Source organism: Lytechinus pictus, chromosome 14, assembly GCF_037042905.1.
Source record: "Lytechinus pictus isolate F3 Inbred chromosome 14, Lp3.0, whole genome shotgun sequence".
Taxonomy (NCBI): domain Eukaryota; kingdom Metazoa; phylum Echinodermata; class Echinoidea; order Temnopleuroida; family Toxopneustidae; genus Lytechinus; species Lytechinus pictus.
The window spans coordinates 3,489,791-3,550,738 of NC_087258.1; the positions used below are offsets into that span (position 1 = coordinate 3,489,791).

The following is a 60,948-nucleotide window of genomic DNA, read 5'->3' on the forward strand; positions in this document are numbered from 1 at the left end:
CATTGATTACGGCATTCCATAAAACCATGACAATCAATCAATGACAGGCACTATCAAACCAAATTAAGGAGATTAAATTGTGTCCTTCTCTTCAAACATTGTCAAATATTTTGTCTATAATTTATGAGGCGTATAGGGCATTACTACTGACAGGTGGGGATATGGGCTGACCTAGAATTTATTCCTCCCTCGATTATTGGGAATAACTATCACTGTGGATCAAGGATCTTACAAAAGATAGCTGCGAAGTTAACGCGTAGGCTGACATAATATTTGACGAATAATAATTACGATCCACTTCAATCGCAGGATTGTTCATATTATAATGTTTTATTCAGTGACTGTGGACTAACAATGAGGCAGGGCCCTAGGAATGATTTTTTTATAAGGGGGTGCTGAAGTAATAAAGGAAAATAAAGAATGGTTTTGGTCCGAAGACATTTGACAAGTAAGCAAAAATAAGGGGAGGGGGGTTCGCTGCAAAATGAAGATAAAAATTGACACGCAAAAAGAAAAAAAATGGTTTCGAAAAAAATTCAACACAAAGTGTTGGTCATTTTCCATACATTTCTCAAATTTGACACACTCGCCAGAGTGCCAGGGGTGCTACCTATGGAAAATAATACACGCAGCACCCCCTGGGAAAATCACCCCCAGCATCCCCGCTTCCCAGGGCCATGCAATGAGGGGTCCGCACACTACACGCATGTACAGTATGTGTTTTTTAGTGGATCGCTCCGTTTTCTCAGATCTTTACAATGCAAATGATGATTTGCTTTTATATCATCATTTGTTTTATTCATTAAAAATATCATACACTGTACCTTCCTCAATTTATATTGTTTCTATAAATTTCATAATTTTGTAAATATCATTGTAATTATTTACGACCATTTTATTTTGTGATGTGGAAATGAATGAAGCAAATTTGAAGAAAAAAAAATCGTATAGTTGTGCCACATAGGAAGATCATGAATAATGCTTTCTCAACACCAGGCAGGAGTTCGTAAAGATTTTGACACAATTTCCTTTACAAAATATTTATCCATGTCGTGGAGGTGAACTTAACCCACGCAAGATGAAATGTGATTTCACATGAGCATGTCGCAAGCTAGTAGTAGTAGTAGTAGTAGTAGTAGTAGTAGTAGTAGTAGTAGTAGTAGTAGTAGTAGTAGTAGTAGTAGTAGTAGTGGTAGCAGTAGTAGTAGTAGTAGTAGTAGTAGTAGTAGTGGTGGTAGCAGTAGTAGTAGTAGTAGTAGTAGTAGTAGTAGTAGTAGCAGTAGAAGTAGTAGTAGTAGTGTAGTAGCAGCAGTATTAGTAGCAGTAGTAGTACTAGTAGTAGTAGTAGTAGTAGTGGTAGTGGTAGTGGTAGTGGTAGTAGTAGTGGTAGTGGTAGTGGTAGTAGTGGTAGTAGTGGTAGTAGTGGTAGTAGTGGTAGTAGTGGTAGTAGTAGTAGTAGTAGTAGTAGTAGTAGTAGTAGTAGTAGTAGTAGTAGTAGTAGTAGTAGTGGTAGTGGTAGTGGTAGTGGTAGTAGTAGTGGTAGTGGTAGTGGTAGTAGTGGTAGTAGTGGTAGTAGTGGTAGTAGTAGTAGTAGTGGTAGTAGTAGTAGTAGAAGTAGTAGTACTAAGTTACTAGGTTAACTGTTGGCTTACACTAAAATATTTATTTGCATGCCTATTACCAGTTTATCGAGCTACCCACTATTCACTATCTGGCCGATAGCTTGAAATTTCTGTGCAGGTTGGCGGGCATTTAATCCTTGAAACATAGAGCTCATTTAGTACCGCCCTGGTAGAGCATAATAAATTGCACTACGTGATTTAACTAGCTTATACGTTTATCAACGTATAAGTTAGATGCATGATGATGATTATTGATATCGTTATACATGTACATATCAATCGGTCATTCATTGAATAGGCCAATGCTTTTAAACATGTATATGATATGTTGATACAGGGTCCCTTGGTCAAACCGTTTTTTGTTTTGTTTTTTCACATCTGAAAGGGCTATCATTAAAACGACAAATAAATCAATAACAAATGATAATCGAAATTAGCAAACTGATTTACAAACTGATATCTTTTTAATCAAACAATCATGCATATAAATATAGACAAATTAGCAAGAATATATATACATAGAAAAGAAACACGATGCATTCATAGGTTATTTAAAGTAGTTATGTATAAATGTATCTCATCATTACCGTTTTTTATGGCTTCTTCTATGAAATAATCGCGAATTCCACCTACGCATCATTATCATCCCCATGACCCTCCACGCTATAGGCTTCTTCTCCTAGAAATGTTGGTTAGGTAGTACTATTTATAATGTTCATATTGCTAAAAATAGTAATAAATGGATACTTGACCAGGCAAAAATGATTTCAGTATCTTTTTTTAAACTTCTTAATGGGTTTCGGGGCTGCATCAGGAGTGGATTTTGACTTTATTTTACTTAAGAATTTCATTCAAAATATTATCAAACAATACAGGAAAACATATAAACAAAATATATTTTGTTATATGTATGAAGGTAGGCAATGTATTTAGTTACCTTTAAAATGGGCAATATTTTAGTTGGCTGCACGACAATTTGATTTTGAAAATTGACACTGATAAACCCCCCCAAAAAAAAAATCATTGTCGACAGAAATTATAATTAAAAAGCATATTTGTCTCTTCGGGGCACAATTTCTCTGAATCCGTAGAATACGGGACAAACTTAAGCATGTTAAGAGCTTGATTCAAAGGGGCAGTTTGTCCTGATATGTGTTTACATAAATATTTTAATAGTTAGTAGAACATACTGAAGAAGTTTTGCGGAACATACATAGAACAGAAACACGATGCATTCATAGGTTATTTAAAGTAGTTATGTATAAATGTATGTCATCATTACCGTTTTTTATGGCTTCTGTGAAATAATCGCGAATTCCACCTACGCATCATTATCATCCCCATGACCCTCCACGCTATAGGCTTCTTCTCCTAGAAATGTTGGTTAGGTTGTACTATTTATAATGTTCATATTGCTAAAAATAGTAATAAATGGATACTTGACCAGGCAAAAATGATTTCAGTATCTTTTTTTAAACTTCTTAATGGGTTTCGGGGCTGGCAAAAATGATTTCAGTATTTTTTTTTTTTTTTTAAATATACTATAATTTGTTCCTATTTTTCCCCTTTCTCTGGAACTTCTCGCGACCCACCTGAGTGAGCTTTACGGCCAGTGAGCCGCGGCCCACGGGCTGAGAAGCGCTGCTCTATACAATCATTGATTCGAAAGATGTACAAAGCAGCTGTGATAAATAGTGAACAGTTGAAAGTTGTATTTAAATTGAATCCTAAGTGATTATCTTTAACTCTCAACAAATTGAATTACAATGGTTGTTAGTTTGATGTCTTTCTTTTATTTCTTCTTCTTAGCTTTCAATTCAAATCCACAAGATTTAAATTTAAGTCAGACATTTGATTGGCATCTATTCACATCCGTTTTGGATTTATTTCAAATCCTTCAATGTATTTTGGTATTTTAAATAACTTTTGAATCATGTTGGAAGTTGTACACCGTCACATTTATGTCGGTGATGATGATCAATTTTGATATTTCTGACGGTGTTTTGGTAATTCAGATAGACCTTTTATGACTGGAAAGGAAGAATGACACAAGGCATGAAGCTTGGATTTGAAAAAAAATGAAATTCTTTATTTATATGTTGCGCTAGGAAAAGAAATGAGTACCGTACCTGACCTAATTGGAGCGAGAAGGATCTAACCTTCCCAATGAATTACAATTAAAAATCCAAAATAAAAAATGGGCGTGACAAAGGACAGGCTGAAGCCAATCTACCGTCCAGTGCAAGAAGTTATACAATATTTCATAGCTTCAGTCTAACAGACAGGATGAAATTACTTGAAACTTAAAAACATCTCCTTAAAAGATGAACACAGAATATTCTCCATATATACTGTTTAAATAATTTTTCATTATATATTTGCAATGCATCGACGTTTACGTATACTGTTTAAACATGTAAAGAAAGATCTTAACAGGGCAGATACTGCACGAGATTAACATAAATATTATGTTGCAAAAGGAAAATTAAATTTACATGTATATACATAATTTTTACATATATTTTCATTGTTGATATTGTTTTTATAGCAGAAGTTCAGTGTACAAGTTCCTAGACTTTTCTCAACCTATATTAATGCGCATTTTCTTAATACTGAGTTGTTGTCTGAAGGAAATGCATGTAATATCCATCTTTTGTATAAAAAAAATTGAATCAATAATCAATGTTTTTTTTAAAGAAAAGACATATCCACTGTATATATATATATATATATATATATATATATATATATATATATATATATATATATATTTGTATGTATATATATATCTGCTTCGGTTCCAATGACGACAAGTTACGTAATATAACATTTCCTGCTTGATTTTGGTTTAGCACTCGGAATCAATCATCGGAAATCAATTAGTTATATGATTATTTTCCTGATATCCCAAATGTATGAATGTATCTGTTAATGATTTTAGACTGATGATGAGGTGTGAACCACAGATGATAACGTTTCGTTCTTTTAGAAAAATAAAGTTATCGGATAAAAATGCAGTTATTGGATAGATGTAGCAATGCACATTTCCTAATATATGCAGTCTCGTAAATGTTCATACCTTAAGGATTTCAGCTAGCGATATACAAGTAAGTGAGTATTTTCCAATTGAGCCACAATACTATATAAACTATTCATCAAACGTAATTGGTATTGATAACGACTCTTATCTGAACATTGGTCCGTCCGTCACCACTCTCTATCACCTACACTATTTGATTTTGGCTGTGTTTAATATCCAATAATATTTGATAATACCATGTATGCTAACAAGATTGCAGGAACCAAAGTCCATCGTGTGCCATACAATGAAGATACACCATTCAAATCATTGCCACTGCCCATTAAATCGTCCTTGTTACCAAGGTTTCCTGTCTTGGTTTCAGTGGTAGAGATGTATTGTGATGTGGCGTCATCATCTCCAGTGCCATGGTCATCCCCAGCCTTTGAGCTGTTGATGTTATCATACGGTGATTGTGTTACATCAGATAGGCTGTAGGCCGAACTTGACGAACTATATGTTGTTTCCTCCGCAGTACCGGTAGAGATGCTGGAAGAGGACAAAGTAACTGGCGAATCAGAATATTCATCTGTTTCAGATCCCTCGAGGGTAGTTGTTGCCAACACTGTTGGAGCATTGTTGTTACATCCATATACACCTTCAATGCAGCATCGCCTCCCTATGACTTCTTCGTTCCTCAGATACAGTCGACATTCCAAGGAACCGTCAGCGCTCTCGTTCGCTGAATCAACCCTGATGATGCTTGTAAAGATTCCACTGTCATCGTCGATAGAAACACCGTTAGATGCATTCTGAAGAATTCCGTCACGGAGCCACTTCGTGCTGAATGAATTGCGGACACCTCTTTCTGTTTGGCAAGAGTAGCCCTCTGCAGTGGAGTTCGTTAAAATGTCAACATCGCTACACTTTGGGTATTCTGAACTCGGTGGATATCGGACCCGAATGTCGACACTGCGTGCTAATCCTGGAACAGAGCAGGAGCAGTTAAAGTTTCCACTATCATGCCGACTGATGTTCCTGATGGATAATCTGAAGAATCGCCTTCCCTTCTCAGTTTCATCGACTTGGAGCCCAAATCGGTGATCTTGATTCATCAGACTTTCGTTGAAGGTTAGTGGGATGCCATTCCGAAGCCATGAAATACTGGTCAACGATGCGTTGCGCACAACACAAACCAACTGGAGAGACTGGCCTTCCCATACATCCCTTATACTCTCCCCAGTGAAGTTATTGCTGCCCTTGATACTGATTGGGCTCTCCTGGGGAAGGCTTGATGCAGCTAAACGACCGAAGCCAAAAAGAAAAGTGAGCAGTATGATGAGTGCCTTAACATATCCCACCATGATTCCAAATGAGTGTAAAACAGTCAATATCAAAATTCAAAATCATTCAATGACAAATGATGTGGCATTGATGGTAGACAATCAGTTATATGACTCAGTCTTTCTTCCTGCAGCAAACTAAAATACGGAAACATACGTCTCTGGTAAAATAATCTTCAAAATTGGGATTCCCTTATAAATATCCTGAACGTTATTGATCTCCTTTATAAACTTGATGGTAGTATCACAATTGCAAAATGATAGCCAATAAAGCACTATTACCTGTTAAGATGGTAAAACCAAGCAACTTTCAACAATGTAAAGAATACTCACTATAACAGGATGTGAAGGTAAAGCGTGTAATAAAACGCCCTCTTCAAGTTGTTCCGATTAACGAGCGTAAATAAACGAATTTTCATTTGAATAGAGAAATGGGAGTTTTTCACAAATAGGTTCATAACAAATTCCCTTTTCGCTTGTATGTACAGGTTTATTATAAAATATATCATCTGTCATTCTTTGGAAAAATACTTTTAAAGTGTGAAACAAACTTAGAAATATATATATATATTGTGAAAGAAATGGATTTCACACATTATATATATACATGTATATATACATATATATACTTGGAAGACAGAAATAACGACGAGTGAGACGTAGCTCTCAGGTTTCCTTTTTTATTGCAAGCTTTTGGCCATCATCGGCCATCGTCAGGCCTACAAAAATAGAAATCAGATGGAATGAACATAGTATTTACATATATATAAATTAGGTATAATATTAGGTATAATATTGCATGTGTTTATAGTACTACAGAATTACGCTTAGGAGTTTTACATATGTGGTTAGAATATGATTAACATTTAAAATTATTTAGTTGTAGTTACCGTAATTTTATTGCTGAACTCTCATCGACCTGAGAGGGCGGTGTGTTGTCCGATGGGACGGTGAGAGTTCAGCAATAAAATTACGGTAACTACAACTAAATAATTTTAAATGTTAATCATATTCTAACCACATATGTAAGACGCATAAGCGTAATTCTGTAGTACTATAAACACATGCAATATTATACCTAATATTATACCTAATGTATATATGTAAATACTATGTTCGTTCCATCTGATTTCTTTTTTGGTAGGCCTGACGAAAGGCCGATGATGGCCGAAAGCTTGCAATAAAAAGGGAAACCTGATAGCTACGTCTCACTCGTCGTTATTTCTGTCTTCCAAGTCTATCTACACTAAATGATGAGTATATACCTGCACTACTCGTTGTGATGAGGGCCCATTACATTATATATATATATATATATATATATGTATATATATGTATATATATATATATATATATTGTAAAGAAATGGATAAAGAGAACAATGGTAGGCGTAGCTTAAATCAAGGTTCCCTACAGCTATCTACTCTTTGGAAAAATTGGTGATGCCGAAAAAATGTCTCTGCCGGAAATCGAACCCGGGCCCCCAGCTTTGAACGCCGGTGCCTTAACCACTAGACCACAGAGACGGGTTAGTGACTAGGGCGACCCCGGTCCGATTGACCGTCAGATAGACAGATTTTCGACACTTTACCAATTATAATATCCTTTGTCGGGTGAAGGTGGGTTTCGAACAATGACAAGCCGCCATGCTTCAGCTGGATCAAAGCTATTGCTTTGATACAGTACACGTATGGGAGAAAGTATATACATCACCAATTTTTCCAAAGGGTAGATAGCTCTGGGGAACCTTGATTTAAGCTACGCCTACCATTGTTCTCTTCATCCATTTCTTTACAATATTTAAATAAAAGAGTTGCCAAAGCTGTTGCACATGTATAACTTTACACATTTATATGTATATATATATATATATATATATATATATATATATATATATATATATAATGCGTATCAAAAAAAATAACGCTTAGAGATAATTCTGTAAAATTATATATTTGTAATATCCTGAAGCTCTTTCCGCATTTAAACATTGGTACAGATCTCTTAAGCAAATGACGGTATTACTGTCAAAAATCTTTTGAAAATTCGTGGAAAATGATTTGCGCAGAACTTGGAAATAGTTATGTGAATAAAAGTATACGTTAAAAATGAAGAACACAGGGACTTTCGGTAGGAAGACTGATTTGAAGATATATTTTACTTTTTTAGCTTGTTTCCTTGCCCAAAACACTTCAGAGAGGACCATTGCACCCCCCCCCCCCTCCCCACAAACCGAATCAGTCGTGATAATATTTTCTTTACACGTAGCTGTGATTCACATGAAATGATTTAAGCTTGATTTTAGGTTTGTTAATCATTGCCAAGCTTGATAAAAGTGAGGAGAAAAGGAAATTATAATTGGTACAATGTCGAAAATCTGTCTATCTGACGGTCAATCGGATCGGGGTCGCCCGAGCCACTAACCCGTCTCGGTAGTCTAGTGGTTAATGCACCGGTGTTCAAAGCTGGGGGCCCGGGTTCGATTCCCGGCAGGGGCATTTTTTCGGCATCACCAATTTTTCCAAAAGGCAGATAGCTCTGGGGAACCTTGATTTAAGCTACGCCTACCATTGTTCTCTTCATCCATTTCTTTCACAATATACAGTGCGTATCAAAAAAAAGTTTACACTTTAAAAAAGCCCTGGGAATTAAAAAATATACAACATGTGGGTAATTTTGTCACATATAATCTTGGGTTTGGGTCTCATCTATCCAATGAAAGTAAAAGTTTTGACAGAATGTTACACTCGAGTGAGCACTGTCCATTTTTGTAAAGCTCGCAGAAATCTGTTTGCGCAGAAATGCTCGTTTTCACGCTGTGTCAAGGGGAAAGGGCGAAATCAAACGTACCCTGCGAAACATTTCTCATACATTTCCCTTGCACTTTTAATAAAACGGATACATTCAAGCATTTTGTAACAACTTTGCCACCAAAATCGAAATTTCAACACTTAGTAAGCACAACCTTTACCCTTTTTGTGCCAGCTGGATCTGAGGACATAACTAAATCTGAACAAAGTATATATCAGACATCTTCAGCATTTTTCACTAAGTTTTTATCACTTAAAGTGGGTTTACATTTCATTTTTGATTTAATGCTTGTTTCTAAACACTTTTTCCAACCTTTACAATGATTAACAAAATGAAAATCAAGCCTAAGCCATTTCATGTAAATCACAGCTCACTGTAAAGCAAATATCGTCACGATGGCCTCGGTGTGTGGGGAAGTGGGGTGGGGCGCAATGCACTCTTCGAAGTGTTTTGGGCAAGGAATCAAGTTAAAAAAGGTAAAAGATATCTTCAAATAAATTTTACTAGCTAAATTCTATATGTTCTTCATTATTAAGGTCTACTTTTATTCGCATAACTATTTCAAAGTTCTGCGCAAATCATTTTTCACTAACTTTTCAAAAGTGAGTGGTGCTCACTCAAGCGGAAATATTTTTCGACAGTTTTATCGTCATTTGCTTAAATGGATCTGTACCAATGTTAAAATGTGGAAAAATCTTCAGGATATTACAAATGTATATTTTCGGGATTTTTTCTAATTGTAAACTTTTTTTTTGATACGCACTGCAGGCCTATATATAAATATATATATATATATATATATATATATATATATATATATATATATATATATATATATATATATATATATACATAGTGTGTATCAATAAAAAGTTTACACTTCACGCTTATAAGAAAAAGGAACGATCTACTATAAACATGCATACAATTTTATTGTCATGATTGTGTATTATAAAACGCAAACGCAATTCCACAATAAATTGGCATATTCTCTGAACTGAATGTAACATCTATTGTCTATTAGATATAGCGCGTGCCCCCCCCCCCCCCAAAAAAAAAAAATCCCTCTGACAGAGTGCCGAATAATTCCAAAATATGGTAGTATTCTCAATTAAGTGTACAGGAGTAGAAAGCTCATTACATAATCTAACTTTTATGAACATTTCATTGGTCTCGCTTCAGCGGTTTTTAATATACACTTTGTTACGTAACAGAGGTGTATTTTAGCCCATTCCAAGTAAGCAGCATTGATGCATTTCTGTATTGTCTATGGCATGTTAATTGTTAACCCCATTTTTACATCCAGGATCTGAGCACAGACACTCCCCTTATCCTATCCAGACTCTTGAAATCATAAACTTGGGCATGTTCAGAAGGACAAGAAACATAAAAAATGAAGTCTGTTTGATGATTAAGGGGAATCAGCGCACCAACTTGAAAGAAATTGTGAATAATGAATGAGTAGAATAAGCTGAACAATGAAGGGGAATCCACAAGTTCCACTTTGCGAAATGGAACGTTACCAGTGAAAAAAATAGATACATTGAATTAACTTGACCTCAGTAGCTTGATAAGTAAAAAAAATAATGAAAACAGGAATGCAACATTCTTTGACTTAAGCATGACTGTGCATCTCTCATTATCAAACATGAAATTAACTGTCAAACACTGTTGTTGCCCTTCTGAACATGCTCAAGGATGTGATTTGATGAGCCTGGTAAGATCATGGAGATTTCCCTCGTCAGATCAGAGAATTCCCTGGTCAGAAAGATCAGTGGGAGTTGATGATGCTCGAAAGTGCAGAACATACAGCAGTGCTGCATGCATGTAAACTTGGAATGGGCTGAAAAGCGCCAATGTTAATGTATATAATAGATTGTGTATTCAAACCACTGAAGCGAGATCAAAGATTTTTTTTTAATAAAAGTTAGAACATGAGATGAGCTTCCTATATCCACACATATAATTGAGAATGATTTTCAATTTTGGAAGTAGTTCAGCCTCGTATCAGAGGGACATTTTTTGGGGGGACGCGCTGTATAATCCACTATCCATTATTTCATATCGTGCTGCACTCAACCCAGGTAAGGTAAATGGGTAACAGCAGGAAGGGATACCTCAGAAAGCAGAACACAACGCGAACACTCATTCGGGCAGCTAACAACGATGTGTGCGCAAGAGAAAAAAAGTATTATCATTTATCATAACATTTCCTCGAAATGCAGATGATTATTATGTTCCAACGAGAAACGAAGAGCAAAAGAAAATATGTCCTTGCCATTCATGGAACAAAGACATTTCCATAAACATCTCAGTTGGCTCTCTATTTAAAAATCAGGTTGACACGTTTAGTCACTTCACTTTATTTTTCATCATTATCATTAAAAAGAATCAAAACAGAAACCTTATAATAAAGGGCAGTGAAATTAAACCAAACATGCTCGAGGAAACTTGGATCTCAGTTTGTTGATAATTGCTAAGGGGCCAAATCTATCATACGAATAAAAAGGAGAATTGTCCCTCTTCCGTACATTAAGGATTATAACAGCTTTAGAATTCTTGCTAACCATCATTGTTTTGACAAGTCAAGGTAAAACTGGATTAAGGATTTATAACAGGAAATAGCAGCTTTAGAATTCTTAATAACCATCCTTGTTTTGACAAGTAAAGGTAAAAGTGGAACATACTATATATTTCCGTACTAGCATTTGCCATATAGAAATGAAGCAAACACTCCCATGGGGAAGTAGACTCGTGAAAATTTACCTATATATATCAAAATGGATGTCTTTTAGTTTAGTATTTTAACCAAGTGGCTACAATATTATGTTGACAATGTGTTACACTGTACTTTCCTGGGGGTATGTGTAAGGTATCCGGAAGTACCAGGGGCCTGTTGCATAAAACTTTTTACCTGAGAAAACTCTGGTAAAAACTGAAAACTAAGGTTAGTCTGATTTCTGCCATTGACTTTAACACAGGGCAAAAACTCTGGTAAAAACAACCTGAGTTTTCTCAGGTGAAAAGTTTTATGCAACGGGCCCCAGAAGTAATATGACGAAACTATACAATAAGTTTGCGTTTCAATCAGGATTATATTGCAAAGGATTTCCACTTTCAGTTGATGCTCTGGTTCTTGAAGCTAAAACTGTAGTTCAATCAATTAATCAAGGATTTCCACTTTCAGTTGATGCTCTGGTTCTTGAAGCTTAAACTGTAGTTCAATCAATTAATCATTTACGAATATATCACTTTTAATATATTACTTCCTTTAGCCCCCCCCCCCCCCCCCCTCTCCAAAAAAGACTACTGAACCTGCTGAAACTTTTAATCGATTGTTCATGAATAACACCAATAGACATATCCATCGTTCAATCGGGTTTTCACTTTTTTTAAGTTAACTACCAGTTACATGTATCTATTTTTTATCCATGGCAGCACGTCCGTTTATAGAAGTTAATCGTTTGGTTTTTATCAGCGGAGGTATAGATCATAATATTACAGTCACACCAACGATAGCAAATCCAGACGGATAAAATATATTACGTTACTTTGAATGACACATCATCGATCATTTGGGAGTGGGTCGAGTTGATGTGACTGTGTCATCAAATGGTCACATTAGGGCGATTCCATTCCTGTCGTAAGGGACATTTTCAAAATGTCTTGTCTCTCAGCTGCTTTCTCGAACAATAAAATTATAGTTTATTGTCAACGATAAGTTTAAGCTGGTAGTGATGAGAAAAAAAGACTAATAACCCAAAAAATAGTTTGATTACGGATGAATTGAAGGTAAAAATGTTGTGTATCGTACGGGATTCAGAAATTTCCCGTCAAAGACGCAAACTGTTCACCCCAGATTTACCCATGGAAAACAGACCTTTGTCGGTTGTATTTTTTGTTTACATAACTACCCAATAGTACTTTAATATTAATTACCACGAAACAAATTAAAGTTCCTCGTTTGTTTGGACAACACGTTGAAAAGTGTAGTGAAAATAGCTGATTTCTCTAGCATGGAATTGCCCATTAGGGAAACCTTCCGAAGAATACCCAGGGGCCGCGGAACCCACTTTTTTCCAAAACCGTGTACAAAAACGTAAAAATTAGCATATGATTGTGATTTTTAGCATGGTCAGCCCCCCCCCCCCTTTTTGGCTCAGCCCCCCCACTTTGAAAACCGTTCCGCGGCCCACCGTCTTACAAAGACTTGTGATTGATTCTCAACTATATGGAAATCCATCAATGTCACAATTTCCCTCCAGGAAACCTGCACAATGTCCATGTTAACAAAAATAAAGCGCGACGAATTAACAAGACAACGATTAATGTAAGAGTATACATCATATCTAACATGCATTTCAGATGCTGGTGTTGCTGGCTTTCCATAGTTGTGGTTGATCGGACCAATCGCAATTCTTTGTAAGACGGGTCCCCGATCTTTTCAAACCAATTGCGTTATTTTGAATGATATGCCATTGGTCAGTTTGTAGATACTTTCGTTGGAATAGCTGCATCAATCGTCTTGTTAAGTTTAAATTATAACCGTTGGGATGAATAGGTTATATTGTTATTTTACGTAACTGACACTCTTTAAATCATAATTAAAGTTGCACTGAAAGGAAAGAGGGAGATAGGTCTGTGTGTGACTATAATGATTTGGTGCATGTACCTTAACCCTATCCTAACTGGGCTATTTCGGACCAGTAGATACTGGGGGGTCAATTTGACCCCCCCTCCCCTCAGATCTCGGCCGCTGATTGCGCAATCGCCGCGAAAAATTGCAAGCGCGTAGAGCCGGATTTAAACTACAAGAGTGTATAGTAAAATTTTCCCCAAAAAGTTTTTAAATATGTTTTTCTTAATTAATTATGCAAATAAGCATATGAAATTTGCCATAAATTTGTTTTTTTGTGTATGTATTTGTCTTTAACTCAATTTATATTATGTTATATAGCTAGTAGAATGCTAATTTTTGGTGGGAGTATCAATTATTACATTTCTAACAAATATCTACAAAAAATAACAAAAATATAATAAATTTCTTATGTATTTTATTGTTTTTTGAATTATTATGTATTTCTTTGTTTTTTCAAACCTTTGTTTTTTATTGTTTTTCCCGATGAACTTTGTCTAGGACCCTTTTGAGATCATAAATAGCAAAACTAAAAATAATCATAAATTTATAAAATTTTGGTCGAAAAACACAATTTGCATTGACTTTTTATACGGAATCACGTTTTTGAGCAATTTCTGGTCTGACATGCACTTACAAAACGTTGCATAATTTTGGGACCGCGTACCCGGGCGTCGCAAATTTTGTCTCAAAAGATGCGCAAGACTTGAAAGTAAAAAGTCAGTGAGCGGCGCAGTCAAACAATTCCAATTCCAATTCGTGCGACGGCGTAGTGACAAAATTTGTTGAGGGGGGGGGGAAGGGTTAAAGGGATCATTCACCCTGATAACAAATGCAAAATGTACAATGTTACAGAACTGTTGCAGGGGCGGATCCAGCTCCCGCCAATAGGGGGGGGCCGAATTTTTTTCACCCATATTTTCCCCGAACGGCCGCTCAAAGCTGATTGTTGTTTGTTACTTTGAAGGGGTTGTCACATTGGCGTAATGAGCCACAAATTTTGAGGGTGCTTAATACGGCATATTGCGTAAAATTAATAAGAAGTTGCGAGCGAGCGAAGCAAGCGAGCAACAAATTTGACATTTAAATTACAAACATCAAAGTTTGTGATAGATTTTGACATAACATTTGAAAAATTATAGGCCTATATTTCACACTTATCCCTTTCCTTTTCTCCCCATTTTCTTGGTCATGCAAAATGGGGGGGGGGGCAAAACGCCGATGTCCTAACAGTCATTTCTTAGCTTTATTCTTATAAAACAACATAATAAATGAAATAATCTCATAAGCACTATTTGAATAGTGCTAGCGCGAAGCGCGAGCGGAAAATGTTTGGAATTTCGTGTGTTTTTGTCCTAAAAATTGAATATTCTGGGCAATGTTTGTGAATCTGAACAAAATGCGAATGTAACTAGATGATTACTGCGAGCGCAAAGCGTGAGCAAAACATTTTAATATGGGTTCTGGCTTAATCGAAAATGTACATGTTAAGGACGATTTGTAAATCATGAAAAAGGAAGTTCCTAAATTAATAATGCGAGCGCAAACTGGATAATTTTAGCACGTTTTGAATAAAGATCAAGCTGCTTATCTCAATAAACATGTGTGCGCGTGTTTTAGAGTTAGACAGTATCTGGGCATTCTGAATATATTTCATTTTTATCATGAAAATAAAATATTTGATATTCCGGTATTTAAAGGGTGAATTTAAGCACTACCTAAAGCACTGTGTAGGGAAATTGTGAAGTGTATGTGCATGGATATCACTTAATGATGACCTAGGACCTGGACATTCTAGGCCTAAGGACATTTTGCCATCATATGAAAATGATGACTATGTTCCTATTCCTCTTCCTAAGCACGATATAAAAAGGGACAATATAGTTATTAGGAATTCATGAACATTTTATTATTATATTTATTAATGTAATAAGCCTAAGAGTGAGTGAAATTTGTTGACATTTCAGTCCTGAAAGATGGATATTTTAAGCACTTTTGTAATCATGAATAGGATGTATGAGTTTATATATATTTTAACTACATGTATTAATGCGAGCGCAAATCGCGAGACGAAATTGTTGATTTCATAAAATTTTGATTTTGACTGTCATAAAAGGGGAATTTGAAGTATTTTGTTATAGGATTAATATATAAAGAATCTTATGGAATAAACAAAGACAACATGTAGGCCTACTTGGCAAATGAAAAAATGCGAGTGCACTGCGCAAAAAGCTGTAAATGCAGATATTCACACCATAAAACGGATATTTTACAGAGCACTTAAAAATAAATTTGTAAATGAAACAAAATAATAAAAGCTCGATGTCCGAGCTGAAATATGTTTTGTATATTGACTTCAAAATCTGATATTTTTCTACATATCAGCCTATTGAGCAAGAAATGTATCTCATTAAACAGGCAATGCGAGCGCGAAGCGCGAGCGAAAATTTAATAAAGTGACATGAAATATACAGCATTTTATAAAATCATTTTCCAAATCTTCCCCTGACCTTATTTTATTCACTCGTCTCCCTCCTTTTATTTTGCTCTTCTTTTTTCCTCCTTTATTTGCCCTTCTTTTTCTTTTTTTTCCTTTCTTTCCTCCTTTTTTTTTTTTGCTCCGCCAATAGGGGGGGGGGGGGCCGGGCCCCTTGCCCCCCCCCCCCTGGATCCGCCTATGCTGTTGTAATTTGGCAAGATAACATTTGCCAAATGCTCGACACTTGTAATTTGAAATACAATTCGAAAGGTTTTGGAACGGATTTGTTTGTTGTTTTTTAAAGGTGATATTTCATTCGTTGCAAATTATAGTTATTTTACATTTCTTATGAAATGATGTTTTCTTTTCAGATATATTACGGTTGCCAGTGAATAGATTAAATCGTAACCAAATAAATAATACTAATAATAATTGCGATAGCATTGGTCATATCCAATTCCACCGAGATTTGAAATTTGCTGTAGTCTAATATTAATAAGAATGGGTTCGAATAAAAAAAAAAAGATTTCCCATTGTTCGTTGGTCAACTTTTACGCCTCAACTCTATATCACATTAAGTGTTAAATTAAAAATAGTTACTCGGAAATAGTGCAACATCCCCAAAACTCAGGCCCTTCTATTTTTCCTCTCTCTCCCCAATCCTCCCCTCCCCCACCCCCCTCTCTCTCTTTCTTTCTCCCCCTCTCTCTCTCTCTCTATCTATCTCTCTGTTGCTTTATTGCAGGAATTTCTTTCATTCTGTCGTCTTTCTTATTTGTTATCTTTTCCATCCTCACAACCAAAATAAGTATTAGCGGGTATTCACTCTTTCTTAAAAAAAAACACCTTAATAACATGGCAGGAAATTTCATATTCAGTCAAACACTGTTGACACAGACCACTGTTACTCCAATATATGCACATCTGCTCGACCCTGACACACACACACACGTAGGATTACAACTAAACACTCATTCACATCCACAAAACAGGGTATAGTTAATAAAATCAAAGGTTATATTGTGAGTATTTCAGTTGGCGCCCGGCTGCATTTGAAACTGAATGTATAATATTGCTGAACCTCAAAAGACTTTTTAAAGTTGATTTTATTCACATCGATTTTTTCTCCATTATTACATACAGTAGGTTCTGCGAAAGCATCGCAATATTTTCATCAAATTATCTTTAAGTTCAGATTTAAATGGTATAAATCTAATATCGCTCTTTAGTATATTCGGCACGAGAGCCTTGAACAATCACCCCCACGCATGCGTTTATTTGTTTTTGATATGATTATAAACACATCATAAACGTGTCATTAGTGCCAACGTGTCCTACAAAACGATTTATTTTAGTAATGGAAGCAATTTTCTGACCAATATCCGCCAGAAAGCCTTCACATTGACTAAAAATTAAATAAATTCGGGATATTTAAAACCAATTTTCACGAATCCATGTTCTCTGAGGAATCTAAACGTCATTAGTCCAAATCATGTCATCCAACGCTTTCCGACATAATGAGAATCTGTTATTTACTCTTTTTATCAGCATTATGGGAACCATATGTAAACACTAAAAAAAGGTACCGTCCTTATATTTAGTAGATAATTGACAGCATGTCATTAATGAAGTGTTATTTCAATTTCATGACACTAGAAACCACTTCCAACAAACTGAAGTGATTCAATGTGGCAGAATTTTAAAACAGAAATTAATGCATCTTACAAACCAGAATAAAAAAGTATTATATCATTGTAAATAGTTAATCATATTACTTTTAATAATACTGATAATAATGATGATAACAACAGAAACTTTAAAAAAAATTATTGCACCATATACGAACGCATTATGATTGCTATGATTTAGAAAGAAATTACAATTTGAAAGTATTATTTTTCTAAAAGCGAAATATACCAAATAAATACTCATATACAATGAAGGTGTAAATATATATATATAGATATATATATATAAAGAGCTTGATTCCAAAAGGAGCTAAATCCACTTTTGACCAAAATTGATTTTTTTTTTTAACACAAATATATGTATCTTAGACGTGGGAATCAAATGCAACATATTGCATTTGAAAAAAAAATAGAAGTTGGTGAAAAATTGTTACAAATTTGAGTTTCGTTCCAAAAGGAATTAAATCCAATATGCGGTTATTTAAAATTGGTTATTTTTCCTATTTTAAATAAAGTTATGAATTCAATTTTGTAGGTACATGTTGTAGATACAAGTTCACACCATCAGTGCAAATTTGGTTGAAAATAAAAGAATTTTACAACTTTTATGAATATATTTGGATTTAACTCCTTTTGGAATTAGATATCGAAAAGTCACTGTCCTTAAAAAAGATGACAAAATTTCGGTTTTTTTTTTCTTTTTGAATTTTTCGATGGATAAACATCAGAAAAGATGTGAAATGTATTGTGCTAGCTATATTTATGTGTTTCGTGTTCAATTTCCAATATCAAACATGTCTTAACTGGCAAAAATTGACATTTTATAAGGGTTTGTTCCAAAAGGAGCTAAATTCATGAAAAATATATTTTTTTTTTTTTATCGATAATACATGCTAATTTTTTTAAATCAAGGTTCAATTAATCTAAGATGGTAGTATTATCATCTATATCAAATTAAAACAGCAGTGGCTAAGGGAAAGTGCTGAATAAAAAACATTGATTTACAGAAAAATACCAAAATTGGATTTAGCTCCTTTTCGAACAAAACTCTTTATATATATATATATATATATATATATATATATATATGAAGAGTTTTGTTCGAAAAGGAGCTAAATCCAATTTTGGTATTTTTCTGTAAATATATATATATACATTTACTTTTATATGGAATAATGCTCAACGGACGTTTCAGTAAAAAAAAGAAGTTGGCATAAAATAATTTCTCCCTCGGGAAACTGATTTATTATCTAATATTTCCGTAATAATTACTGATTTTGATATTTTTTGTTCCTGTTTCATTAGACAATTAGGCCTTAATTATTTCCGCTTGAGGGTGCATTTATATCCACCATAGCCCCAAATGCGGCAAAGTAACTCAAATCCCAGTATGACAATATTGGCTACAAACAATTTTCAATTTCAGGCGAAATTATTTCCGTCAAATAATGGTAAAAATAACCAAATTATATTTTATTGGTTATACTTTGTCAAAATGAGTATTATTGTGAAAGCATCAGCTGCTCACTTTTTTCATAATGTATTTAAGGAAATCAGATTGTTCAAATATCTTGTAATATATCATTTATTATGTATATCGTAGTTCACCCTTGTGAAATGCCAATCATCCTTGTTGTATGTTATTTAAAACAACTTATATATATCATTTATGGTAATAAAGATACTGTTTCATTGAATATCGTAAATTTCATGATAATAAAATCTTAGATAGAAATGAGCTATTGATTAAAAATAACTTGAGATATTGTCAAATTATTCACCCACTGCTTGGGAAAATATCAGGCTTTAAATAAGTAAACAAAATTTTGTTTTTACTGGTTTTAAATAATTTAGATGTGTTGGTCATTCAAATTCAATTGATCTATGAACTAATTAGAGTACGATAATATATATATACATATATATATATATATATATATATATATATATAAATGCGTGAAATTATACATGTACAACAGCTTTGGCAACTCTTGTATTTAAATATGTGAAAGAAATGAATGAAGAGAACAATGGTAGGCGTACACTGTAGCTTAAATCAAGGTTCCCCAGAGATACCTGCCCTTTCGGAAAAAAAAATGGTGATGCCGAAAAAGTGCCTCTAATATATATATGTATATATATATATATATATATATATATATATATATATATATATATATATATATATATATATATTAAATAAGACGAAAGGGATGAATATATTTATATATTTAAAATAAAGTACGGCCATCGTATATATCGTATATGCATGATATATCGTACATATTAAGATTATGAAACCTAAACAAAGTATAGGTTTTTCATGCCATGGCCATTTCTAGATTGGCAAAAGTAATGAACATAATCAATGAGTGTACATTGTGATACACCGATATATGTTTATTATACATGCATCTTTAAATGATAGCTGTGCTGCAAAGATGATCTTAACCCACCCCCTCCCTAAAAAAAAGCGACAAAGATTGAGGGAAGGGTTGGCGACACTACTTTGTGCCTTCAAACATAATTATACATGTACAGTTATTTTACTCTAATTTTCTTGTATATATTGTGTCATGTATGAATACTCAGCATTCGTCCTAACTTTTTCCTATTACAATTTCTTTCGCTACAAAATCGTTTACATAAAAAAATAAATTAAGTGATTTTCAAACATTTAGTGTCGTAAATGTTTCTTTAGATTCATTTGAATTTCGCCTTTCAACCTGTTGTGAAATAGCATAGGCACTCCTCGTCGGCCCACAGCGCTTTCTCGCTAGATCTATTTCATTGCACTTCTTACCGAATCGCTTCACATACATATTCTTAATTCTCTTTGTACAAAAGAATGATAAAAAAATGAAAAGTCCTTCGAGGCTCATAAATATGATAAAGAGGTGCCAAAAGAAGTCTTGGTCGGTGAACGAAGCTAGGATTCCGAACATCCAGGAAAAGCCAGTTGTGGTGGAAAGTTTGGCGTAAATGGCTATTTCGGCAGGCTTTTTAGTGGGTTCCTGAACTACGCTTTCCTTTTTCAACGAATGTCGATTCCTTGACCTCGCCTTGTGCAAATTATACACAATTGGTGAAAACATAATAACATTAATTGTTAAGAGTATGGCTAATGGCAAGACAAAGAGATATAAGAAGGAGTAAGGATCGGCAATCCAACAAGAAAAATAAGTTCCGTAATAGACAGGTAGTGGTCCACAAGCGCCGAAATGGCATGCACTTCCGACTGCCGTGAACGCAGAAGGTACACACCAGGCGTAGAGTGCGTAGGGTATGTGTTGGCGAAGGCGTGATTTATCCCTACTTTTGTGAAGAACATCAAGCGACCGATTGGCACATCCACACATCTTCGGTCCGAATGTCTGGAAAGCATGGAAGACAATGGCGTTGGTCCAGAATATACGCGTCAAGAAGAAGTAGTGCATTATTACCGCAGTTACTTGGCATTCCAACGATCCTGGGACCAGGTTAAGATTTATGATGAATGTAATATTCCCGCCTATGGAGGAAACGATGAGCGCCATGATGTTTAGCCCAGGTAGTGTTCGCAGCTCCGAAAACATCACATAGGTCAACAGAGTAATCAAAAGGCATAACGAAGATATTGCTAGTCCGGTATATGCCAGGATAGTTTGAGCACGAGAAAAATCGAAAAATACAACCACGGTTTCTGAAATGACATTGGTGTACTCGGTGCAGACCAGCACTCCTTGTGGCGTGTAATAATAATCTGGGGGATCATATACAATTCCACTTCCAGATACCATGCTTCCATTTGGCAATATTTCATACTCTGTCTCATTTAATAGGATTCGCTCACATTTTGGATTAATTCGTGACTGCATATCACATACTAAAGCACCGAATGTCTGTTCGTCAGTAGAGATAGTACTGTCATATCCGAAAATATAGTTCTCGTAACAGTCGTAAAGACGCGACGTGCTATTCACGAAGACAATCGGGCAGGAGGTCTCCTGACCATGGATAGTAAACTCCGAAGATTGTACAATAGTGAGGTTCCCATGTTTACAATAGTTAATCAGATAGTTTAGATCAGTAAGATTTCCATTGAGTATTTCAATGAACGCGAAGCTTCCATCTGGAGGGGTCTTTACGCATACATCATTTACATAAACAATCATTTCATTCGCATTATTTAGCTCTGATAGTTTACCGAGAATCTCTGCCAATAATTTGGCGTTGTTTTTAGTCACATCCTCTGGGTTCGCGACTACCATTGTAACAATTACTTCGTAGGCGACATCATCAGGCTGCTGATCGGTAACGGAACCGTTGGCATATACTGGGCTTATATAAATATCCCATGAACTGTTATTGAATATCGCTTGGTTAAATGGTAGCTCCCCTTTATCGATAGAAGGCACTTGCACATCTACCGCCCCGTCTTTATTTTTCTTATGGTTATTATCCAATTGTAAGGAAAGTTGCACAGTAATCACTAGCTCCTCGTTGAGACCAATCGATTCGTTGATCGCAGCAGTGATCGCTTCCACAATTATCACAATGTCATCATCGTCCAGCTCATCAGTTGCTGTGACTGGTACGCAATCCTGTTTCACAAGGGTATACCCGTCAGCGCAGTAGAGTTGTCGGCACTTCCCTAAGTAAGGATCAAAAACCTGTCCTTCCTCACATGTATCTATTATTCGAACAACCAGTCCATTTTCTTCATACACCACAGTGCTGCTCTGATCTATAGCTGCCATGTTGTAATTTGTGACAATTCTATTAGTAATCTCTCTGTCGCCGTTTGATTGTTTCGGTCCATCGCGGCCAGTGGAATTACGGAGAAAATGGTCCTGAAGTGTGTCTTTCGTCGGGCATTTGATCAAACTTTCTTCAACTCCGTTGCATTCCGCGCAAAAAGCATTGCGATATAATGTAGAACCCCACACCTTGGAAGAGGAGATATCAGTAGCAACCAAGGACAGGTGCCCAGACACACAATTCTGTTCTAACCACCTTGACTTTTGTGATATATTTGTGGGGCAATGGTCTATCATTCTCAAGCATGGTCGGAATTCTTGTCCGAATGGCACACGGAATCTCGTTATACAGTACTTCCTTAGGTAGCTTGACAATATCTCTGGCTTATCATAAACAGAATTTGGTAATTCTCCATGGCAGTACGCATCCTGGATCCAGAAATGAAAAATGCTCACGAAGTTGCATTTTGCGCAGAAAATATTTCGATATGTTATGCCGTCAGTCCCTTGAACGAAAAGCTTAGCAATATCATCTCGATGATCGATGTTTGTACAATGAGTTTCGATGTTTTTGTCTTTCCAGTCTGCATGACACTTCGTTTCCACCAGGACAGATCCAAACTCGACTTCATCCAAATGGGTACATTCTAGTATGTGTTTCGTTAAGTACATATCATCAGATTGGTCATCATCTTGATCGTTGAGGTCCTTTAAACTATATTCCATGGACAAGTGAGGGGAAGCACCAACTACTCCTACAGCTCCACTGGGTACGTCCGTCTCTTTCATACCATCTGTTAGTTTTCCATTTAGTTCGTTATCGTCACATAGGCACTGGACATCGTAGTCACTGCAGCAATCACCATACAGAGGACAACGAGAATCGCAGAAGCATAGGTAACCGGTACGGATTGATGATATCTTCTTGGTGCTCACCAAGTAAGTGTATATAGAATCAAAGTCGGAAGGCCCTGATCCACATCTTCCAAAACACGAATCTATGAATCCACACTTATGTCTCTTAGAAACCTGACCAGGAGATTCTTTCTGAAAATCTACGTCAGGATCGATGTCATCGTTCTCTGGAAATGTGGTAGTTAGTTGCAAAGCCGAGTGAGTCCCATGGTCCTCTAATTGACTTTGCCCTGTCTTCGTTTCATATTCGGTGATAGGGGTCGTATTAAAAACCCCAAAACGTGTTGTTGAAGTGTCTTCACCCTGACAAGTGTTTTGTACCCATAGTATGATCAAGAGAGTGAAGGTTCGTTTGAGTAAAGCCATCTTCAATTCAGGATGTTCAATTCATGTAGCTGTAACGAATCACTACATCCTTAGAAAGAGCGGATGTATCTAAATGGAAGCTGTCTTCACAGACCATATGAGATATAATGATCAAATTATTTTAGGGCATCCCATAATATCTAACCAAAACATTTATTTGATTATGATAAGTACGAAGACCTGTGAATCAACACACCTGTTTGTTATCTTATCTCTTCATTTACTCTACCTCTTGTAAATTTTGAAGGATTTTCGTTCTTAAAGCTGATTTAATGATGTGGAAATATCAAGGATGAATTCCTTTAGGATAACCAAGAATGTTTTCCAATAACATGGTCAACCTCCAAATGTCTGACCTCTGGAACAGATGAAGTCATATAATAACAAATATAGGGGGCTCAATACTGAATAAATTTTAATGATTAAGCCAATGAAATATAAAGTAAGTAAACAACTTCCAAAAGCATGAAAAGACACGCCGCATGCACATAATCATAATGATGTAAAATCTAAAATACAGAGTGCTATACTCCCATTATTATACTCCTAACAATTACAATATTAATAATAATGATAATAATGATAATGATAATAATGATAATGATAATGATTGTAGTAAATATGAAAAAAAAAGTAACAAGAATGTTAAAATCATGTATCGTAATGTAATCATTTAGTAATGATAATAGCTGGTAATGAATATGACAACAAACCTCGTAAAAAAAATGGGAATTACCCAAATAAATCAAACGTAATTTTTTCATACAACTTTCCCAATATTGAGTTTGAACATGTAGATATAACAATCGAACTAATTAAAAAATGATGATATTCGCACGATATTGTGCTTGGTCTCGCTTCAAGGAATAATGAGCTTTCGCTATTTCTGCTTGATATAACAGTACCTGGTATGAACACGCTATTCATTGGCAACATGTCACTAACGTTATGACATAAAGATGTGGTAGATAATATATAAAATGACTTCCACGCACTTTATTGTTCCTCAATGCACATCTTTATGACATTGCGACGTAATCGACAGATCAAAGTTCTCTTTGCAGCATGCTCTCAATTTTGTATGAGATGACCACTCATCCTTCCATACAATATTCATTTTAATAAGCCCTCAAGAAGTCTGCTTGTGAAATATGAGTGATTGTTAACAAGATATTAGTCAACTGGGAAAATTTCAGAATTACAACAAAGCCATAAAAGCGGACATGCAGTACAATAGCACATAAACATAGATAGGGGGTTAGCTTCAAACATGGAGCATGAGATCATTTTAAGGTCATCTACAGTTTCAGACGTCTCTTTGAAACAACATCACACATTTCCTAATAAAAGCAATTCTTTTGTATATATATATATATATATGTATATATGTGTGTGTGTGTGTGTAAGTGTATGATGGTGTGGGTGTGTGTGAGAGAGATAACGTGTGTGTATCATATCCTATATAAACAAGTAAAATTAGTTAATGAGAGAATAATTATTCTGTAAGTAGGTAAATGAGTTACCCAAACCTGTCCATCCGAAAAACGCAATGATGATTCTTTTAATTGATTTTATTTTTCAAATGAAGTTATTTCCATGAGATTTGTCAAAGGTGTTGCATTTATCATATCCTCACACATTTTCAACTATGCTTATGTTCCCGTGTACGTATGCTGTATATGTATGTTATTTGCTTTTGGCGAAGACATGATGGCAAAGGCAGACATGAGGTATACAAAACGCGTGGAGGCAAACGATGATGACAAACGAAACACATTATTGACATAAGTATTCACAATACTATCTTGCTTAATGCGGTTTTAATAGATATAATTGGTTAATCATTAATCAGACCTCGTGCTGATTAATCTAGGCGCGTGCCTCTGCGCCCAGGAAAAACAAAATGATTTGTATTCCAAATGTTCATCCATCAGGCAGGGCCCTGGGAAGCGGGGGTGCATAAATTTAAGTAAAATCACCTTAATTCATTTTGTAGTGATTTTTTTTTTTGCCTGTCAAATTTGAACCAGCACTCCTATTTAAAAAAAAATACCTTCCCAGGGAGCTGCCATTAGGGTAATGTATGTAAAGTATATATCGTACAATATTTAACCATATTCTTAAAGCATTCCAGATAACATTGTAATGTAATAGTTACCCTGGTCAACGAACACGTATAATCTCGATCCAAGGCTCACCCCCCCCCCCCTCCCTCACGCACACACACTTTTTCAGGAGTCGTATTCATTAACGTCAAATGCATGTTCAGCCCCCCTTCCCCATAGGGAGACTCAAAAGACTCGAGAAATGAAGCAATAAATGCCATTAAATCAGTCTCCCTTTTTTTTCCGCTGAATAGAGAAACACTTTTCCTTCGATTTGCGTGCGATCCAGCACCCCCCCCCCCTCCCGCACACACAGACACAAAAACACATTCTTGCTTCAAGCCCCTTCTCCTGAAAAGTGAAATCGAAAGATTTCAAAAATGAAGCATCAAACGCCATTAAAGCATTTTTTCCCCGCTGTATAGTATAGGTAAACTTCAAACCCTCGTGCACGCAATCTTTCTTCGCTTTGCGTGCTTTCAGTGCTTATAACAAAATTAATCCTGACGGTTAAGTCTTCGTCTTACCAAAAAGCCCGACTTTTGATGGGAGTTGGAGAAGGAACTGAAGATTTAATTTCAATTTATTTACTCAACAATCATCAGGTACAATACTATTGCACAAATACATACCAACATTGATTAAAAGATGACTTCTATATGCTAAGAAATTATTCCCCCTTTATTGCACTCAAGGGGATTTTTTTTCAGAGTCCATCTGTTCCTCTGCATTGTGTCCCCACCTACGACTTTTTCTCTTCAATATTTTTTTTCGTACTCTCAGAATGAAACTGAAGAACTTGACCAGTGGTTGGTAAATCCTTAGGGAGAAAATGCAGTAACAAATTGCATTTTCCAACAATTGAAGTTTCTCAGGCATAACAACATAATAAAAGCATGGATACAAATACGTATAATAACACAATAATAGTGTATCATGACAAATCCCAACGAAAAAAAATACCGTCGCCGTGTGGTGTCATATATATTTGAATACGTTCATCGCGGTCGCTCGCTTCACGATCTAGATGTAGTTTGTTTGTTTGTTTGTTTGATTTTTATTAATTCCCGGTCAGAAGGAAAATATGATAGTTGCCCGCAATCAGCACGTAGCTGTATTTCCAGCGAGGCCGTGATTAAAAGAAAATACAAGAATACACAAGTTATAAAAAAGCACAACATTCAAATATAACCAAACAAAATATTTGACAAAAACATAATCAAAATGATTTCAAAAACATCAACATACAGGAAAATATTGAAACATTAGCAAACAAAAGAAACATAGAAGAGAATAAATCATATCAACATAAGATGACACATTTTTCCGACACAAACTTTATACATGCTCACAGAGGAACTGCCTGAAACTTAGTACTACCACGAGGCCAAAATATACAACAATTATCATTTAAAATAAAACTGAACGTTGATATTTTATCTTGATATAAAACATAGTTACACACGAAAAATATCATTTTTCATGATAATATTTCTAGATAATCGGATATAAAATGGGAATTTCCAAAGAATATACCATATTCTCCTGAGCGTTTTCCAACATATTATATTACAGCTGTACTGCGAAGTGTACACCTGCCAGATACCAGCCTTATTTCAAAGGAAACTAGACCAGAAATCATGCCAATTAATTACCCAATTCCTCTTCGTAAAAGCCCTTTGGTGATTTTCAGTCAATCCCAGATATGTTTCCTACGATTAAAATGATAACCGAACGTCGTCAGTGAATAATGATGAAATTTTAGTGCTATTTTCTAATCTCTATTTTAATACATCACAATTTGAGATAGAAACACCTGGCTGTCGATGTGCAAAATAAAATGACGAAAAGATGTATTGTTTTGTTTTTATTACAATCATGAAAATGGCATATCCATCATTTTGTGTGCGTCATTTATGTAATAAAGAGGAAGTGCCGTTTTCTTTCCTTTTACTCGGGGGGGGGGGGTGAACAAATGAAACTTTATTCGGGTCAATATTGATACTAAATCAAATTGCCTGCGCATTCGTCCATAAGAGATCATATTAGTACAATACCATGAATACCGCACTTTTTCCAGACCGAAATGCAGTTTTTGAAGTTTTTATTTCCCTAAAACTGAACATTCAGTTTGGGGATTTTGTGAAATTTGGCTATCCATACTTGCATAGTGAGTAAGTTATTATTATTTATCCATGTCTGTATTCCGGTTCAGCATATCATAACACACCCATATACAGTAATTCGTGAGACCGAATTTGCTCTCAATGTACATGACACATGCATATTGCACAATTGTATTAGTCCAAAAATGCAACAACTCCCTACCATATGAGACGGGGACATCCCCTCCCACACTCATTCGCCCTCGGTTGCTTCGCCCCCTCGCAAAAATTGTTTCAGTTTTCTGCATTTCAATGTTGGCAAGTATGGATAATAAACAAAAAAAAAGTTTTAAAAATAATATGGAAATGCTTCATATAATTTCACAACTTGACTGGATTTTTGGATGTTTACGATAATCATAATATATTACTTTATTATCTATCATCTTTATACTAGTCGATTTGACAGTCCCATAGGCTCAATACACCAACCTAGAAATGTTCTTTCCGATGAAGTTTTTTTCTTGATTCGTGTTCATATGGGGTCCTAGAACAAATTCAGCTTGGTTGCCCAAAGTTGCCGTTTGGGCAATTTTGCCAATTTGCATAAATCCAAATTGGCCGCCAGAAACCATCTTGAAAACCTAACTTTTGAACCCCTTTCACCACAATGATGAGTAATGACTCTTTCTAGGGGTTTAGAGGGTGAGTAGAACCGATTTCTGTTATCATTTTTGCAACATAAGGTCATGTTCAGGTCAAATCCAGGATGGCCGCCAGATGCCATCTTGAAAAATTGACTTTTTATACCCTTGCCCCAGAATGACGAGTAATAACTTTGTTAAAAAACAACTGTAAAGGAAATATCAAGTGTTTCAGATTATCCATACATACGCAGATGATCACCCACTTCCACCGGTCCCCATTTATATTGGCCGTCCCCCTTTCACTCACCTTAACACATCAGCACACCCCCCCCCCTCATGAACAAACAAACGCCCCCACGTGATTGAGGTATTCGAGTGATGAAACTGTTTCCTCGCATATTACAGACAGAATTGAAATGGTTAGGATGTTTAATGAATATAAAATCGATGCAAATATGAAAAATATTAGTCTTGTTCTAAACTATACAGTTTTTTAATTAAAACCATATTTCTAAAATTTGTAACGAAAAAGCTTTGTATTATTGTGATTACATTTATTTTGTTTGTTTTACTTAAGATATTTAAGGTACAAACATAATTACAGAAAATCTTGCTAATCAGCAGACTTCCTTTTAACCTTTTTCATTATCTTTGCCATGATTTTGTAATTATGCTGTCAAATTTCATTTACAAATTCATTTATTTACTTGAATTATTTTTTTTTGTTTTCATTAAATCTTCTTTAAACTTTGAATTTTCCTTCGTAGGTAAGAAAAGAAGACTTTTTGTCAACTCAACCAAGAAGATTTGCATTATTAATTGGGAGAACTTGTAATTATTCAAATCGTATTTTATTATGTGAAACCAATTATGTTATGGTTTAAAAAACATATCGATGAAATAATTATGAAATATAAGATGAATGCCGAACATTCGAGTGAAGACCAACTATTTGGTGATTTGTTCCACCTTGTATAAAAAATAAACAATAGAAATAGTAAATAGGTGACGGCTTTCAATCGTTCCCTGCATCATCCTCACAGGCACACGTCTATTTTTATCAACCGATTGTCACATTTTTTTTCTTGTCAAACTTGCACACCCAAACATGCTCAAGCTGACGTCGCCATGATTAAAGAGTATTTGCGCAAGTGGAACGTCGAGGAATAAGTGACCCATATTCGCGATAAACCAACTCATGACTATACTCTCAAAGTAACAATGAAGAAATGCGTACCGGTAGTCAAAAAGGAAAGATCCTAACTCTATATTCGACAAATCATTCACATCCTGTTTGCAAAATAAGACAATTAGATCACCAGAGAAATGGTAGAACGAACACAATCATTAGTTTCATATGCTAAGGGGCAATTCAAGGCGTGGGTAGAGAAAGGGCCACAATTAATCAACCGAGGGTGAATTTTGTACCCTATAGGTAAAAATAAAATACAGCAAGGTGTAAATAACAAGATGGCAAATTACACCAAACCTTCTGTTTGCATAGTGTAAGGTGAAGACACAAAAACAGTGATAATAGGGATGATGGTGGGGATGGTGATAGTGATGATGATGATGGTGATGATGATGGTGATTATGATGGTGATGATGATGGTGATGATGATGGTGGTGATGATGATGATGGTGATGATGGTGATGATGGTGATGATGATGGTGGTGGTGGTTGTGGTTGTGGTGGTGATGATGATAATGATGGTGATGATGATGATGAGGATGATGATGAGGATGATGATGAGGATAATGAGGATGATGAGGATGATGAGGATGATGGTGATGATGATGATTATGATGATGATGATGGTGATGATGGTGATGGTGGTGATGATGATGATGATGATGGTGGTGGTTGTGGTGGTGATGATAATGATGGTGATGGTGATGGTGATGATGGTGGTGGTGATGATAATGATGGTGATGATGACGATGATGCAGAGATGACACACAAAAGAATTATGTTGACGATGATATCAAGAACAATACATCTACTAAAGCAGGATTTGAATCCAAACATGGAGTTCAAATGCTAATTAGCAGCATCGACGACGACGATTAATACTTTTAATCCTTGTACAGAGTGCACCCTTAAATGACAATAAACATAATAAATTGTAATAGCTTAAAGAGCTTGTTAGTAAAGACTTATTTATCTACTTGTCCTTTCAGTATACAATCAGATTTACAAGAATGTCCTGGACAATTAAAATGCAGTCTCCTAGAATACATAAAAACATTACATAACTGTTCACAATGAGATGTTATGAGATCGAATAGAGGTATACTTATAACAACAGAAAATAACCAAAATGTGTAGGCGTATATTGAAAGCCAGCACTATACCTTGGGATTGAAAAAAACAATTTGTTTTTCAGCTGATTATATTTTTGTTCACGTCTACCGAACTGATTGGTAATAGATTGAAAAACAAAAAGGAATAACCAGAGCTGCAGTTCTCAACATATTTGAAAACTCTTCTGTTTCTCAATATTTCGTTGTTTTTCATTATATTTGAAGTTTTCCAAAGTGTTTATCTGTAAGTAATCATAATTGCTCTCTTGAGATTACCAATATTACAAAGAAAAGAGTCAATTAATCAATTTCATTTTAAAATGAACGATACCTATGCTACTGCCGAGACAATGTTTTTACTGTGAATCCCTGTCAACATTTCTTTTTTGTTTCTTTTATTTTGATTCGTACAAAGTTATCGTACAAAATTATCATATCGTGTACTTATGACTCAAAACAGTGTTATCATGAGGACGCGCGATAGCTCAGTCGGTAGTGCGGGGTGTCGGATTTCTGGTGACCCGGGCTCCATCCCAACTTGATAAGGCATTTAAATCCTCATTACCAGGTCCCTCGGAGAGGACCTTAAGCCGTCGGTCCTATGGCTGCTTGCTTACAAGTATTCATGATTTCTTAGCAATGAAGTAATAAAAAATCACCACCATACCAGACTACCATGATTATCAAGTTTTGTTTTTATTTTTTTTTATTTTTACTCTTGCCTAGTGTTAGTACAGATGACTTAGCACAGAATACATATTACATGCTCACCAATTAGACACAAATAAAAAAAATCATCGAGCCGCCACAAACGTACCACGCGCTGCGCCGTGGTACATTCGTGCGAGAAGTATGGGCAAAAAAATGTTACACCTAATATGAAAATCCTTTGTTTGTGATGGAATATGTATTTTTCTTTTCTTTTCGCCGAGTACCGTCCTCTTACACAGCATTCATGAAACTTTTCTTTTCAAACCTGGGGTGTTTCACCAAGATTTAATGTGATTTAGAGTCCCACTTAACACTGCGTGAAACATCCTCTGGTCTAAATTAAGCAGTCAAATTTATTTGGAGCAATCCAAACCGATAGGATAAGGCGGTGTGCAGACGAACCGAACGGATAACCGCTACGCTAGATGTATGTGCGGATGTAATTAGAATAAGTCTGAATTAGATATGAACTTGCCTGTATTGAACGTAACCGCATAAAACCAAGGAAGAGTTTGGGCAGAACTCTTGTATTACATGCAAGCAAAATATATCAAGTAAATAAGAGCTAACCGCTGTACATGGACCCGGGATCGTATTTAAAAAATCACTACTTAAATGTTTTCATCATTTGAGCCGAACTTATCTTAAAATATCTTTGACAATAGTTTATGCTGACAATATTTTAATTACGTAATGAATAATACTTGGCCAAAGATTGTGGTTTAGATTTATCCATTACACTCTAATATGCTTTTCACACTGCATTTCCTTAACCCCATATTATCCTTAACCCCGGACTATCCTTAACCCCATACTATCTTTTTTCGATTCACACTGTCTTTCTTAACCCATACTATTTGCTTAGCCGGGGTTAACGCCTTAACCTCGGACTATCACACAGCTCATGAATATTGATGATTTATCATACAGAGCGCGATTAACGTGCAATTTCGACTTCTGTGATTGGCTAATGCTTAGCCCCACTTTTCCTTAGCCCTGTTTCATTTCACACTGCATCTCTTAGCACCGCAATTGTGGTGCTAGCACCACAATAAGCCGGCTAACCCTGCTTTTTGCAGGGACAGATAGTACCGTACTATTTACCGTGCTAGCCCGCTTTGCTAAAACGTAGTGTGAAAACGAAGTGGGGTTAAGGAAAAAAAAGTGCAGTGTGAAAAGCATATACATGTAAGAAACGAATATCTGCGAGGAGCTAATTTAGATATTGAAGAGCGTGTATAGTGACTGCACTTCGGAGTGCTGATTTTTCTAGTTAAAATTTGATCTAGAGTGTACGTGATTGAAAAATTGATATCTTGAAATATGTTTTAAAGATATAAATGTGATGTGTTTGGCTAAGCCAATGATTTTTTTAACTAGGTTCAGATCTAAAGTAGATTAGTTCAAGCTGGTACACATCTACACACGAAGGTGTCCGTTTCGTTCTTCCATTGGCGCCTTTGGGCTTCCAAATTAACCCGACTATGTAGCACCTTCGTATAGATGGGGAAGAGCTTCGGGGCACTGCCCCTTTCCCTCCAAAAAAAAGTTTCATGGCCAAGTCAAAAGAGAGAGGAAAGAAAAGGGAAGTGAAGGTAAAATATGACAAATATTTAAACAGAATCATGTTGTAATCTATTACAATATACATTTTTTTTCACAGATTGATATGTCTAACATTTTTTTATAAGATTCATCATTCATGTTATAAACCGCTTGATTAATATTTCATGATTAGAAATTACAGAGTGCCTATTCCTGTTCACTGACCCATTCCATGTGATTTTTTTTTACTTGAGCGTTAATATGATTTGGTATTCTTTCATAGCAATCTTGTTCTGTTTCATACAAAAATAAGAAATATTACTAGATATGTATTTATTATATTTCAGAAAGTAATGTAAGACGATTGATTACTAGAATCTCAGAAAGAATTAATCTATTCAATGTATTAATGATTTTACACTAAATAATAATTTTGAATAAAAAAGACATACGGCACCCATTTGTTTTTACTTATATACGGTACATCATAATTTTGGTTGATTATTTTACAGGACATGGGCTTCACGGACTTGTATTCGAACTTTTTAAAGAGAGTGATCTTTAGATTTACCAAGATTTAATGCGTGCTAAAGGCGACCCCCATGGGATGTTTATTTTACATATTAATGATGACCAGCAAATGTATTTGTCTATCAACGGGTTTTGTCATCTACTTCCTTCTCGGCAATCAATGAATTTAAGCAAACAGCATGCCATCGGCCGGGCTTAACGATCAAATGTAAGTGAAGTATAAGACGGATAAGAAAAGATTGTCAAAGAGCTGGAGAGAAGACTCCGGAGAAGTCTTTTGTGCCTATAGATTGCATGGGGGAAGCTGTAAGATTTTTAAGTGGGTAAATATTTCATCAGTTTGACGTACAGACGCGGGTTCTTGAAATCGAACTTTTGTGCGTCAAAACATATAGTATAAAGGCTAAGAATTAAATTGATGTGGGTGTGTTGTTTTGATGACGATTTTTCTTTTACTTGATAGGTCTTTAAGCTAGTTTTTGGTTGTAATCCCAGCGTATTGATGAGGGTTTTGGGGCAAATGGACCTCCTACAAGTTCCTTGACCAAGGAGGAATCAAGAAAAGGCGGGAAAAGAGAGACTGGTAAAATATGATTTTACGTTTGATATCATGCAAATTTCTATTTCATTTTTTTAATTTACAAAGGCAAGAATGTTCACTCGCTCCCTTTGCTCTACCGCGACTTTTATTTTAAAAAAAAATTTCACTGGCCATGATCTGCCCCTTCATTTTTTTTTGTCCATCACGACTCTGGCTGTATAATGATAGCAATAATAACTTCACAATGAAGTTTTAAAAAAATGATCGAGAAACAGAAAGAAAACGGAAGGAAAAGGGGTGAAATATTACATTTGTCTGATTATTATGTAAAAATATATCAAAAAATAGATTTTTGTGTTGAAAAAAGTAAATAAAAAATATGTTTGCTCGCTTCGCTTTCTTTCTGCTTAGAAATGTTGCATACGCCTTGTCTGGCCCCCATCAGAGTTTTTAGTTTATTACGCTAATGTTGCTATATTAATTAATATAATTTAATATATCTTTTTCTCCATTTTGACCGCCCATAGCTGTTGCGTTTGTAAGTTTATATCGGTCGACGCAGTGTAAAGAGAACTAAAGTCTTACAGTAGGTTTGAAGAGATCATTTTCATCTTCAATCGCAAGTCGTTGACAAGCCATCATGCCAAAAAGGATAAAGACTGAATTGCACACGTTGTGGAGGCGTACCATTAGATTAATGGGCGTCTGTGTTCCAACCACCATGGTCATAGAAAGAGAAAAGGGGAAATACGGAAGTCCATGTATTAAATATGAATCTTCGTGATCGCGACAGATTCATAACAACTTTAATCAAATCTAATAATCCCCATATGGGATGGGTAACGAGGCATTTTCCCCCACAACTGGTTTTATGTTGTGGGTAGTGAGTAATGAATCACTGGTGGAAGCAGAACCATTTTTTTTGTGGAAATCTTATTTTATTGTGATTCCTTTAACCGTAAATGACATCTGAATGTACGCTTGCGCAGGCCAGCCCTGTAGGTGCACTCTCTCATATTTAAAATTTCATGGTAATCTTCGTCACTCGCTGACCAATTGAAAGCAAGAATCGGTAGCAATGTTTCCCCATCTACCTCAGCATGTGAGGAGATTTAGGCGAGAGGTGCGCTTATTTAATGACCATGAATTGAGTTTTACCATGTAACTTTGTATAAGAAGACGCCGCTTGAAGTAAGTGTTTATCAGATGATCGCTGAAATCTCTAGTTGTCATTCTATTCTCGTCAACTTTGTTCATTCGCCTTGGCTCAATGGAGACATGCTGATAGAGCTTTAACGCTGTTACACGTAAGTTACGAAGCTATTTACATTGTTTTTATTTTCGATATGAATTATTTTGCATTACGTTTACATTCTCTAGGTGGTGAACAGTGATACTAATTTAACCCATGTATCTCCCCAGCCGATATAGTCTGCAGCCCAAACTCTATCACTTTATAACTTAATTGGTCTTAAGAGAGTAGAAGCTCGAATACTCAATCTCCGAGTACAATTGTTTTTTTCCACAAATTACTTTACTATGAATATTGTTGTAACCGTGAATATCTGCTCTAATATTGTTTTGTACCCACCAATGACTTTTCGGATGGGATATGCTTATAATCAGGTAAGTTATTTTTTCTATTATTATTTGAAATACTTCATTAAGAGAATTTATTTCGAGTAGGTATGAAGAGGATAACAAGATCTGAACCTCCGTTGGTTTAGGGTATAAAGACCAAATTTGTAGGGTTAGATACTGGTGCTTCTTTGAGGTGCTCCTAATTACCGCCTACACTTTTGCCATTTAATAATTCCTAAGGAAAATGTATAAGCATATCCTCAATTCCACCCTGCAGAGGAATTGCCAAATTGCTAATCATTATAGAAATGTCCAACATGGCTTAGGTGACGATTGAGGAACATATTTGGCAGTGATATGCGTATAGTGAGGTTGATGATCGGAATGTCAACAAAATGTGAATATTTGGTGTTCCACAATATATGCTTCTAAGACCTTTATTATTCAAACTATATGATAAGAAAAAATAAGTGAACTTTTGGGATACCTTAACTAAAGTCTTGTACATTAAATTCGCGTGCACAGCAGTAGATTGCCGAATTCCCATTGTTCTCTCTTTGTCGTATGCAATGATTACACGGGGAAGCTTTCAGGATATTAAGTATAACTTTGGTTGCCCAGGACAATGGCAACTTCCTAGTTAGATCAAATACCAATATCTTATACAGTGGTGCAAGAAAGTAAGTGAACCCCACCACGAAATGCACTCCTTTATACGAAGCGTTAAATGCAGACAGCAACACTATAATGTCGGGCGAGCCCCGCCGGAGCAACGAGGTTTATTGAATGTAATATTTTATCACCTGTATTTACAATTAAATATCTATAATATGGCAGAACTTGAACACTTTTAATCATGTTCATTTTCTGGTGGAGTTCACAAACTTTTTAGCACCATTGTTGTGTAATCATCTATTTAATAAAAATGTGTCAAGGTCTCATGAATAGAATAACCCATGTTTGCGGTGTCTGACCAATTGAATCTTAAAACCAGACAACAATGTACTTAAAGTTATGTTATGTAGATATCATATCAACTAGATACATGATATCTGTTCTGATATTTTAATTTGATTAAGCTTGTTTTTATATATGTCTTGTACTTCTTTAATATGCATGAATAGTAAAGGCATCTTCGAAACAATTACATTACAAACATGATGTACATTAATATTGTATGAATGCATTCCACTCATGTAACATAAAAATATTCATGTCAAATGTATACGATTAATGCTGAGAACATAAAGTAGGAGAAAACAAATATTCTAAATTTTAGAGAGAAAAAGCTTTATTGTCCAAATGTGCATAAAGAACTTATTATTACCCATATGGACGTAGGGTAAGTGTTAGTTTATCAAGTGGTATCATGGAATATGTTATCCAAATAATATTTGTTACGTTTATTTTCTAAAACTTTTCATAGATAGACAAATATTACACGGCCCTGACATGCCTGAGAAAGAACAATTATATAATTTGTAAAATAAAATAATGCCCCTATTATAGGTGCACGAAGAAAAATAACACAGATTATAATTATTAATAAATTAGGGGTAATTGAAACGAGAATAACCATAGTTTATGTTTAACAGTTTAAGTGGTAAACTTTTCCTCTTCACATGATTGGTGTTCTAATATCTCAATTAATTCATACTCTTTCTATGAATAAGCAATGAGGTTTCGTACAAGTGATACATTTATAACCCGACAGAAAGGCCATTATATACATTGTCTGATGCTTCATAAAATATATGTTATACTCGAATTTGACTAGTAGCATGTCTGATGTGCATATTCCCACTATCTAACTAAAAAAAGTAAGTATGTTATTATTCTATTTCTGTACGTTTCACGTATTTGTATGCATTGTGTGGTATGGGATTCAGGTGTGGAGGAAAACGAGCAAGTGAGTGTGTGTATGTGGGTGAGAGAGAGAGGGGGTGTGTGTGTATTAATTTAAACATATGATCATGTGTACAAGTTCATTTTCAGTTGGAAAAAAACCCATTTAGCACATTAAATATAGATCGTTTATTTGGAATTCCATGATTTAGCGTCTTATAATTCAAGCTGCTGTGATTTCAATATTCTTGTTAATTTTGTTTCAGCGTATTTTCTTTCTAACACACAATTCTGTCTGTGTGTGTGTGTGTGTGTGTACATAAGTCATTTATAACCAATGTTATATCCATTTGTAAACGTGTTTTTTTTCGTATTTTATCATGTTAGATATCTTATGTTAAGTGGATAATGCAATGTGATGTTAGATGTCTGAAAAGTAAATCTTTACATGGATATGTTGGACCCGATATGACACAATGCAAGTCAGCTAAGTTGATCACGGGGTTGAACAAATTAGGGAGTTCATCTGAATGAGGGCTGAAAGGGGTGTATCTTTTTTTTTTATCAGAGCGATTTGAAAGAATTGAATTTTTTTTGGAGCAATTTTAGGGAAACGATTGACTAATCCCCGGCCTCATTTACAATTGTTGTGTCATATAAAAAAATCACGACCAAGAAAAAACAAGAGAAAATGAAAGGGATAAGGATGAAATATGATATTATTTTCCGAATACTGTGTCAAAATCCATCAGAAACTTGGATCTTTTTTAATATTGAAATGTATGATACCTACATAACATCACTCTATGTACATCGTTGTCTGGTTTTAAGATTTAATTTGCCAGACACCGCAAACATTATGGTTATCTCTTTTCATGAGACCTTGACACATTTGTATTAAATAGATGATGACATGTACAGTGGTGCTAAAAATGTTTGTGAACTCCACCAGAAAATGAACATAATTAAAAGTGTTCAAGTTCTGCCATATCATAGATATTTAATTGTTAATACATGTGATAAAATATTACATTCAATAAACCATGTTGCTCCGGCGGGGCTCGCCCGGCATTATAGTGTTGTTGTTTGCATTTTACACTCAGCATGAACAGATGAAGGAGTGCATTTTGTGGTGGGGTTCACTTACATTCTAGCACCACAGACTGTATAAGATATTGGTATTTGATCTACCTAGTAAGTTGCAATTGTCCTGCGCAACCAAAGTTATACTAAATATCCTGAAAGCTTCCCCGTGTAATCATTCAATAATGACAAATAGAGAACAATGGGAATTCATATCAAGCCCCCTCAAAACTTTTGGCTCATTACGCCACTGATGTATACTGCAAAATATTGCTTTTTATCATTTTCTATAATTGTGCATTTGTAATACGAATAAAGAATTCGATTTTATTGAATAATTGTTATCAACTAGATGAGAATAGATACTTAACTTTTATCATTAATTAATGTTTTCCCTCACAAGAAAATAATTAGCCTTTATGGACAAATAGGGAATGTGCTGTTGAAAACAGGAATCACTACCTCGTTTATCACACCTTTAAAATCGTACTTGGCAACCTCTTACTGACTCTTTTTAAATTTTCGATCACGTTTTTATTCTATTTTTTATCATTTACAACCTATACTCATTCAAGAAAAGCTATTTTGTGATGCAATTTCCACTTCAAAGACAATTTTTGTAGGAATGTTCTATGGAAATGCAATGGGAAGTAAAAAAAAAAATTATAACAAATCAGGGGCCTGCGGCATAAAACAACAGCTCTGGCATGTTTCTTTTCCTTTTTTTTGTCAGAGTATTTCAATGCGTTGAGTGTCAATGTTCCCATTGCTAATAGGACAGGAGAAGGATTCCTTTCAGGAAGCAACTACACCTCTCAAAACTTTCCATCGGAGTGCTGTGACCAAGGAGCTATATGTTGTAAATAATCCAGTAGAGTCGGACCAACCAGTGATCCTCTCCATCTCAAAACTGATTTTACTCAATGGTCCGCCACTTTCAAAGAAGGACAGTGCTACCTTGACCTATTTTTCCAGAAATTTTCGGCATTGTTAGACAGATATTCTTCAAAGGGAAATAGTTCATCTTGGGAAATGTTAATATTCATTAGGACAATCTGCAGTGTAACTACACCAGAGATTTCCAAAGGTTACTCCAAGATCACCATCTCCAGCATGTAGTTGTGCAACCTACCAACGAGTCTGGACACATTCTAAATAATGTCATCACCCGTGTGACCGATGGCATTGTGCATTCTGTGTCAGTTCAAGACTCGCTATCAGATCATTGCTCTGTCCATTGCCTTATTCAGCTGTAGAAACCAAAGCCTGTGGATTAGATTACATGTTGTAACGTTAAGTTGATTCAACCTTGCTTACATGTGATATCGAAGAGTCGACTTTACTCGCTGATGTCTCCAGCTCTGCTGAAAAATTAGTTCACCAATATAATTAAGTTGTATGAGGGAATTACCGGATAGACATGGTCCACAACGTCCATGTTTCATTGTAGAACAGCCTGCAGTGCTTTGGTACAATGAATTTATCGCGAATGCCAAACGGAAGCGGAGACAACTTGAACGACGATAGAGGCGAACAAAGCTCACAGTTGATAAACAATTGTTCAAGGACCAGAGAAACGTTGTCAAAACATTGTTTGAAGATGCAAAGGCTAAGTACTACAATGAGCATATAGTCGAGTGTGGGAATGATAATAAAGAATTCTATGGAATCGTCAACAAACTTAGGCATCGCAAAACTGATTCAACTGCTGCGCTTCCACATCACTCTTCAGTTGTTGAGTTAGCTATTGACTTCTCAACTTATATCACTGGAAAGATTTAGTCTATCAGATGTAACCTACAGTCAAACACATCCACATCTGATAAAAAGGAGTCAGAAAGAGAGTGGACAGAGCTGTATCTTCCTCATGTGAAGGTCATCTAACTGCATTTATGCCATCATCTCATTTTGCTGTTCTCGAAGACTGTTAATGCTTCCCTGCAGGAAGGAAAGTTACCTTGAGAACTGGAACTCACACATGTTACTCCTGTGCTGCAGAAAAGGTCACTTGACCGAGAGGAAATGAGCAGTTACCGTCCCATATCAAACCTACCTTTTCTTGCCAAAGTTGTTGAGAAAGTTGTTGCGAAGAGTGTTAAGACACAATGACCTTCAAACGACCATGCATTCTGCCTACAAACAGCTCCACAGTGTCGACACAGCTCTTCTTAAGATATCTGATGACATATTGAGAGCAGTTGACAACAATTAAGCGGTCATGACCGTCCTCTTAGATCTACCAGCAGCATTTGACACGAAAGACCATGAAGTCGTTCTCCAGAGATTACATGACGACTGTTAGGTTGATGCCACTGCCTTAGCATGGTTCCGGTCGTGCCTCCAATGCAGACGGCAAACTGTGAATATCAATGGGACACTGTCAAAGGAGGCTCTCTTTAAGTACGGTGTTCCATGATGTTCCGTCCTTTGGCCGCTACTCTTCACTCTGTACACTGCACCTCTTAAAGAAATTGCTCGTTATCATGGATTGCAAGTTCATTTATATGTGACCTTCGACCCAAGAGTAAGAGATGATGATGCTGATGCTAGTTCAGGTCTTACTACCTGACTGGCAGAAATCCAAGAATGGATGGTAATGAATTTTGTGAAGCGGAATGAAAAGACTGAATATTTAGTCTTTTCTTCACCACATATGCGAAACAAGATTGTCCCACAAAATATTCAAGTTGACAGTATGTCTGTCCCGCCTTCAGAGAATGCTCGTAATCTGGGTGTTTTCTTCGACCAGTTTATGAAGATGGACAAGCATATTTCCAAGGTATGCCAAGCGACCTACTACCAGCTATGAAATATGTCGGCTATAAGATCGCTACTCACTCGTTCTGCAGCAGAAAGCCTAATTCATTCCTTAATCACCTCCAGGATTGACTTCTGTAACATTCTGCAGGCTGGTCTTCCTTCCACCATCCTGAACAGACTCCAGAGTGTACAGAAGCATGCTAACTGGTACGAAGAAATATGACCACATCACCGCTTTTCTCATGGAGTTGCACTGGCTACCAATTAAGTACAGGATCGAATTCAAAATCCTTCTCCTGACTTTCAAGGCTGTCCATGGTTTATCTTCAGGTTATGTGACTTCCCTTATAGAACGACGCCGTATACTAGTAAGTACTTGTACTGGTGTCACTCTTCACGTGCCCATCACACACCGAAAGGGATATGGAGACCGTGCCTTTTCATCTATTATCCCACGCCTCTGGAACTCACTCCCTTCTTCACTCCGTGAAATTTACAACATTGAACTCTTCAAATCGTCTCTCAAAGTAGATATGTAATAATTAGCTTAATTGGATGAGCCTGCGCCTATGAAAGATTTTAACAGAAATATGGCACAATATAAATGCTATGGATCATCGTGGATCACAGGCCAATGCGCAGGGTACATACGTGACTACTATTACTGTTACTATTAATACTACTACTACTACTACTACTACTACTACTACCACTACTACTACCGTGAATACTACGTCTATTAGTACTACTACTAGTACTAGTACTACTACTACTACTATTACTATTACTAATACTACTATTACTATTATTACTACTACTACTACTACTAATATTATTACTACTACTACTACCACTACTGCTACCGTGACTACTACGTCTAGTACTACTACTACTACTACTACTACTACTACTACTACTACTACTACTACTGTTACTCTTACTAATTTAATTCATACTACTTCTACTGCTATTACTACCATCACCACTACTACTACAACAACTACTCCTACTACTACTGTTACCTCTACTAATCCAATTCGTACTACTACAGTACTACTACTACTACTACTCTACTACTATTACTAGTACTACTACTAGTACTACTACTAATTTTATTACTACTAGTACTACTCTTACTACTACTACTACTACTACCAGACGACTATTCCTTCTACTACAACTACTAATACTACTACTGCTGCTACTGCTACTACTACTACTACTACTATTACTGCTACTGCTACGATATACTACCCCTACTTCTATAACTACTTCCACTGTAAGGTAATATCCTAATTGTGACTTTTTGAAGACCATTTTATCATTTTAACTATAATAATACAGATTGCCTTCCTTGGCGACTTCTTGTTGATGTTGGGGTGGGGTGGATGGTCACATATATCTTGAGAACGAACTTTTTCTCGTGTAAGTATTGAAGAAAAGATGTATTAGAAATGGTAATGACACATTAGCAAAATGTCAAGAAATGTCTGACGCTGGAATCCATAAACCTACATGTGCGAAACATTTTCAACATGTCATGCTAATCTCTGATTCGGGATGTAGATGTATATATCTTATTAAACATGTTAAAATGAAGTTAACCTTCAGAACGCGACATTTGAAAGCTTAGGATCTAATTTCAAATTGTCGGATTTTAACTCCAATTTGAATAAAAACTCATCAATAGTTAGTTTTCTAGCCGGTATCAGGTATTACCGGATTACCGGTTTCATCATATTAGACGGAGTGAAAACTGTTTTTAAAAAAAAGGGGAAAAAATATGATATTTGATAGTTGAAACAGGACCCTGGGGACGACTTTAGAAGAAGGGCAGCTGGTTTGAATATAGCAATCCCAAAAAAAAAGAGTTTTCACTACAAAATGTAGGTCAAATTGATCACGATGAATTTTTCGAACAAAAAAAGTTTCGCTTTAAAATGAAGGGGATTTTGATTAAAGTACCGCTATTAAGCCTACCACATTTCCAGGGATGCTGTCTATAGTGAATAATACACGCATCACCACCCAAGTAAATCTCAATGGAATCGCGCGCACCCCCCCCCCCCAAGTTCATTTTTTTTAAGGTCAAAAGGAATAGCTTTGTTTGTTTTTGTCTTAAGGAAATAATTATGTAAAGAAAGAAAATATCCCAATTGTTCGATGCAAACACAATATGACGTCACCTAAGATGCCTTGACCTCCACATCAGAATAACGTAGTACTGTAAATGGGAAACCACAAACGATGACGGACAAGTAATTTAGAAGGCAGAAACTGATAGAGAAGAAAGGGACAATGGACAAAAGGAAATAAAGAACAAGAGATTTAAGACTAAGTGGTGTAAAATGGATCGAAGAAGCTTGAGGTAAGTGAAGTAATCCTATCAGAGCATACAACCCCTTATCATAAAGATTCCTGAGGAATGTCAAGAAATAATCGTTTCTCATGAAAAAAAGTACTCGCGTACAGATGGGGGATCGGGGTTTCCCCCCCCCCCCCTTTTTTTTTCACGACCAGGGGGGGAGAACAGAAAAGGAAAGGGATAGGGTGAAATGTGATATTATTTTTTTTATAATTCTGTTTTATTGAAATGTGATATTATTTTCTGAATAATATGTCACAATCTATCACATACTTAGATATTTGAAAATGTCGCTCACTTCGCTCGCAACTTTTCTTACAATCAATTTTACGTGATGCGCCATATCGAGCCCCCTCAAAATATTTGGCTCATTACGCCAATGGAATGAAGTGTACATAATACAGGGCACCGGTCCTCGTAGAAGTTAGGATGATTATCGTACAATCTCGGTTTCTAGTTTACTTGGTTCGTGGTAAAGGCTTTTCTCTATCATGCCTCACATGCAATTTAAAAAGAAAGGTCGACATTGAGTAAATGCTAAGAAAAATAGATACATGACAACTTTTAAAAGTGATCACATCAGACATGGCTTGTAACCATTGTAAACAAATTGAAACTCTAGATCATGTTTTGTTGCATTGTCTACATGTGAATTTATTTTGGCAGAAACTACGGTATTTCATTAAGATCCAGTTTAATGTGAATATTCAAATTAATGAGAAAACAGTAATGATTGGCCACGATGTTGAAAATGAAAACATGACTTTTCTGAACGTAATTTAGGTTTTCGCACAATATACGATTTATAGAGTTTATGTGTTGTCTCAGTTCACTTCAAAAAAATTCAGTTATTTTTCTATGTTGTCAGATTTCAAGAGAGAATTAGTCCTTAATTTGAGATTTCTTGAAAAGAATAATAAGATAAAAATAGCAGAAAAACAGTACAATGAAATCAAAAGCTTGTGAAATGTGAAACTAATTGTATATATTGTTTGTGTTTGTTTATTGATTTTAATGTAATAAATACCTCTGATGAGGACAAAAAAAACTCTTAAAAGTGATTGAATTATTCCATTCATGTTTGTTTATTTAAGGACGTTCCACAGTTATGTTTGTGCGCATTATGATCTGCGCATATTTTACACTCTGCGCACTGACGTCACAATGGATGAACAGGTGATTAATTAGCTGTGGGTATGAAATGATTTTTCTCATCATCTGCACTCTAACTGCAGATCCGATGCGTTTAAAAAATGGAATTATTCCATGGACCATTTAAAAAAATATCTCTACAATTTCAAAATACTTTAGTCTGCAGTGCTGCCAAGAATCACGAATATGAGCCCGAGTTTGAATAAATGGTAGAGTGGTTTTGATTTTTTCTTCACATAGATACAAAGTATTTGGCGCATTTTTGGTGTTTTTAAAAACACATTTGCTCTAATAAAAATGCTGATAGTTTGAAAACCTATTTTTTAATGTTTGCACCTCTTAGGTATACTTTCCTCTACAACTTTGCAAATTTTGGTAAAAATGACATGGATTTTGAATAAAGTGCAGCATTTATTGTACTTTTGTAGTTTGTTATTGAAATTTCACACTTTTGAGATTGGGTTTTTGTTATCTTTTACGCCATTTTTAAGAACTGACAGTGCTGTTAGACTTAAAATTGCAAAAAATAGCACTGTAAAGAGATTCTCCATTCTAACGATACAATTATTAACTCTCTTGCGAAATTTGATGTCTTTTTCATGTATTTTGACTGAGTAATAGAGGTTTAAACTCATTGTAGTGATCTTGCGAGGTCTAAAAATGGCAAATTCTTTTGAATGCGCAATTCTTAAGAACATCCAGTTGGGTGAACTTTGAAGCTCTATAGCAAAAAATCAAGCACATGGACCTATGTTATTTCTTACATATTTCGAATATTCAAGTTCTAAAATATCTATGTGCAAAGTTTGGTGTAAATGACATGGATTTCACTTTAACTGTGGAACGTCCTTAAGAAAATCATATGCAAAAACAGTAGAAAAGCTAATGTACGTGGAGGTGAAAACGTGCATGTAGACCTCTTCATATATTCAATATATGTGTATTTAGGCCCTATATTGAAATGGAAGAATTTGGATAAGAAACATGAATTGCTCTAAAGTGAAAACATCAAAAAGAATGAAAACAAGTCATAATTCTACTCAATTTTAATTTATTTCAGAAGTCAATACCATGCAGAGCTAGTGAGTAGGACGAGACAATAAGGAGATTAAGCTAAAGTGGCATGAATATGTGTACCAAAACATTTCCATAAATATCAAAATTGAGGCACAATACAGAGATTTTGACAGAACTACTGTCAAACACTTTTTCATAACCACGAAAAAGAAAAGAGCAAAGGAAATTAAAGAAATTGATTATTGTAATTACAATGTAAAAAAATCTTGCTCGCAACTTATATACAGTATATATATATATATATATATATATATATATTTATATATACTGCAAACAATAGGCTAAGTTTCGATGTGGCCATCTTTAACAGTCTATTGCATGATTAACTACGAGATTAAGAATAAACTTTACAAAACGCGATTAGTTCCATACTACATTGCACACTTAATACTTGCATATATATTTTACCGCATGGACCAACGTGTGACAAAGGTTCAATAAATACATTATGGAAGAAGACTCTCATTATCAAAACGAAATGACAAGCATGGACATTGCGTTCATAGATTTTCATCACTGTAATTTGATACAAAGCGTGAGTTTCTTCTAAAACGCCAAGGGGTATTTCTATATTGCACTTGTCGAAAGGAAACGATGTTAATTGAAAGTATAATATGATTGAGTATATGTCACTCAATCTATGCTTCATGTGTTTAGGGGCATAATTGCTTTCCCTAACTTTTACATTGAAATATATCATTCACTATGACAGGGAACACTATCACGGTTACAGGTAATTTAGGACCGATAAACTTTAATTGTGTTGTAATATTTTTTTGTTCAAGATAAAAAATGTTTCTATCCACTTCCCCCCCCCAAAAAAAAAAAAAGTCATATAAGTATCGGCAAATCAATTAATTTGATTTCAGGTCACCGGAGGAAGGTCTTAAAAAATATTGATTAAATTTTATGATTTTGAAATTTTAAGATAAATTTCAAAATATCAGTATCATGTTAAAAATGGATTTACGTGAATTATGAACAGGTATCAGGCAGTATGAATTCAGATTACTGGGTGAAGGTTAATGGTAATCTCAGATCAACAGTAAAAATTGATATATTGTTCATTCTTCTAAAAAGTATTTTCTTCAATCAATATCAATGGCTGTTAGATATCAATGAAAGTAAGTACTTTGGTATCACTTTGGTTGGGATTTTTTCTCTGTATCTTTGAGATATTATCAATCTCTACATAAAGTTATGATTCAAAGTGCGCACTGCTGCAATATTAAATTGCGCAACGCAGGCTAGTTAATAGCCAGAGGCATTCAATTAATTGATCAAAACAATAAATGGCTATTGCGGTTAAAAAAAATTATGTCGATTATTGGCAATCGTCTCTGGTTATTTTGAATAAAAGTGAACGATGTTCATCCTTGATTCCTTATGTGTATGCACGGGTGAGAATGAAAGGAAGGACCTGGATTTCTGTGTGTGTGTGTGTGTGTTACGTGTGTATGGTTTTTCGTGTGGGGGCGTTTTTTATATGATGTTGTTAACTAATTTTATGTACAAATGTTGAGAAAGAAAAAAATAAATGAACCATGAACCATGTGTCAGTGAGTTTGCGCGTGTGGTGATATTTGAGGCAGTTAGTGGGGGGGGGGGTCTAACATGGATTGGGCCGAATTCGAATAGAATGCGGATATTAAACATTGTGAAATTTTTTTCTGACGAAATAATTAGTCGTCTCATTATTATTTGTTTTCATCTTTGATAGCAAAGTATTATTTGATAGGAGAAATTGTCTGTATGGCAAACTCAATTTGGTTAGGTAATAAGGGGTTATTATCTGTATTCCTTTTCTTCTCAATTCGGTAATGCTCAGCGTCCCAGGATATTAAAAAAAAATGTTATCACAAAGATTTGAGTTCAATCGTTTCAGAGAGTCATTCAACGTTATACGCCCATTTTTAGGCAAATGCCACAGACTGAATTTCAGTGAATAATATTGATGACATATCTAGATATCGCTAAGGACTCTACACCCGCGAATCCGCAAATAGATAAATTCACAAATTCATATTCCTAAGTTTTTCTTTCTTGTAGGTGCACAAAATGGGAGACTGGGGACTGTCTCTACTGCTCATCTTTTCGACAGTAGTTCATGAGATCTCCGCTGTACACAGCAAACCGTTTACTTGGCAGAGCCGGCACGGTTTCCTCTCAAGCAGCGAATTCTACTCACCCACTCAGTACCAGAAGACGCCCTCAGCGACGAGAATCACCAGCAATCCGTTCAGTATTCAAAGTCATTCACGTCAGAAACTTGACAAAACTCCATTCCAGTTCGAACAATTGAATCCACATCAACGGTGTGTGAAGAAAGCGAATGACCACACCTCAGCATCAAGATTCCGGGACCTGATCGTTAGTCTAGGTGGGGGCTTGGTCAAACATCCATCTTTGGCAACGTCTAACCGTTATCACCAGAGTGGCCTTAGACGCTCGACAAGATCGCAGGTAATTCTTCAATATATTTTATTAAAGATTAATAAGTGATTTAACTGTGTTTGCTATAGAATAGATGAAGGGTGTTGTGACGACTAACCTCGCTCGAGCATTCAAGGAATTCCCTCCTACCGGGTTCAAATTTACTACACCTGGGTGGAGAGTGGCAAATTTAGATAAACACCATAAGATGATAATTAACAATGTAGGACCTTATTTTTATGCAATTGATTTCCCCAATAATGTTTGCATAGCGTTGTAGAGTCCAAAATAACGGGGTTGAAAGAGATTTGTTCGGGTGATTCATTATAGAGGACCATCACGAAACCATGCTGGAAATGATTTGTTCAGAAACCCAAAGAAGAAAAAATCTCCCAATGTTATTTCATATATAAACAGTATTTTTTTTCTGACTTATGGTTTTCATTACAGATCGAGCTTACTGATCTTAAAAACAAATAGGAGTAATGCCGAAAATTTGTAAACAAAAATAATTCTGATCATTTTTAACAGTACATTATACAGTTTCCATATAATATGAAAAGTAAAATTGGTCAATTGTCTCAATCGTTTCTAATTAATTCGATATTAGACGAAAGCATGACGGAAATTCATAACACGTGCGAGCTAAATTGCTCGGTGATCAAAATGAAATCTAAGAAGTGTGAAATAGTTTTAGCAATGAATAAATGCGAAATGCTGGAGCTGTGCTATAATCATAATTCTTTAGAACTATGAAATACTTATTTTATGTGGACGTCGACATACTTTTTTTGTTTTAAGTGCGACTTTTTCTCGTTATCACCGTTTCCTTTTGCAGGTGGATGAAAATCATTTTCTACTCCCATTTCTTCAAACGATTAGTTCGCATTTTGGTGAATACCTCCGCAGGGTCCTGGGATGTCAGGCAGAACATAGAACTTACGTCGCCCAACCAAGAAGCTCTCGTTTATCCGCTCCGTCTGTAGACCCAATACAATCAATTTCATCATCATCATCCTCATTGATCGAGCAGCCACAGTCTCATTCATCTATTATATCTGAAAGATCTGCTCCTCAGGTACCAAACATCCCTATCCTGCCACCCTTTAAACAAAGACCATACACTAAAGGGAAGACAGAATCACAAGAGCCTCGAACGCCCATCTTCCCCAGTCCAAGGCAAGTTGGACATCACAAAGCGCCCTCTACGGCTTCCTTTCCAAAGTCGTCAGTATCACCATTTAGACCGATACAGAGATCACCGCACATTGATAAACCATTGGAACCACCAAGGATTGAAGATATCGTGAACACCGAAGAGGTTAACATCAATTCACAGTCATCAAGGTCGGATAGTTCTGTGCCACAGCCATTTGAAGAACTGCCTTTCTCCCCGCCACCTGTCGACATGAGTGGTCTACCACCCCCTGTATTTGCAAGTAGTGATTCCAGTGCGTCATCTCTCCCGGATATTGTTCAGACGATTTCAGTAAGTACATCTCCGATTAATCAATATTTTAAGTATTTGATTTGACGATGATCTTCTTGATCTTTAGGAAATAAAGCGCACATTTGCATTCCTTAATATTGTGTCGAGTATATAGGTAATATTGCATTACACTTGTGTAAATGATCTGAAATTGAGTAAATATACATGATAGAAGAGCTTTTTGACACTAACATGTCCGAGGAAAGAAGTACAATTTTAAACCTAAAGTAACGATGAAATTATTTTCGAGCTGTAATCTTACCCCCTTTAAACGCTGCAAAATGTTTTTTAAACGCATTTTTCCCCTTGTCTTTGGTTATCAGGATTCCTCTACTCGCTTCACACCCGTCAACCCTTCAATTACGTTCACTTCACCCGGTTTACAACCGCACCGAATGAGCGAGGTATCACTGCTTCCAACAACCGCCGATCCAAATGGGTCGTCACCACCACCCTCCATTCCTGTTACTACTTTAAGTCTTACGAGCCATCCATCCCACACCTCACATCCGCCATCATTCACCTCTTCAACAATGACATCGACATCTCGGCTTTCAGCTAACAGTCAGCCTGGGCAGTCTCAGGGTACATTGTATTTCGGACCTCCAGGGGTTAGTAGAGCACTAACAGTGGGCCCAGACATATCTTTGTGATTGTGTAGTCAAACTTTGATCCAAGATCTAAATAGCGCATCGTTGTGACATTGTGTGTATCGCTCTCATATTACCAGTTGTAACAGGGATTATGTTGGGTATCATTAACGTTACAAGGTTTCTGTAAGGCTGGTACAGGATGTTTGAATACTGCATTGTCGGACGCCATAGTTGCATATGAAATTTGGCATCCAATAAAAAGCTAGAACCGCGTCTTTCACGGAATAATCATGCAAAGGTCTTTTTTTTCTAATCCTCATATTTCAATTTTACTTTTACCAATTTTATCATTGTTTATTTTCAATGGGCACAGTAGGTTGTTTTATCCAATCTTCGTGTAATTGTTTAATATTTATGTTAATTCCATGATATACATATATAGCTGGAAACTGTTTAATCAATCATTAGTTTTGTGTCTCTTGTTATGTCCGTTTAAGCCAGGTATACCTGATTAATTTACATGTATACGCTGATATCATAAAAAATCCTTTTATGGAGCTCAACTAACCTTATCGACATCCTTTCATTTTTCTTTTTACTCGTTCCGGCACGGTTATACATTATCTTCAGTTCTTTAAAGAAACTCCCTTTGTTTATCATTTCTGTTTATCATTTTGCTCATGCAAGCACATAAATTATCTACTTACTTGATCCCAATATAATATTTTTGGTTACAAATATCAAAGATTCCAGTTATCCTACAATTATATACAATCATTCTACTCTCTTTTTTTTTTTCACCATATACAATGAAATACGTATCATTAATCTTATTACTTTCACACGGTATTTTGTTATGATTATTTATATTTTATTTATTGTGTATTTTACGTTGTAAAAAAACCGCAATACAGTCTTTGGCTGCGATGAAGTTGTTTCAATTTCAATTTCATCTTAGACAAATCAATGGTGAGATGAGGAAAAAAACGGAGTAAACGATGAGCAGCGTTTCCAAGTTCCAAAAAGGGATTCAAATGCCCTTTGTGTCTTTCACAACTGCTTTTCCGCATTTCCAATCGTTCTGTCTACGCTGAAAAGGAATGAATGGTTCCTATTTTCATCTAGATGCCCAATTCCAAATTCTTTGCACTTTTTCGAATGGGTTTCCTTCAATTTGCGTTATCTAGAACAGCCCTCTTACATGATTATGAGATAAGTGAATCACTCTGTCACGCTATTGAATTGCGAAGTTACATGCAAGCATGAATTACCTTGAGCAACTGTCCCCCGGAGTTTAAGGCATAATAACTATCATAATAATCAAGGCATTTTCCGTTGTATCATTTTAAATCTCTTAGTCCGATGTGAAGGTTTTAGTGGAAGCCAATGGTGCTCTCAGGCAGTGGCGTATAGCAGTTCCTCCAATGTTTGGTATCATCGACCTCCTGAGGTACCTGGCCCGTGAACAGGCGGAACCCATCAACCTATCCACCTTAGATCCACACTGCTTCGTGTTGACACGTATGTTGGGTTTACGGATCGACGATTCACACATCTGGACCGTGACCGTGATAACATTACAGCAAGAGGTAAAATGTAACAGACTTATCTCGAAGTGCTGCGTTGTGGTGCATCGCGGTGCGCTGCCCCAACCCTTCAAAAGAAGCCCCTACTTGTCTCGGGTTGTGTTGAAAACGGAGTGGTGCATTAACGCAACCTTTCTAAACAAGGGGGAAGGGTGGGGGCTTTCTCGAAAGGTTGCTTTAACCAGTCGTCTAAAATGAAAATAACGTAACGAAATATTGAATATGGAATTCAGCTGGCCTGTGTACAAAAACAATTAAAAAATTACCATCTTGTTTTTTTTTCATTTTCCTTTTCACTACGTTGATTCATCATGAACGGCTGATCTGAAGGCAACGTAAAATCTTTTGTTTCAAATTCATAATTTTGTACCTTTAATTTTGAGTTTTTCACTTTCAAAGTGATTTTATACGATTGATTCATAAAACCAATTAACGCATTATTTCAAGACCACCCCCCCCCCCCTCCCGATCGCTTGTCTCGAAAGGTTGCGTCAACGTACCACTCAAGTACAAAACCCTTCGAGACAAGCGGGGAGCTTTTCTAGAAAGGTTTGGTTAATTAGCACAACGCATCACACTGGAACGCAACACTTCGAGACAAGCGGGGAGCTTTTCTCGAAAGGTTTGGTTAATTAGCACAACGCATCACACTGGAACGCAACACTTCGAGATAAGCCATAATGTGAAAGATTTTTAACAAGGTTACTTGTGCATTTAATGCCGAACTCATTGTCATTAGCAACAGTAGTAATTTTGGTGATGTTATCTATCAAGTAGCAACAATCCGTCAAATGTTGGCAAAGTATTCTTTTTAAGAAAAAAACTATTAGAAAAGCAGTACGCATCACTTGTCAAACAATAGCCGATATATCGAATACTTTGCCACCAAAGGAAGGAAACTTTTCTTTTGTAAAAGAAATTAACATATTTGGTCGAAAATGTCGAAAGAGGGTAAATCAAGCTGCATTTTGCTACCCTATTACCGTGTTTACACGTGATTGGCTTTTGGTTCAGAACCAAAAGCCGATGCAGAATCGGCTTTTGGTTTGTCTTACACTGCGTTTACACGCTGTCACAGCTCGCGGTGCAGAATCGGCTCGCGTGGCAAAAACCTGAAATGATCCGCGCACCAACAATATGATACGTCATCACAACGCTGGATCCTTGTAGGTCATAATGGTAAAGTGAATGAAATGCGCGCCAATTGCCGATGCAGAATCGGCTTTCTTTTTACACGTAGAAAAAAAGCCGATCCTGCATCGGCTCGCGGTTCTGAACCTATACTACTTTAGTGGTGCAAAATTGCCGATTCTGCACCGAGAGCCGATGTAAGTTAATCGCGTTTACATGTAACAAAAAAGCCGATTCTGCATCGGCTCGCGGTTCTGAACCGCGAGCCGATGCAGCGTGTAAACACGGTATATAAGTAATATTAAGAATATAAGAATTACACATTGTACTGATACAGAATTGAGTCCGTGATCCGTGAGGTAGGTTCTGGCCCATACCTACCCTATGATACCGCAATAAGACAGCTAATGCAGATTAGTATTGTGATGATTTGGTGTATCAAAGGCATTCAAAAAGTATTGGAATATACCCAACAGTATGTCAATGTTTATATTAATGAAAACGTTGTCTTATAAATGACTGGAGAGCATGCGATTTGCTGTGGATTTTAAGAAACCTAATTTCGAAGTTCCAATAGATATCTTTATTTAAGATAAACACAACATGGTTGTAACAGACAACTAAGGAATCCCCTTGTCGTGTTTTACAAGTCAACCGTTCAGTCAATCTTAATATTGAATTTCATTTGTTTCTTTCGTAATCTGACATCTGCTAGCAAGAAAAGACTAGAACGAATACGGAAAACTGTTCAACGTATCATCGGGACAGAATTACCAAGTATTAAAGATATATAGGTTGATCGAGTTCTCCCCAACATAATCTGCATTTTAAAAGACACCACACACCCCTTTTCCATTTATTGCACCTATATGATCGATCGGGAATTCGTTTGTGCGTCCCCCGCACTAAGCAGATTCAATATACATGTAGATACTCATTTGTACTAGACTCAATTTACATATCAACAGTAAGACGCGGACACACTGCCTTGTATGCTCATGTATCTGGGAGGGGGTCGGGATTAGTCAGCCTGGTACAACATTATACTTTATTATTATTATTATAATTGTTATTATTATTATAAATAATATTTTAATTTATAATGTGTTCAATAACCGTTCAAACACTTATTAAGTCACAACGACATTTTGCTGTTATTATTGGATTTATTTATTGTTAATTATTACCCATTCGTATACATTGTATTTGTAAATCTGTTGACAACCATTTAGCACCGAATTTCCATTCAATTGGACAATAAATTCAATTCAATTGGAACGATTATAATATGACCAAGTTATTTAAGAATTTCTGATCATGCGGTAGGTAATAGATTATTGCCTGTTATACATGAAGAATGACTTACAATATTCATAATCTTTGGTTCCTGTCATGTATACAGTAAAATCACCAATTTAAGGATTTGACGGTAATAGGAAATTAGGGAAACAATAAACCCAGGTCTCTTCTGGGTGTGTGGATTGTTAACAATATTTTTTATTTCAAATTCAGTTTCAACAAACACATACAATTCATATATATTTTAATAAATAAAGATAAATTAACAATTAAAGTAAAAAAATGCATATAATATAAAACTATCCCGTGTTTGTAGGAAATATCAATATTGGGTCATGGATGTCGTTGTGTGGAAAAAAAAGGGTAAACGACCTATGACATAGGGGTGGGTAATGCATGTAAATCAATTGCTATGAGGACTCCCTGTGTCCCTTCGAATAATACCGTCCACATCGTGACAGCAGGAGGCGCTCTTTACTTACTGATAGTAGCGTCAGTGGAGGTGCCGTGACCGAGTGGTCTAAGGCGCCTGGCTATACATGAAAAAGTATGGGGTTCGATCCCTGGCCGCGGCAGCTATGCCCGTGAGCGAGGCATTTAATCTACAATGCTCTTTTATCCTGCTTTCAAATACATGGAAATGCTATATGCATTATTGGTAACTAGGTGTGAACTTGTTTATCCAAAAAAAAAAAGTCCATAATGACTATATTTTCAACTGGTATTCCGAGCGTAACATACTTATATTCAATAAATAAAGAGAGTAAAACAAATCATCATAAAATTTCATCATAATCCGATTTACAATAAAAATGAAATAGTTATATGTACGTCATCGTGAATATTCTTTAGTTGGGATTATGATATTATGTCCCCACTTTCATTTTTCTTATATATTACATGGAATCATAACTATTTCATATTTCCATATATATGTCAATGGTATATCTTCGTCGTAGCCAAAACAAAACGCATTTAATCTGTTTTCAATCTTGGGTTGACAGAGCTTGAATTAATATAATTCCTTGTACCCAAGATGTACAATGCAAAAAAGTAGGGATTAGACACCATCGACTTTTCCATTGCATATTCAGGCATGTATAGAACTGTTTCACCTGAATTAATGATAAGCTTTAAAAAGCTTTCTTATTCCTTGACCAATTTTGGTGAAATTGTCAGTGTTGTGTTTGTCTCATTTTACTTTACTGTTCAAGTCGTGACTTAAGCCCCTTTCACAATTGACGTTCGACCATTTGCGACCTTTTGGTCGTGCGACAGGCTGCAACAGGCATCAATCGCTAGTCATCTCATAAGATCGCACAGAGGCTTTCACAGTTGCAACAGCTGTCGTACAACAAAACAACCAGTAAACCCCGATGCACGAGTAAGTCGCATATACTCTTATTGTGCTCGTGCGATCACATGCGAGTGTTGCACGAGGGATTGCGAGTGGAACGGTCGCATACATGCGAATGAAACGGTAGTGCAATGTTGTAAGCCGTTGCGATCGGTCTTGCAACAGTCTTATGGCCCATATTATTATCGCAACCAGTCGCAAGACAGGTCTCTGTACATGTAGGTCGCTTGCACATGTGCAAGTGTTGCACGACCTCCAGTCAAGTAAATGCGACTACTTAGTTGTGCCACCTCTCGCACCAAGTCGTACAACGTTGAAAGACACTCGCACGATGATCGCCCGACCGATGGTACGACCCCGGGTACGGTCTGATGCGAGTGAATCGATCGTATTTGATCGCGTTCGGATTTTGAACATGTTCAAAGTTCAGATGTGACCAGTCACGACCACCTCGAGTTCGTGCGACCGTCTACAACGACTGCGAGTGCTCGCAAGACACCAAGAGATCGATCGTGCAACAACAAGAAAAAACTGTTGCAGGCAGTCGTAAACTGGTCGGACGTCAATTGTGAAAGGGGCTGAACGGTCGCATACATGCGAATGCAACGGTAGTGGAATGTAGTAAGCCGTAATTTCGATCGGTCTTGCAACAGTCTCATATTATCGCACCCAGTCGCAAGACTGGTCTCTGTAGGTCTCCAGCACATCTGCAAGTGTTGTACGACCTCCAGTCGACTAAATGCGACTATACTTAGTTGTGCCACCTCTCGCACCAAGTCGTACAACGTTGAACAACACTCACACGATGATCGCCCGACCGATGGTACGACCTGTTGCGAGTGAATCAATCGTATTTGATCGCGTTTGGATTTTGAACATGTTCAAAGTTCAGATGCGACCAGTCACGATCACCTCCGACCACCTCGAGTTTGTGCGATCGTCTACAACGACTGCGAGTGCTCGCAAGACACCATGGGATCGATCGTGCAACAACAAGAAAAAACTGTTGCAGGTGGTCGTAAACAGGTCGTACGTCAATTGTGAAAGGGGCTTTAGAGAAACAGAATGGATGAGATAGAAGCCTTTCAGAATCAAGATAATTGTAATGAAGGGTAATTTCATTAAATGTTGACATATGGATTTTTTTATTTCAGCATGTGGGTGTTGTATGTTCTTAATTATATATTTCTAAATAAAGATAAAAATCATCAAGTTTTACCTGTGTAAGGTTTCTTCCATACGTTATCTAATTAAACTATTCTTTAAAACCTCACCGTTTATCTTTCTCTCTCGTGATTAGGTGATCTTCCAAGATCGATGCCTGCCGTCTTCGAATCTCTACATTCTACCTGGATACACGCTTGTCTTTCGTTACACACAGACATAGATACGGAACGGTTACAAAGTGATTACAACTCTATCATGAGTGAAAAGAAAACGGGTATTGCTCGCTATGAACTGTATTACTTTGCCTAGATTTGGGGTAGAGCTTATATTTTAAGATTAGGAATGAAACGACTTGTCCAAAGACATGGTCAGGAAATATCCATCAACGGTTCTAAAGGAAATTTTGATGTCCGCTTAGTAAATGTGTTTGTCCAAACAAACCTCACTCACTTAATAAGAGTTAGAAATGAAAACCAATTAAACGAAAATATATATGACTTGGGTGTTGCTGCAATTATTGAAAAAAAATGTGTGCAAAAATATGATTACCAAGATTGATCTGCCGTATTTTTGACTAAGCACATCATTTGCCCTTTTTTTAATTCGAAAGGGTCATTATTTTGAGGAAATTAGGCAGGATTGATCTTTAATAGCGACGTTTGTGTTTGAATTGCTATTTTAGATAATTGATTGTGTAACACTTGGCTCCTCTTCAAACGCTTTGCCTTATCAGTGAATGAAATGAACTCAATAGATATAAATGTAATGAATTATATCTTTATTTTCAGTTTTTATTTTTTGAGGAACTATATGCAGAATGTTGTTGAAGATGTATATTGAATTTAGTTTTCAAGGTTTCACAATAGACAGTGCATTCAAGCTGAGGCAATTTGACGAAAACAATTACGCTATAACACTAAATTTAACAAATTCAGGTTATTTCTATTGTTTTTCCTAAAAAGAATACTTTAACTTCAAGGAGATTTGATATAATAAATCTGTTATGTAAACATTATTGAAAATATGAAATATACTTATATGGTAAAGATATTCTTGTTCAATGCCAAATACAGGGTTTTTTGTCAACTATGAAATTAAAGTTTCAAAGAGGGAAAGGCAATTCCACAAAGTACATTAAAAATGTTATAACTTATTTTATAACCAAAACTTCAAAGAAGGTACAGATTCGCCTATAAATCTAGACAACATACTCTTTTACAAAGATGAGATTAAAAGTATTTCAATTGCCGTTCCAATGGTGCAATTTTTTTTAAAGTTACTTTTATTGTACATTAATTGTTTCTCAAAATATTTCCACCAGAGAGATTGCATGAACTGTTTTTCATGAATGACATATGACGGTTATAAGTGCAGTATGACGTGTGGGATAGGTGCACAAATAACATTGATCCATCAGATTGGTCTGATATTATTGTTTTTATCTCGGCTTGCATGGTGTTTATCGACTTTGGGAATTTTTTTATAAAACTGACATAAATTTTTCAATGTTATATTAACCATGATTTGAGATAAAAGCGATGTTTTTCAAATTATTGCTCGTCTATAGAATAATACAATGATTTGCAAGCAATGAAAACTAAACTTGAAAATAGGTTGTTATAATTACACCTTATCAAATAAAATGCCAAATTGGACATGGGAAAAAACTTATTTGCTTAGTCATTAATGAAGAGGTCAGATTGCTTTATTCTTTTGTTAATGTTATTTAATGCAGGATTTGTAAGAATTTTTTTTAATATTGTAATCAAACTTAAAAATACTCCCACCATAATCGTAACGAATATACAGCTCGTGTTAATGAGGGGGTACCATTTATTCGTCGAAGGAAAGAAGAGTCTATTTATTGAATGTTGTGTTGCAGACCTGTATCATGAATCGCCCCCCCCCCCTCACCGTTACGTTAACGATTAATCATAATGTCCTTTTTCATCATGTGTATTTTGTGGAGATGTTAACGCTGGGCAATTATTAAAATGAGCACTTACAAGAATTTGGAACGGAAGTTGAAAGTGGAACAACAGGCTCTTTGCTTTAATTCCATGCCCGGATTAATACCTCTTAAAGTGTCTTAAATGACGATTCAGGGCGGTGACAGTTCTTAAGGTGTACATTTGCAGAACCAAGGCGCATTTCTCTTGGTTTATTTTTTTATTAATTTTTTAGCTTTCTTGTTTTCCTCGTTTTTTTTCTTCAAATCGGTGATCAATTGAAAAATTGTAAGGGAGGCCGAACAATGCCCCCCCCCCGCCCCCTGGCATCACCCGGATGACTTGCCACTTTCATTTTCTGTATATAGGTCGGTCACAATAATAACAGGTACATAATCAAGACCATAACCACGATGAACATATTTTCTTTGTTCTCACATTTAATTTCAGTACTCCCACTTGTATTTCGTTTGAGGGAAATTCAGTGTCTAATGATTATTATTTTTTAAGCCAACTTGAATTAAAAAAAACAGGAAACAAGAAAAGATTAAAAAAAGGAAGAAAAAAGAACAAGAAAACAATAAAATGGATCAAGGATGAAGAATGGAAAAACAAACAGGACACACAGAAAGGAAGGATAAGATGAAGATCGAAATAAAGAATGAGTAAGGATAGAAGAGGGTGAAGGTGGTGCAGAAAAAAAGTGGAAGATTTAAAAAACAGAAACGCAGGTACTTATTTTCCATCATTTCCATCATAACAATAAAAATAGATTGCATTTTATCACACACGCGGCAGAGTGGGATCCATGACTGAAATTAAATAACCACTAACCTTCCTCGCAAACGATGTCTATGTGCATTATGTAGAACTTAAGCGGACACATATACGAGTGATATACGCTATATCGTCCTCTACGTCTACATAGAACATGACGCGCTGCAACACACGTTGTGCAAAGGGCCCTCTTCCTTTATACATGAAAGAAATGAATGAAGAGAACAATGGTAAGCGTAGCTTAAATCAAGGCTCCCCAGAGCTATCTGCCCTGAAATGAAATAAAGGATCGCTCTGGGGAACCTTGATGTATAATTTATCACATTTGTACATTTTCTCCCATACAAGTATTGTATCAAAGCAATAGCTTTGATCCAACTTGGGCATGGCGGCTTGTCATTTTTCAAAACCCACCTACACCCAACAAAGGAAATCAAAATTGATATCGTGTCAAAATCTGTTTATCTGACGGTCAGTCGGATTGGGGTCGCCCAAACCACTAACCCGTCTCTATGGTCTATTGGTTAAGGCACCGGCGCGCCGCGGCGTGCCAAGCTGGGGGCCCGGGTTCGATTCCCGGCAGAGACATTTTTTCGGCATTACCAATTTTTTCCAAAGGACAAATAGCTCTGGGGAACCTCGAATTTTGCTACGCCTACCATCATGACCATTGTTCATTTCTTTCACATATTTAAATACAAGAGTTGCCAAAGTTGTTGTACATGTATATTTCTCACATGTATATGAGGAAAATCAAATTTGTCAACAAGTCCGAAAAGTATTGTGTTTCATGGACCATTGTTGAAATATGATAGAGGGGTCACGCGCGTAAAAAAATGTCTAAAAACGGCACTGTTGAAAAATTCATAAAAGATAAAGTTGAAATTAAAGGGTTGAATGTGTACTACCAGTGGATAGGATATATGTCTGACATTCCATATCTGACCAGAATTGGGCATTTTAGCCAGCTCATTTTGAAATAAATTGGCATTTATGAAGATATCTCCTCACGGGATCAAATTCATCACCTGAAACACTAAAGTAGCCCTATTCTTCCACCAGCCAAAAAATAGTTCCAAAGTCCTCAATATTTCGTCCTAATTTGGGCAAAGGAAGTTCAGTAGTTGCCCTTTCTATAGATGGTCAATCATATTCATACACTTTTGTCAATCAGCAGTATCAAATTGAAATAATTTA

General features: G+C 35.9%; 2 protein-coding genes across 2 annotated transcripts; one reads left to right on the forward strand and one right to left on the reverse strand.

Annotated features, from left to right (window-relative positions):
- Positions 1-19,810: 19,810 nt before the first annotated feature.
- LOC129276341 (uncharacterized) lies at positions 19,811-24,982 on the reverse strand. Its single transcript, XM_054912724.2, has one exon. The coding sequence runs from the start codon at positions 23,616-23,618 to the stop codon at positions 20,268-20,270; it is 3,351 nt and encodes a 1,116-aa protein (XP_054768699.2). The 5' UTR covers positions 23,619-24,982; the 3' UTR covers positions 19,811-20,267.
- Positions 24,983-48,023: 23,041 nt separating this feature from the next.
- Positions 48,024-58,686, forward strand: LOC129276340 (mucin-2-like). The gene is made up of 5 exons (XM_054912723.2): positions 48,024-48,433; positions 49,242-49,892; positions 50,216-50,503; positions 51,844-52,074; positions 57,159-58,686. Exons 1-5 carry the CDS (start codon positions 48,029-48,031, stop codon positions 57,243-57,245), a joined length of 1,662 nt encoding a protein of 553 aa, XP_054768698.2. The 5' UTR covers positions 48,024-48,028; the 3' UTR covers positions 57,246-58,686.
- The last annotated feature ends 2,262 nt before the right edge of the window (positions 58,687-60,948 follow it).

Excerpts from the sequence above, each read along its gene's own strand:
- LOC129276341 (XM_054912724.2), bottom strand. The coding sequence starts at position 23,618 with ATGGCTTTACTCAAACGAACCTTCACTCTCTTGATCATACTATGGGTA.
- LOC129276340 (XM_054912723.2), top strand. The coding sequence starts at position 48,029 with ATGGGAGACTGGGGACTGTCTCTACTGCTCATCTTTTCGACAGTAGTT. Across the intron at positions 50,504-51,843 it reads TGTATTTCGGACCTCCAGGG|TCCGATGTGAAGGTTTTAGT; the intron begins GTTAGTAGAGCA and ends TAAATCTCTTAG. Across the intron at positions 52,075-57,158 it reads TGATAACATTACAGCAAGAG|GTGATCTTCCAAGATCGATG; the intron begins GTAAAATGTAAC and ends TCTCGTGATTAG.